This window comes from Oncorhynchus gorbuscha, linkage group LG01 (genome assembly GCF_021184085.1).
Source record: "Oncorhynchus gorbuscha isolate QuinsamMale2020 ecotype Even-year linkage group LG01, OgorEven_v1.0, whole genome shotgun sequence".
In the NCBI taxonomy this organism is placed as follows: Eukaryota; Metazoa; Chordata; class Actinopteri; order Salmoniformes; family Salmonidae; genus Oncorhynchus; species Oncorhynchus gorbuscha.
Genome location: NC_060173.1, coordinates 96,850,901 through 96,922,989, shown reverse-complemented (window position 1 = coordinate 96,922,989; position 72,089 = coordinate 96,850,901). Strand labels below are relative to the sequence as shown.

General features: G+C 41.6%; 1 pseudogene; it reads right to left on the bottom strand.

The window, feature by feature from the left end:
• Positions 1–54,423: 54,423 nt before the first annotated feature.
• On the bottom strand, positions 54,424–56,242 carry LOC124031443 (annotated as a pseudogene).
• Positions 56,243–72,089: the final 15,847 nt, after the last annotated feature.

Here is a 72,089-nt window from a genome sequence, read left to right as displayed (position 1 = left end):
TGACCTTGAGTGGCCCAGCCAGAGCCCGGACTTGAACCTGATCGAATATCTCTGGAGAGACCTGAGAATAGCTGTGCTCCCCACCCAGCCTTACAGCGCTTGATAGGATATGCAGAGAAGAATGTGAGAAACTCCCTAAATACAGGTGTGCCAAGCTTGTAGCGTCACCCAAGAAGACTCAAGGCTGTAATCACTTCATCAAAGTACTGAGTAAAGGGTCTGAATACTTATGTAAATGTTATTTCAGGTTATTTATATTTTACATTTGCAACAACAAAAATGTAAGCTGTTTTTGTCTTTGTCATTATGGGGTATTCTGTGTAGGGGAATAAATTTTTTTAGTCAATTTTAGAACACGGTTGTAATGTAATAACATGTGGAAAAAATTAAAGGGGTCTGAATACTTTCCAAATGCACTGTATATATTGTCATGGAAATTCTACACAGGACACTCAAAGCCAATCTTAAATGAATCAGTCTTTATTATCAGCATGCTAGAGAGGTTTCAACCAAGTTAATGCACCAAGTACACCTGTCGATCAGGAGCTCTACCCGGGGCAGTCCCGTTAGTTCTCTTATATAAAGAAGGCTGTATTTGCTTGATTAAGCCTATTAACAATTAATTCAACATTAACATCAGAGGATGAGGATTCATATAAAATCAGTCACTTGCATAAACACATAAATTGGTTATTAGAAAAGCACAAAAATAACATTTTCCATTCCATTCTCATCACTTGTGTGATAATAATCATGACATTTTAATCCAAGCAATTCGTTTTTAGCTTCTATATCAAAATACATCATAATAAATCAAAATCAAAGTTATACTTCTAATGGGAGTGTATCAAATTTCATTCATATTCATCATAATGAAACTAAAATCTACAATCACAGTACATCTACAAAATTGTATCTCTGAACTGATTTAGACTTACCATAACAAAGGGTTTGAATACTTATTGACTCAAGACATTTCAGCTTTAAATGTTTAATGAATTTGTACAAATTTCGAAAGGCACAATACATCTACTTTTAATTCAGGCTGTAACAATATAAAATGTGGAGACAGTCAAGGGGTGTAAATACTTTCTGTAGGCACTATATATATTATATTGGTGTAAAAAAACTCTGTTTAAAATGCTGGATGTTTAGTCTCATACAGAAGTGGTGTCTGATATTTTTTGTGTAAATACTATTGTCTAGCCTGCTGAGTGGTGCAGCTGTCTAAGGCACTGAGAGAGAGAGAGGAGGGGGCCACTGCCTCTCAAATGTGTCTCTATAGGGAGAGAGAGAGGAGGGGGCCACTGCCTCTCAAATGTGTCTCTATGGGGGGAGAGAGAGGAGGGGGCCACTGCCTCTCAAATTGGTCTCTATGGGGGGAGAGAGAGGAGGGGGCCACTGCCTCTCAAATGTATCTCTATGGGGAGAGAGAGAGGAGGGGGCCACTGCCTCTCAAATGTGTCTCTATGGGGAGAGAGAGAGAGGAGGGGGCCACTGCCTCTCAAATTGGTCTCTCTGGGGTGAGAGAGGAGGGGGCCACTGCCTAACAAATGTGTATTTCTAGGGAGGGAGATGAGGAGCACATTGCTTCTAAAAGGAGGCACTCTGAGGAACTTGACCCTGACAATGAAGCTAGACTGAAATTGCGTGGTTCCCTGTGTATGTACAAGTGTTATTGTGTGAGGGTTTGCAATCCCATGACTTCATCATTAGAATAGATGAGAAACGGAAGGTCTGCCTCTGTTTCCCAATCAAGCACAATCAGGCAGGAGAGCAGATTCACCTGTTCACAGCTGTGTGTCCATGAAAAGTGGCATGTCAATGGATCCTCCATACAACTTTAGACAAGGAGAATGTCTCCTGACCCCTCCTGTCTCAGCCTCCAGTATTTATGCTGCAGTAGTTTATGTGTCGGGGGGCTAGGGTCAGTTTGTTATATCTGGAGTACTTCTCCTGTCCTATTCGGTGTCCTGTGTGAATCTAAGTGTGCGTTCTCTAATTGTCTCCTTCTCTTTTTCTTTCTCTCTCTCTGAGGACCTGAGCCCTAGGACCATGCCCCAGCACTACCTGACATGATGACTCCTTGCTGTCCCCAGTCCACCTGGCCGTGCTGCTGCTCCAGTTTCAACTGACCTGAGCCCTAGGACCATGCCCCAGGACTACCTGACATGATGACTCCTTGCTGTCCCCAGTCCACCTGACCATGCTGCTACTCCAGTTTCAACTGTTCTGCCTTATTATTATACGACCATGCTGGTCATTTATGAACATTTGAACATCTTGGCCATGTTCTGTTATAATCTCCACCCGGCACAGCCATAAGAGGACTGGCCACCCCCACATAGCCTGGTTCCTCTCTAGGTTTCTTCCTAGGTTTTGGCCTTTCTAGGGAGTTTTTCCTAGCCACCGTGCTTCTACACCTGCATTGCTTGCTGTTTGGGGTTTTAGGCTGGGTTTCTGTACAGCACTTTGAGATATCAGCTGATGTACGAAGGGCTATATAAATACATTTCATTTGATTTGAGAGGTTTCCACTGATCAAAGGTTTGTGTGATTTGTACATTTCTGCACAGTAAATTGTGATGTTGACAGAAAATCAGCTACTTCAATGCATTTGATGTGTTTTAGTACCGCTTTCCTTTTGACAGGGTCCAGCAGGAGAGACCAGACACCCATACACTCAACTGTGTCCACGAAGAGTGACTGGTCAATGGGGCATTCAAAAGAGTTCAGAAAGATTGACTGGTCAATGGGGCATTCAAAAGAGTTCAGGAAGAGTGACTGGTCAATGGGGCATTCAAAAGAGTTCAGGAAGAGTGACTGGTCAATGGGGCATTCAAAAGAGTTCAGGAAGAGTGACTGGTCAATGGGGCATTCAAAAGAGTTCAGGAAGAGTGACTGGTCAATGGGGCATTCAAAAGAGTTCAGGAAGAGTGACTGGTCAATGGGCAGTCAAAAGAGTTCAGGAGGAAATACTCTTCCGATGGCAAAAGGTAAGAACTCTTGAGACTGATTTTGTCATGTTTTGTCATATATTGTCATGTCTTGTCCTTGTGCTTTCCCTTCTGTTCGTTTCCCCCTGCTGGTCTTATTAGGTTCTTTCCCTCTTTCTATCCCTCTCTCTCCCCCTCCCTCTCCTCTCTCTCTCTCTCTCTCTCTCTCTCTCTCTCTCTCTCTCTCTCTCTATCGTTCCGTTCCTGCTCCCAGCTGTTCCTCATTCTCCTAACTACCTCATTTACTCTTTTCACACCTGTCCCCTATTTTGCCCTCTGATTAGAGTCCCTATTTCTCCCTCTGTTTTCCGCTTCTGTCCTTGTCGGATCCTTGCTTGATGTTCGCTGTTCTGTGTCCTTGTTCCGCTCTGTCGTGTTTTACCTTCTTCAGATGCTGCGTGTGAGCAGGTGTCAATGTCAGCTACGGCCGGTGCCTTCCCGAAACGACCTGCAGTCTGTGGTCGCGTCTCCAGTCATTCCTCTCTACTGACGAGTGGATTTCAGTTTTCCTGTGTTTGCATTTGCCTTGATAATATCCAGGATTATCGCTTTTGTCTAAAACTGGAATAAAGACTCTGTTTCCGTTAAGTCGCTTTTGGGTCCTCATTCACCTGCATAACAGATTTATGAGGGACACATGTATACAGACATTTGTTTGGAAACATAAGAAGGTTTGATTGAATTTGGCCCTTGGTACAGTAGACTACACATTGAGTGAACCACACCTTACTTAGACAGCCCTAAAAATAGTCAAAGACACAGACTCTTCTCTCTGCTAACGCACGGCAAGGGGTACCGATGCACCAAGTCTGGAACCAACAGAACCCTGAACAGCTTCTACCACTAAGCCATAAGACTACTAAATAATTAACCAAATAGCTACCCGGACTTTCTGCATTGACCCTCTTCGCACTAACTCCTTTGACTCATCACATACACTGCTGCTACTGTTTGTTATCTACCCTGTTGCCTAGTCATTTTACCCCTACCAATATGTACATATCTACCTCAATTCCCTTGTACCCCTGCACATCGACTCGGTACTGGTACAGTATATAGCCAAGTTATTATTACTCATTGTGCAGTTATTCCTCGTGTATTTATGTTTTTTTCTCTCTGCATTGTTGGTAAGCATTTTACTGTTAGTCTACACCTGTTGTTTACAAAGCATGTGACAAATAAAATTTGATTTAAATATTCCTCTGCTATCCCTCTCTTCCTTACACACCTTTACAATTCAAAACTCACATCCTGCAGACCTAGCTAGGAGCATCACTGAAAATTATCTTTATCTCATATTTCATAAGTGTCCAGCTACTATCTCTTGTTTTGTTCAGAGACAAGCAGGAAGGACCACAGTCAGAGATGTTCAGTGGTCAGCCTGCCCAGACTCAACTAATGGACCTGTTCTCCGTATTTACGGTGAGCTGGCTCTTCCACCATAGTGCTAATAGTAAATGCAGGATGTATAATGTATTATCTGTGCATATGACGTGATGTTTCTTATTTTTCTATACTTTACATTATCACTTTTGTGAAGAGTGAATTGAAAAGGATAAAGAGTATTCTAAATCCAAATTCACCAGATTGTTTTGAGAGTCCCAGAGAGGATGAGGGAGGACTAGACACTGAAGATGAGAAGCAGGAGAACAGTGCCAGAGAGGGTGCTCTGGAGATCACACTGCATGTGTTGAGGAACATGGACCAGAAGGAGCTTACTGACACACTAGAGAAAAGTAAGTTATCTGTCTTTAGTCTCTGAAGCCTTATGTACATCCACAGGGTAGTGACACAGAGAGATTATTCAACATACAGTTTGAAGTCAGAAGTTTACATACACTTAGGTTGGAATCATTAAAACTAATTTTACAACTCCTTCACAAATGTCGCGTGCGGGAGCGTAATCATTGATTGCCACTAATTATCATAACGCAACGGACATACATATTCCTAGAAAATATTCCTATTCATGAAAATCACAAGTGAAATACATTGAGACATAGTTTAGCCTTTTGTTAATCACCCTGTCATCTCAGATTTTCAAAATATGCTTTACAGCCAAAGCTAGACAAGCATTTGTGTAAGTTTATCGATAGCCTAGCATAGCATTTTGTCCAGCTAGCAGCAGGTAATTTGGTCACGGAAATCAGAAAAGCAATCAAATTAAATCGTTTACCTTTGATGAGCTTCGAATGTTTTCACTCACGAGACTCCCAGTTAGATAGCCAATGTTCCTTTTTTCCCAAAATATTATTTTTGTAGGCGAAATAGCTCCCGTTTGTTCTTCACGTTTGGCTGAGAAATCGCCAGGAAATTGCAGTCACGAAAACGCAGAAAAATATTCCAAATTAGCTCCATAATATCGACAAACATGGCAAAAGTTGTTTATAATCAATCCTCAAGGTGTTTTTCAAATATCTATTCGATAATATATCCACCGGGACAATTGGTTTTTCAGTAGGACCGATTGGAATAATGGCTACCTCTGTATTTTACGCGAGAATCACTCTGGGAGCCATCAGGTGACCAGTTGCGCAATGTAGCTGCTTACGGGTATTCTTCAACATAAATGCGTAAAACTACGTCACAATGCTGTAGACACCTTGGGGAATACGGAGAAAAAGTAATCTGGTTGATAGCCCATTCACTGCTCAATTGGAACGCAGAGTTTCAAAAGATGAGAGTCCCTTCCAGATTGGATTTCTCTCAGGCTTTTGCCTGCAATATCAGTTCTGTTATACTCACAGGCAATATTTTTACAGTTTTGGAAACTTTAGAGTGTTTTCTATCCTAAGCTGTCAATTATATGCATATTCTAGCATCTTGTCCTGACAAAATATCCCGTTTACTACGGGAATGTTATTTTCCCAAAAATGAAAATACTGCCCCCTAGTCACATTAACAAACTATTAGTTTTGGCAAGTCGTTTAGGACATCTACTTTGTGCATGACATAAGTAATTTTTCCAACAATTGTTTACAGACAGATTATTTCACTTATAATTCACTGTATCACAATTCCAGTGGGTCAGAAGTTTACATACACTAAGTTGACTGTGCATTAAACAGCTTGGAAAATTCCAGAAAATGATGTCATGGCTTTAGAAGCTTCTGATAGGCTATAGGCATCATTTGAGTCCATTGTAGGTGTACCTGTGGATGAAAAAGCGTGTGTGAGCTAGGAGGCCTACAAACCTGACTCAGTTACACCTGCTCCTTTAGGAGGAATTGGCCAAAATTCACCCAACTTATTGTGTGGAAATGTGGAAGGCTACCTGAAATGTTTGACTCAAGTTAAACAATTTAAAGGCAATGCTACCAAATACTAATTGAGTGTATGTAAACTTCTGACCCACTGGGAATGTGATGAAAGAAATAAAAGCTGAAATAAATAGTTATCTCTACCATTATTTTGACATTTCATATTCTTAAAATAAAGTGGTGATCCTGTCATGTTTTGTCATTGATTATCATGTCTTGTCTCTGTGCTTCCCTTCTATTCGTTTCCCTCTGCTGGTCTTATTAGGTTCTTTCCCTCTTTCTATCCCTCTCTCTCCCCCTCCCTCTCTCCCTCTCTCGCTCTCTCTCTCTATCGTTCCGTTCCTGCTCCCAGCTGTTCCTCATTCTCCTAACTACCTCATTTACTCTTTTCACACCTGTCCCCTATTTTGCCCTCTGATTAGAGTCCCTATTTCTCCCTCTGTTTTCCGCTTCTGTCCTTGTCGGATCCTTGTATGATGTTCGCTGTTCTGTGTCCTTGTTCCGCCCTGTCGTGTTTTACCTTCTTCAGATGCTGCGTGTGAGCAGGTGTCATTGTCAGCTACGGCCGATGCCTTCCCGAAGCGACCTGCAGTCTGTGGTCGCGTCTCCAGTCATTCCTCTCTACTGACGAGTGGATTTCAGTTTTCCTGTGTTTGCTTTCACCTAGATGATATCCAGGATTATCGCTTTTGTCTAATACTGGAATAAAGACTCTGTTTTCGTTAAGTCGCTTTTGGGTCCTCATTCACCTGCATAACAGATCCTAACTGACCTAAGGCAGGGAGTTTTTACTTGGATTGAATGTCAGGAATTGTGAACAACTGAGTTTAAATGTATTTGGCTAAGGAGTATGCAAGCTTTACTTTAACTGTATTTACTGGGTGTTTAGACAAACTGAAAAATCTAATTTCACTAAAGCCAATAAAGGTCACACTTAATCGCCAATCACAATTTGTTCCAGCTTGTAATGTTTCCATAATTAAATTACAGTAATGATCACATTGACAATACTGTATTATACTTTGTCAGATCATTTAGGCGGGTTTTTTCTTTGTGCCACCTCAAGAGGTCAACACTGGTCATGAGGTGAGACTGATACAGCTTTACAGAGTGAAAACAGACCTGGACCTGTTTTTCCACTTCCTTCTCGGCCTCTCATTGGAGTCCAATCAGACTCTCCTTCAAGGCCTTCTGACAAAAATAATAAGCTGCTCACAGACTAATGAGGAAACAGTTCATCAAGGAGAAAATCAGCAAGAATACTTCTCCGGAGAGGTGCATCAATCTGTTTCATTGTCTGAATGGGCTGAATGACCATTCTCTAGTTGAGGAGATCCAAAGCTACCTCAGCTCAGGAAATCTCTCAGAAGTCAAACTTTCACCTTCACAGTGGTCAGATCTGGTCTTTGTGTTGCTGACTTCAGAGGAGCTGGATGTCTTTGACCTGAAGAAATACTGCAAATCTAACAAGGATCTTCTGAGGCTTATGCCAGTGGTCAAAGCCTCCAGAGCAGCTCTGAGTATCTGGTATCCAATATCTTTAACAAATGAATTATGCTTTAAAACCTACAGATACATTATTAATTAGTCCTTTGTTAATGTTTTTTTTAGGTTGTTTGGATGTAATCTCACAGAGAAATGCTGTAAGGTACTGGCCTCCACTCTCAGCCCAAGCTCCTCACAGAGAGAGCTGGGACTGAGTGACAATGACCTGCATGATTCAGGAGTGAAGCTGCTCTCTGCTGGACTGGGGAGTCCACACTGTAAACTGAAGACACTAAAGTCAATACCTTAAAACTCAGACACACCGGTACGATTGTCATACATTTGCCTGCCGACAGTACTTGGCACCTCTGAACAGAGTGTTGGCAGTCAATCTCTTTAGTGTTCACACAGCAAAGACCTTGTAGTCATCAGCTACTCAGCCTTGTTAAAATACTCCAAACCAGAAGGTGGCAGTAGTGATGTTTGGCAATACATATCTGTGTGTGTTGCTTACAGTCTAGAATCCAATAGCTAGCTAGCTATCTAGCCAGATGGCCACAGCTAGATAACTACATAGCAAGATGATAAAGAAACAATTGAATTCACTCTCCATAACCCATACTGTCAGTGCCAGCCCATTACCAAATGTTTAGCTAGCTAGCTAATTTTAGCATATTCTCTAGGTAGCAGAACATAGCTAGTAGCTAGCTAGCTAGGTAAGGACACTGTGCTAACTCTGCAGCTAACAGGTTGCTTTTTCATGGAAACTAGCTAATTCATTGTGATTGAATTATAATGTCAATACTAGCTACACTGGTTAGCTAACTTGGAGGAAGTATTTTGTGTTGTGTGCATCTGTGCACATAGCTCGCTACCATCCAATAGCCTAAATTCCACATTAAGTGTGACTGGCTCATCTGTGGATGTATGGAGAAAATGCCCTGGTTTTTCCTTTTTGTTGTCTCTCGTGTTGGCTCCCTCACATGGGGTTTCATTCTCTCTGATTGGCTCAAAGTCAAGTTGTTGGCCACTGACAACCACTGCGAATCTACAAGTAGAAACGGTAGGTTTGTTGCTACCAGTTGGCACTGTTAGGTTCTAAATTAACTTATTAAAACTCACGGATACTTAGTAAAGTTGAAGCCAAGTTTATTCACCCGTTGGGTCAATACAGCTGCATAAGACAAAAAAAAAACATTCACACAAGCACTAATATTTAACCCTTTCTCCTATGCTGAGTCTCCTCCTACAAATCTGAACAGCCAATGTGTCTCTGTTGCTAGACAAAACCTTAGTGATATCTGTTCTTCCTCACTTCATCTGACCTGACCTCTGCCCCAAAGTACTCACTCCTCCATATCTCACAGCTGTCATGTTGACTCGGACCAGACTGTGTCTTTCCCTCCCATAGGATCCCTGATGGCTAACAATAACATATCCCCTCAGTGACATGAATAAGTATATTTCATATTCTCAGAATCCAACTTGAACAATAGCTTCCTACTGTTCAACATACATAAACTTGGAAATTACTTATAAATGAACAAACAATGATAACAAAACATGAACAAAAAATAAAACATGATTAACATTCACTTTGAGGTTTACAAACTCAGACTTATGGCCTCTGTTCTATAGTCACACCACGCACACACTTATTTCCATTTCTCATGGAACACTAATAATAACGTGTCCGCTGGAGCTGTTGACTTCTTCCATTTCAAATTTCTCCTTCTGGTTCCTAAGAGAGTAATAGCCCAAGACTTGAAAAGCAACGAGAAACACAAAACATAAGTATTAACAAGGTGGTAAACTACGCATATTTATATATGCATGAAAACCTAAAGTCTGATAACTTGACAATTCCCACTCTCTCTTCGCCTCTCTATACCTCCAGGATACCACAAAAATTAAGGCCCTAGAGAACCTCCTCGCTTTCATCCAGTCTAACCCTTTCTGGCCATAGGCTCCGAGAGGTGTTCCCAAGCCATGTCATTTTCACTTTGTTCCCCATTTCCTTCTTCCTCCATTTCCACCTGATAGGCAAGTGGGTAGCCCTAATCAACGCTACATCCTCTTGTCGTAACTCAGCACTGTATATGCTTTCACATCAATGCCTTCAGAGTGTTGTCCAGTGTACAATTACCCCAACATGAACCAATAAAGCAACTAACCCAACCCAACTATGGCGTTTAAAGTAGCTCCCAGACCTAACCCATCTGCATGTCTACAGTGGAATCTACTCTCTCTCTCTCTTTCTCTCTTCTCTCTCTCTCTCTCTCTCTCTCTCTCTCTCTCTCTCTCTCTCTCTCTCTCTCTCTCTCTCTCTCTCTCTCTCTCTCTCTCTCTCTCTCTCTCTCTCTCTCTCTCTCTCTCTTTAGCTCCACTTCCTCTGTCATGGCGTCTTCAAGCTCACCCATTATGCAGCTGGACCTCACTTCAAATGAGAAGTGTGAACCCACTGAGGAGTGACATGATGCTCTTTACCGCTGCAGGTGTGGACCAGACCAATGCTGCCCCAACACCCCCGCCTGGTGTATCTTGATGTACACCCAATCTCCAGAATTCAGCCCGTGCGCTTGGTTATCTGCTGCTCCTCATGTGCGGCTTTCACCTGGGAATATACACACTGCAACGCATGGGTCATTTCCTGACAACAGAACAACATAGACTCTCCCATTATGGCCAGATCACTAATTTGTGACATGTGAATAACAGCTCCCGATATTCCCAACGGTCTCCCAGATACCACTTCATGAGGCATGATTCCTCATAAAATGATATCCCAACAATGCTACTAAAATAACCCCTGCTACTACTGGCCATGACTCATACCTCAAACTCCATCATTTGCACCGTAGTCCAATTCCATACTGTTACTATAACCTCCTTCAATTACTGCCCCTATAGTGACTGCTGTGAGAATAACTACTGCGTGGAATCTGTCAAGTGTTGGCTGGTTGTTAGAAACGGGTAAGAGATTAATGACATTGGAAGAATATCCAACCTAACAAAGCTCTGAATCACAGGTTTATTGAAATCGGCGGTCAATGTCACCGACCTTCTAGCCATCATTGATCCATTTTTAATTTTCCATTGATTTTGTCTTGTTTTCTTTCACACCTGGTTCCAATCCCACCAATTACATGTTGTGTATTTAACCCTCTGTTTCCCCCCATGTTTTGTCAGAGATTGTTTTATTTTATGTTTGTGCAAGTCATGTGTCGGTGTGCGACGGGTTTTGTACCCACTTATGTAATTTTAGTATATTTGGTTTTTGGAGTTATATGAGCACTTAAACGACTCTGTTTATACCAAGTTCGTTTTCCTGCCCCTGACTTCCCTGCCACTGAAATGCACCCATTACAAGTGTCTGAAATGTTGCTAGACAGAACCTTAGTGATATCTGTTCTTCCTCACTTCATCTAATCTGACCTCTGCCCCAAAGTTCTCACTCCTCTGCTGACTCATACCAGACTGTGTCTTTTTCCCTCCCATGGGATCCCTGATGGCTAACAATAACATATCCGGACAGAATGAAAAAGTTATACATTCTTCTCTCTCGCTCACTGACATGAATAAGTATATTTCATATTCTCAGAACCCAACAGTACGCAGCAGGTACCACTTCTGTTCTAGCAAGTGAATGAACGGCCTCGTACTGTGATAAGTACCCATCGGCAGTATATCGGCAGTGAGATTCTCAGTGTGTTTCATATGTTTCAGGAAAGGTATAGTGTTTGGCATTGTTTGGTGTTTGGCATTGCTGTGAAAATCTTTGTGAGTGACATTCCCATTTCTGCAGGTTGTCATTCTGTGGAGTGACAGAGGAAGGCTGTGGATTTCTGGCATAAGCTCTGAGGTCAAACCATTTATACATGAGAGAGCTGGATCTGACCTACAATCACCCAGGAGAATCAGGAGTGAAGCTGGACTGGAGGATCAACTCTTTAAACTGAAGAAAATGAGGTAGAAAATATGTGTGGTTGTTTAAAATGTTAACTAATATGATCAAAAGGATATCGATATATCATATTAGATTTTGATGGTTGCCATGGTGCCCTGGTAGCAGCCTAGACAGAGGCTCCTGTACATTTGTACATATTCCGTTATTTGAGTGTTTTTTCGTTGTTTTTGGAACAAGCCGTTTTGTTTTTTGATAACAATGAGTTTTTATTACATACTGTATATCTGGTGGTTTTGAGCCACGGAATTTCAGATTGACTGATAGGTCAACTCTTTTTGGCTTGGCTTGCCAGTTAGCTAGCTAGCTGGCTGTTTTTGTTTGATGCATCTGGACACAGTATCAGCTTTTATATTTCACCTGGCTGCCAGTTCCTGATCTTTTGAGAACATCATGCGAGGAGTCAATTGAAGCATGAGAGGAATGGAAGATGGAGGAATACAGTGCTCACGCAGAGGGCTCGTAGAGAGGACGACTGGCTACTATTCTGAACTTTGTGTGGTTAGCTTTCTGGTGCCCAGAGTTGCCGAGGCATCACCTAAGAGGGTGCTTCACAGTGGCTACATTACTCAGGCTAGTTCCCAGACTTGCCCTCTACAAGATCTTCAGCAGACTCCATCACAAGAGATGAACTGACCCTCTCCACCTGCAGAGGATACAATATTTGAAGACTTGACCTCTATTGGTTGACCTGACCTGTCATGATATATTGTTTGTTTGTTTTTTGCTTATGAAGCACTTTGAGATTTGTCTTATTAAAAGCGCTATAGAGGTTTAATAAATACATTTTCTGGTCGGTACAGATGTAGGATCTTAATCTGATCACTTCTTTTTTGGTGAGAATGTTTCTGCACAGCAGTAAATAGAAACCTTTAGTGCATTCGAGGTTTACAAAAGGTTCTTGTAACGAGTGTGCTGAGAGTCAGGAAGCAAGTTCAGGGAGTGAGTGTTTTAATAAAAAGAAACAATGGAAATGAAACAAGTAATGCACAGACATGAAAACAGAGTCAATAACACTTGAGGAAAGAACCAAGGGAGTGACAGATATAGGGAAGATAATCAAGGAGGTGATGGAGTCCAGGTGAGTGTCATGAGGCGCAGGTGTGCAAGACGATGGTGACAGGTGTGCGGGATAATCAGCGGCCTGATGACCTAGAGGCCGGAGAGGGAGTATACGTGACAGCACCCCCCCCAAATGCACGGCTCCAGCCACAGGACGCCGTCAGAGGGGACGAACCTGAGGGATCAGGAGCGGACCGGCCACCCCTGCTGATGCGTGAGAAGCTGTCACGACAGCTGAGGCACGGGAACCTGTTGAGTCAGCTGGGCAGCCCTCAGTTGAGGAAAGGGAGCCTGGTGAACTGGCTGAGGCATGAGAACCTGACGGGCCGGTGGAAGAGCTTCAAGTTCCTTGGTGTCCATATCACCAACAAATTAACATGGTCCAAGGACACCATGACAGTTGTGAAGCGGGCACGACAAAACCTATTCCCCCTCAGGAGACTGAAAAGATTTGCCATGTGTCCTCAGATCCTTAAAAGGTTCTTCAGCTGCACCGTCGAGAGCAGGTGCGCAAGACGATGGTGACAGGTGTGAGGGATAATCAGCAGCCTGATGACCTAGAGGCTGGAGAGGGAGTATACGTGACAGTTCTTAATCTTAATTTTGTAATTTCCACTTAACAATGTCAGACTTGATTTACCCTAACGAAAAATATTCTAAATCTGTATATTAACTATTTTTGCTGTGTTTCATGTCAGAAACATGACATTGTTCAAATTCAAAATGACTTGACAATGCTAACCGTATGTGACATTGTTTGTTCCTCCGATGTTTCTATAGTGTGGATCATGATGGAGAATGCTGGTTAAAGTCTGTGATGACAAAATGTACGTTTTTAAGGTTGCCCTGTACTCAAACATGTGCTTGATCGTTTTGCCAGAAAACATTGTGCTATTGCGTATTAATCCTGGTCAAACTAAATAAGTATCAAGATGCAATTTGACTATATTTATTTCAAATATATTTAGTATAATAGTGAGTAATGTATTAATGGTCTTTTCCATCAGATGCCTGTGAGCTCAAATTTGACCCCAACACAGCATTTGCGATACCTCATTCTGATGGGGACTGAACAATGCCTCGGGGAAAAGAAGTGCAGCATTAACCTGATCACCCAGAGAGGCTTAAGAACTGGGGACAGGTGCTATGTAGGGAAGGTCTGACCGGGCACTGCTACTGGGAAGCAGAGTGGACTGGGAAATGGGCTAGTATAAAGGAAGCTGTAGGAAAGGAGAAGGAAATGACTGTAAACTTGGATACAATGACATGTCCTGGAGTTTGCGCATCTATGATGATTGTTACAATGCCTGATTCAATAAGAAGGGTGATCCAATACCTGCCCTCTACCCCATGTCTAAAAGAGTGGGAGTGTATCTGGACTGGCCAGCTGGCACCCTGTCCTTCTACAGCATCTCCTCTGACATACTGACACACCTGCACACATTCCACATCACATTTACTGAGCCCCTCTATCCAGGTTTTAGGATTTGGCATGATTATACTTGTGTGTATTTGTGTAAGGTAGAATAGACTCCTGTCTTAGGAAAGAACAAGCAAGTCTTCAAGGAAGTCCATACAGTCCATAAACTGTTAATCCTTATTTAGGGCTGGATTCATTCTGTATCGCGGAAGTATCATGGAAGATCCGAGTTCAAATGTAAAGTTCATTTCCGATTGAGCCGACATATGGAGTGTTTACCGTAAATGCAGTCTGCATGAATTTGGGAAGATTGCCTTTAAATGTCAATTGAGCTGTTGTAAGGGTGGCAGGGAAGTCAGACGCAGGAGAGCAGAACTAGGGAATAGCCGGAGCAGTTTAATTCCAATCATGCCATCAAGAAAAATAACAAATTGGGTACAAAACCTGGCGCGCACCACTCAACATGTGCACAAGCACTTACAAACAAACAATACCACACAAAGACATGGGGGGAACAGAGGGTTAAATACACAACACGTAATGAGGGAATGAAAACCAGGTGTGTGGAAAAACAAGTGTGGGAAAACCAATGATGTCGGTGACGTCGACCACCGAACACGGCCCGAACAAGGAGAGGAACTGACTTCGGCAAAAGTCGTGACAGCTGTAATGTGGATCTTCCGCGATACGTCTGCAATACAGATAGAATCTATCCCGTTTTTCTATTTTCAAAAAACATTCTCTGCAATTGTGTAGATTCTAGAGAAACTTACATTGTGTTATATCTGTCCTTCAATAAACCTAATGAAACATGTATTTTTTTGTGTGTGGGGAATTTAATAATGGGAATTGATGGGAAATGATGTAAATATATCACTAGCCACTTTAAACAATGCTACCTTATATAATGTTACTTACCCTACATTATTCATCTCATATGCATATGTATATACTGTACTCCACATCATCGACTGCATCCTTATGTAATACATGTATCACTAGCCACTCTAACTATGCCACTTTGTTTACTTTGTCTACACACTCATCTCATATGTATATACTGTACTCAATACCATCTACTGTATACTGCTCTGTACCATCACTCATTCATATATCCTTATGTACATATTCCTTATCCCCTTACACTGTGTATAAGACAGTAGTTTTGGAATTGTTAGTTAGATTACTTGTTGGTTATCACTGCATTGTCGGAACTAGAAGCACAAGCATTTCGCTACACTCGCATTAACATCTGCTAACCATGTGTATGTGACAAATAAAATTTGATTTTATTTGATTTGATTTGATTCGCTCTATATCACAAGCTGGGAATATGTTTTATGGCAATAGTGTTGACACATTGCTGTGCCCAGCCCTTCATATGTTTGATGTGTCGGGTTGGGTTGGGTTCGGTACGGTGACAGTGAAAAGAAAAATCTCTGTGCAAATAGATAATACAGATCTATTCTGTCCAGTCTAAACTATAGCTGGCAAAAGCTCTTTCTGGCATGTGATGCCTAAAATGTTGATGGTATGATTTGTCGACAGGTGGGGTCTCTAATTTCATCACGGTGCCTCTGTTTGATTGATGTGTTTCACCTCCTACTGAGTTGCAGGTAACATGTCCTCAGGACCTGTCTGCTCACACTCACATTGCTCAATCTCATTGGCTGGAGCATATTTCAGATCACAGCATGCTGTAAAATGTAGATTTTTGGCTACATGGGGAATCTCTCTGGGTGATGTGAGTCGTGCACCGCAGACCTTCTGCATTCAACCCATAGGTTACACAAGATCAGGCTAACCAGGGACTAGTGTATGATGCAGGTAAGGGGACGTTGAAGCTAAGCAGCACAGGTGATACAGAGAGAAACTGAACGATAGCCTGCCTATAACATGGTCTATCTTGTCATGACACACATTGAGTTCACATTGTAAAGTTGAGACATTTTATACGACATGCTACCCAATGTCAGGGCCAAATAAGTTCAAATAATTGTCATTTTATTAAACATTATCAAATGCGACTCTCCTAACAAAGCATATCCCCTGTCGAATTTATACCCCATCTCATAATGGAACTTTGCCTGTGAGTCTAGATGAAAGAATATTCTCTTAATTTGAGTAGCTCAAACAACAAAGGAAACATCAAAAGTGACTGAGCTGTAACTGTGTTTCAATGTGCAAGTGGATTTAACGAAATGTATATTATTCTAGAATTGTTCATTATTTATTAAATGCTAATAAAGCAATTATTATAGACAAAAATTGTTATTGGTGCTCTAAAACAACCAAAGAACAAACTCAAGCTGCAGTTCAAATCTGAAGTCATTTTCAGACCAAATGAGGCCCATGCCAGGAGGAAAATGTTTGATTTGATAATGTGTAACAGGTTGATACTGTAACCAGCGAGATAAGGGAGTTTGAGATGACTTTTTCATAAACCAGCAAAGTGCCTTTTTGGCAGCGGGTCTGTACCAGCCTGACTGTTTTTTTTGTTTGGGGAACACACTTCACCCCAGAAGCAGGCAAACTGGCTCCCTGAGAGGCAGAGAGAGAGGGGAGGAAATCAATGAGCAGGCAACGTTTAGCATCTGAAGACTTCAGGCTCTCCACGCTGCCTCCTCAAATCATCAAAGTGGAGTACTAGTTCTGAGAAAGAACAAGTGAGAGGGGGAAATCAATGAGCTTATTTTTAAAGACCAGAGGGAGTGTAGAAACGTGGCAGAAGCACTGATAGACAGAGGAGTTGGAGAGGAAACTGGTGTAGGAGCCACAGCCATACATGGTTGGTCAAATAAGAAGACCCACATTTTCTGTAAACAACTGCATGATACGGTTGAAACAACATGAACTCACTGCTGGGTTTAAAGTGGTTAAATGATAACATTTGATATCCACAGATGATTAATAATTGTGGTTTGGGTTGAACTTTGGAAAAGCGACAGCTGCACTGCAGCAAAGAAAGAATGCATAGCCTGCTAGCCTCGCTATGAGCCAGGATGCTTAGCTTTCACAAAGCCTGTCACAGGAATTGGTATTTTCACCTCATCATCTCACACTCTCAGGTTATTTTCATCTCATATTCTCTTTGAACCTGAGGTACCATCTGGGCCTATTAATCCTAAACTTTCTTAGATCATCATTGAATGAATTAACTTGTGCTGATTTGGTCTCTGGGCACCTGACAGAATCTGAAAGACTTGGTTGGTTGGTTGGTTGGAGAATCGCCGATTTATAAACCAAGGTTATGGCTTTGTGCTGTAACAGCCTTTCGGGTCCATCAATCTTTATGACAGGTGAAACTCAGTGGTAACAAAAAAACAATGGTTCTTGAGGTCAATAGTCAGAGAGAGGCCTGTAAATACTGATGACTTGGTGCTAATATGTCAAGAGTCAGTACATGTCCACTGTATGTGCGTGAACATATGGTTCTGAATATGAAATATTTAAAGACCCAACTGCCTTTTTACCAGTTAGTAATGAACTGGCTTCTATTTCATATGTATACTGTAAGCATGTTTAGTCCTAACTGTATCACACTTCATAGTGCTGGGAGATGAGATACCAGCAGTGGAATTGACATTCAATCTATGAAATAAGGGCTGGGTTTTGATTGAGGTTATTTTGGCATTAATACCTGTCACATATCAGTTTGCAAACAATATAAAAAGGTATCATATTTGAATTAATAAAGCTGCATACAAACATGTTTTTTTGTGTGCTTTTTTGAGTAAGGCAGCTCCAAAATGCAGGTGTTTCAGCCAAGTTCAGTGCTTTTTGTGGTGGTGGGGCAGCCAGCGGAAAATACAGAGCGTAGGAGTTGGTAATGTTCTCTAGTTGTGCCGTGATTGGCTCAGAGTTCTGTCACTTATGGGGACACTACGTCACCGCAAAATCTATGGGGAGAGCTAGAAAATTCAAGCCCCTTGGGTGCTGCCATAGAGTTACATTAGAAATGCCCATCCAAAAAAGCTCAAGGTCATTGGCCACAGATAAAATGCACAGTAGCTTTGATTGGACTGACCATGTCAACATCATACTTTAAAAATCTTAGCTAGCAAGCTAACAGTCATCATCATGAATCAAGTCAACAATCTACTGGCAAATCATTTTCAACCTTCGTCATATGAAGAGAAATTATAGATAAAACGTATCAGTGTTCATCGGCTATTGGACATAAACATTATACAACAAGTTGAAAATAGCAAATTCAACAATGAGTGGTTTGGAAGGAATCAGTGGCAAACTGCAAGCACTGCAAAGCAATCACTAGCCAGCTATTCAGTAGAGTGTCACAACTTCCACCGAATGTGGCTCCTCTCCTTGTTCGGGTGGTGCTCGGCGGTCATAGTCGCCGTCCTACTAGCTGCTACCGATCCATTTTTCCTTTTCGTTTGTGTCTGTCTGTATTGTTTACACCTGTGTCCTATTAGTTGATTTCAGTGGGTTTAATTACCTCTGCTGCCTGTTAGTCTTTGTGCGGGATTGTTTTGCTGTGGTTACTGTGTTAGGGGTGCGTGTCTGCACCACAGGGTTTTTCTTTCACACAGCAGTTGTACTGGTTTGGTATGTGTGTAGGAGTAGAGGTTTCTCCCCTGTGTGTATCGTTTATTTTCCCTGTGTGTGGCGACCTCGTTTGGGCGTATCCCCCCCCCCCATGTTGTTGTTGAGTTGAGACTTTCGGAATAACCTATTGTGCCACTGGGACTTCCTTGCTCTCCTGCTCCTGATTCCTGCACCTCCCTCCTTCAAGGAGGCACTTAACATAGAATGGGTTTGTGGTCCAAGTCTGGGTTTAAGGGTCTCTTTTCCAAGCTTAAAAGGATACACATTCAACATTGGCCATGCTGTCAATCCAGCATGACTTCTGCTGTATTTGAAACAACTGGAAACTCGGAACTGGGAAATCTCAGACTTCAGTGAGTTAAAGACAACTATGAACTAGGAAAAAAAACGATCTCCGACTGGGAAAATAGGTTTTGAACGGTCATCCAACTCGGAATTCCAAGTCGGAAAATCGGCCTCTTTCTCAACCTGAAGATCACTGACGTCATGATTCGACTTTGTTTTTTCCGAGTTCCCAGTTGTCTTGAAATCACCATAAATCCAGAGAATGCCAGACTTTAATGACAGAATTTGCCACAAAGGACCGTCGCACCATCTTCCTGTTCAAGTGAGTCCAAAAATGTATTGTATGCTGCTGCATAAATGATATAATATGCCAGGGAGATATGCAGACTGTAGCTAAGAAAGCAATACTAAGTCTATGTTGTGTAGTAAGCTGTTAGTAGCCTATGTGCCTCACACTAATAACTCCCTTTTCTCTAATAATTTAGCCTACTGTTCTGACTTGGTAGTGCACATTTAGCCTAAAGCCTATCTTAGAGAAATGTGGAATATTGTAAGAGCTTTCATTGTCTGCCCCCTTTATTTAACCTATGGTTCTGACTTGGTGTACAGTTAGAACACTGGAAAATGGCCCATGCTCTGAATTCTGTCACTGTACATTTCAAAAGTGCTGTTTAAATAGTTATATTGACTACGTCTGTCCTCGCCCGCTCATTAACGTCTTAATTGAAATGACAAATTGCCTCTTGTCCGCTCGTCGTCCCCTTATGCCATAGTTTGTACATCTCAATTGTCAGTAGAAACCACATTTGTTTGTGTAGTGGCTTTGCTGGCATGCATAAAAACAATTTGGGGGTAGTTTGCCTCACCAAGATTTACATCCTAAAATCTTCCCTTCTCCCATCACACTCATTTGCAGTTCATTATTTCGGACTTACTTGGTTAAATAATTTGCTCTGTTGGTTTAATATGAATATGAAAACTATTACAGTTATTGGAGGTGTCATGTTTTGTCATTAATTATCATGTCTTGTCCCTGTGCTTCCCCTTCTATTCGTTTCCCTCTGCTGGTCTTATTAGGTTCTTTCCCTCTTTCTATCCCTCTCTCTCCCCCTCCCTCTCTCACTCTCTCGCTCTCTCTTCTCTCTATCGTTCCGTTCCTGCTCCCAGCTGTTCCTATTCCCCTAACCAATCATTTAGTCTTCCCACACCTGTTCCCGATCCTTTTCCCTGATTAGAGTCCCTATTTCTCTCCTTGTTTTCCATTCCTGCCCCGTCGGATCCTCATCTATAATTCACCGTGCTGTGTCTATGTTTTGCCCTGTCGTGTCGTGTTTCCCTCAGATGCTGCGTGGTGAGCAGGTGTCTGAGTCTGCTAGGTTCAAGTGCCTTCCCGAGGCAACCTGCAGTTCTCGATCAAGTCTCCAGTCTGTTCTCGTCTTTACGAGTAGTATTATGCTTTTTGTTTTGTAAAGTTTCTTACTGGATTAAAAACTCTGTTTTCGCCAAGTCGCTTTTGGGTCCTCATTCACCTGCATAACAGGAGGTGTTTGTCTTTCCATCACCAAACCATTTAATGTTGTTTCGACCTCCCACTGAGCACAGATAACAATTCAATGTCTATTCCACCATGGTTCAATGTAATTTCGTTGAATTTAAGTGGAAACAACTTTGATTCAACCAGTTTGTGCCCAGTGGGCTCCTCGCGGCTCCTGGACGACGATATGCATGGAAAATGTCCTATCAGGCCGTCGTTATTTTAATCTGTGTTAAAGTCTGGAAGCCAGAGACTGGGTCTGGTAATGTAGTGTGGTCTTCATATTTCAGGCACAGCAATGTGGAAAAACATGCTTAGAGAAAAGGTGTGTGAACAGCCATCCTACTCCTGAAACTGCCAGGTATGCTAATACCACACTATACTAAACTATTCTACTGAGCGTTTCAGTTGAAGGCAGTAATTAATCATGATGAGGAGTAATCGGAGTAATGTAATGTGTGTTTCATCAATATGATATATAGACTGTGAATATTTCCTAATAACCACTGTGCACAGCAGGATACTTTTTAAATGGTGAATTAATCCTTTCACCTTTTTGTAAAACATAAACCCTGGGATTACACCTCTAACATAGACTTCAACACAACCTTATTCTTATTCTGTTTTATTAGAGTTCTCAAGCTACTCTTTACTAATAGTTGTGAGGTTGTGACTGGGCTGCTAGGGTGTTATATTTGAGATCACCAAGACTTACAGTGTTTCGGAGGATACACAAACAGTAGACATACAGAGTAATCATACAGAGGCGGCTCCCAGGAGCATTATGGATTTAAACGTCGCCAATTAGTCTTAGGAGGTGGTGAACAATCATCATGAAATATAGATTAAAGAGAGGATGCTATCATAGCTCTGTTTTATATTAACATGTGCATACTGTCTCTGCTCTCTCCTTCCAAAGATTGTAATTTAAATTCAGTTTCAGTCAAGTTTATAACAAGTTGTCATTCTCGTTTACGATTTTCAGATTCCCAACCTGGTAATATAAAAGTTAAAAACAATTAATAAACTTATGTCCCCTATAGCTGTTTTCATGAGGAGAGGTACAGTATGTGTCATAATGTTTCCATGAGTAATGCAGAGCTTGTTCCAGTGACCTCAACCTTAGTCAGCAGCCAGGGGAGGGGTCACCTCCAGCATGTGTTTGTATGTGTGTGTGTGTGTGTGTGTGTGTGTGTGTGTGTGTGTGTGTGTGTGTGTGTGTGTGTGTGTGTGTGTGTGTGTGTGTGTGTGTGTGTGTGTGTGTGTGTGTGTGTGTGTGTGTGTGTGTGTGTGTGTGCGCGTGTGTGTTAGTCAGCAGCCAGGAGTCACCAGCAACACATGTGGAGGAGCACTCAGCGGAAACAGTACAGAGAGAGAGAGAGCCCAGGAGGGGTGAGTCCACAGACAGACACATGGGAAGACAGGCAGCAGGGTTGACTGGAAGGACGTGAGGGGGAGATGAGGGAACTCTGGAAAAACTGACAGGGAACGACACGAGGTGTTGTTGTGTTGACAACCATGTTGTACAGTAGCTATGTGGTCAGAGGAAGGACTACAGTATGAGAGATAGCTACACAGCACAGGGGGTTGGTGGTACTTTAATTGGGGAGAATGGGCTCGTGTTAATAACTGGAGCAGAGTTAGTGGAATGGTATCAAATACATCAAACACATGGTTTCCATGTGTATGATGCTTTTCCATTTGCACCATTCCAGACATTATTACCAGGGGCCTACTGTGCTACACAGGTGGGTCTGTCTGCACCGCAGAGCTTGTTAAATAGCCGTTTGGGATACATTGGTTCATATGGAAGTTTTTCCTCACTTTACTTATAATGGTTTGGGACACCTGAGATCATCATGCGAAGTCCTGATACGGTCTTCAGTGATGTCCTGGGAGCTTACAGGGAACTAGACAAAGTCCCCCAGAGAATGTTTTCTTATGATCATCACTCGATGTCATGATGACTGAGAAATGTCCTGAGAACTTACTAAAAATGTCCTGACATTGTCCTCAGTGACATCCCCATAGCTTACAGGGAACTAGAGTCTTGTCAAAAGTCTCCTAGAGGAACATAAAGTGCTATCCTGACAACTGTTAAAACAAATGTTCTTTACCGCAGAGCTCTTTAAATAGACATTTTGGAAAAACTGAATCATGTTGATATGAAGTTGTTTGGGTCAGTTTATTTAAAATATTTCAATTCATAAGACCAATTTTATATTCTGTGTGACTGTACTTCAGACATTTTGTTGGAAAGACAGAGAACAACACACATGTTAACACGTCATTCACCTGTCAAAATACAGCTACTGTGTGATGACAGTGGGTTAGCTCACTTGTGTCCAGCCACCTGTGATTCAGTCTGTAGCATGCATCTCCATGATCCCATAATAGGGTCGAGGTGAGTGTTATGGATGTAGACAGACTGTTCACAAGCACCTCTTTGAGTGTACATTTAACTTAAACTCAAATGTCAGTAAACTCTGTTCACATGCAGCTCTACCTGTCATGGGGAAGGTTCCCTACAGCAAGAATGGAGGGTTAGGTGTGTGTGTGTGTGTGTGTTTGTGTCTTCATGCGTACACACGTGTGAGTGTGTGTGTGATTGTCTGTTCTGTGTGTACATATCTATGGTGTGTGTGTCTGAAGGTGTGTCCCACTGGGCACACGCTGGTTGAATCAACATTGTTTCCATGTAATTTCAATTAAATTACATTGAACCAACGTGAAATAGACGTTGAATTGACGTATACACCCAGTGGGGTGTGTTGTTCTCTGTTTAATCTCTGTGTTCTGCAGTTCTGTCAAATGTTGCCAGAGGGGGAAGCACTAGAAACACCTAAATCCTGACATTACTGTCAGATCAGGTAGGGGGGGGGGGGGGTACAGCTTGAGATAGCACACAGAGAGCCAGAAAGACTAACACTCTGTACTAAGACTCCCTGAAAACAGGACAAAGCCACTGCTGGGCCTATACAGTACATATTAATGTATGTATTATTATATGCTTTCTGAAGTACTTCTTCAAAGCAGAACTTTCAAAACACTGTCTGCCATTTCGGCTTGTCTGAAGAAAATGTGAATGTGTTGAATGGTTCATTCATGTTTAATACTTATGTAAATGTGATATTTCAGTTTTTTATTTGCAATACATTTGCAAAAATTGGAGCAGTCATATCAGTGAGCAGCTGCTCTTGCATTATTGTCACAAAGCCACACCCGCCCCACTTGTGTTAGATGTTCAGAAGGAGAAAGCGTAGGCCTATAGAAAAAATGACACAAAAGTTTTTCTACATCATTCAACAAAATGTTTAGGATTTCTATCATCCTAATGGAGGTGTAGATTACATATCATGTTCCAATGTTCCTAATGGCGGTTTGACTTTAACTTTAGCCCTACTAGCCTGCTAACGCTACATTAACCCCACGTGAGTCAGCCAGTTGCTTTCAACACCTAGCTTACAGCTACATTAAAGTAAACCAAAATTTTGGAAATACATCACAACACATAATCAGTTATCAAATAATGCTACTGGTATATGCAGGTATCTTAGGTATCAAGCAAGCCAGCCAGCTAAAGTTAGTCAAAAAATTAGCCTGCTAGCTAATAATAATAAATGCCATTTAGCAGATGCTTTTATCCAAAGCGACTTACAGTCATGTGTGCATACATTCTACGTATGGGTGGTCCCGGGGATCGAACCCACTACCCTGGCGTTACAAGCGCCATGCTCTACCAACTGAGCTACAGAAGGACCACTAGCCTAGCCAGCTAACTAGCCTAGCTAACCAACCACCATGGTCGACATAGCTATGTAGTAAACCAGAGAACAACTAGTCTAGCACAGGCAGAAACCCACAGAACACAAAAAAGTCAGCAGATATAAAATAGAGAGAGTAGAGACTTACCGGGTGATGGTTGAGTTAACTACCAAAGTCAAAGAAGAACCAAGGAGAGACCTTCAGAGGGAGAGTCAGCTCGTTAACCCAATAGTGATATAGTGAGGTAATCCCATGAAACCCTCCCCTAACCCAGTCGAGGCTGGGCCAATTGTGTGCCACCTCATGGGTCTCCTGTCGCGAATGGCTGTGACACAGCCCGGGATCAAACCCAGGTTTGTAGTGACACCTCAAGCACTGCGATGCAGTGCCTTAGACCACTGCGTCACTCAGGAGGCCGGTATGTTGTATAGCTTCAATATATACTGTACCTACAGTATATTCAGATCCTGTACCTGTACTCTCTGTTCAATATCACTTACCCTTCCATTTCTTGACCAGTTGTCTGGGACAGGGATGTTGTTTTGATGTGCCAGTTCTCTGCATTTGAGGCTACTAAAGCCCATGAAACTAGTCTGCGAAATTCTTGATATAGTGCCTATAAAAAGTTAAACTTTTTTCAAATTTTATTGCATTACAAAGTGGGTTTGAAATAGATATAATTGCAATTGTTTTGTCCTTGATTAACACAAAATATGCCATAATGTCCATGTGAAAAGAAAATTCTACACGTTTTCAAATGTTTACAAACGAAATAACTAAAATATAGTTGTTGCATAAGTATTCAACCCCTTTGTTTTGGCAAACCTAAATTAGTTTAGAGGTTAAATTTGGCTTGACAAATCACAAAATAAGCTATATGGACTCACTCTGTGTGAAATAATTGGGGTTGACATGATTTTTGAATGACTACCCCTTCCTCTGTTCCCCATAAATGCAACATATGTAAGGTCCCTCAGTCAGAAAGACTGAGCTTTCATTTCAAGCACAGATTCAACTACAAAGACCAGGGAGTGTTTCGAAAGTCTTATAAAGACTGGTGATTGGTGGATGTGTAACAATAACAAATTGGACATTGAAAATATCTTTAACCTTTTCTGTGGTGGCTAAATCAGGGTCATACAGAGTGTTTCTTGGTAGTCTTAAACATTCACCTCACACATATGGTTGTGGGCTTAAAAAACAACAACACCTGTACCATGTCCGATATAGAGTTGAAATGTATTACATTTTCAGTTTGCATCACAATATTACACTTTATATACATCACATAAGACTGAAATATAACAGAAATGTTTCACATAGAAACACTGGATTTTGGGCTTTTGTTTCATCACTGAATTTTTGGCTTTTGGTTTTTGGAAATCAAATTAAATCAAATGTTATTGGTCACATACACATGGTTAGCTTATGCTTCTAGATCCGACAGTGCAGCAGTATCTAACAAGTAATATCTAACAATTCCACAACAAAACCTAATATCTAACAAATTCCACAACATAACCTAATACACACAATCTAGTAAAGGAATAGGATGAGAATACATAAGTATAAAAGATAGGAGGAGCCGTGACAGAGCGGCTAAGATGCAACAGATCGTAAAGAATTGATAGTGAAGGATACAGTACATTATATATACATTATATACATATGAGATGAGTAAAGCGAGATATGTAAACATTCTTAAAGTGTCATTATAAAAGTGACTAGTATAGCATTTATTAAAGTGGTCAATAATATTCCTGTCGAGCCATGATCCCCAACACCTTGACAAAGCATGAAGAACTTTAAAAAGAATAATGGGAAAATATTGCACAATACAGGTGTGCAAAGCTCTTATGTGACTTACCCAAGAAAACTCACAGCTGTAATCGCTGCCAAAGGTGCTTCTAACATGTATTGAATACTTATCTAATCAAGGTATATTAGTGTTTATTTTTCATTCATCTTTAAAAAAGGTTTAACATTTTCTTCAACTTTGACATTACAGAGTCTTTTGTGTCGATTGTTGACAAAAAAAGACAATTAAATCCATTTTAATCCCACTTTGTAACACAATAAAATGTGAAGAAATTCGAGGAGGGTGTAGGCTTTCTACAGGCACTGCATGTTTCGCAATATCAGACTCCGTGTTGTCAGATAAGACCTAATCATAGCCTCTTTTTGGCACAGGCACATGTTAATTTTCTTTTATGTCAATATTAAGTGTCATTCTGTCTTTTTTTTATCCTTTGCTGCTGCTCGAATGGACTGCTTCCCTTCTCTCACTTCCTTGGCTGCTCTCTCAAGAACATCAAGGGGGGGGGCTAGACGCCTGCTTGGTGATGTCTGTAACTATAAAAATGTACTATCTTGAGTTTATATGCATGACACACTGCAAAAATACTATGCATAATGTAATCATCATGTGTATGGGGTATGGTGGCCATTGGCTCAACTTACCCTATGGCCATAGAGTACCACAGTATGAGTCATACCCATAAGACCTACCGGTCAAACAGGGAAATCGTCGTTTTCGACCATACATTTTTTCCATCATATTTTTTTAGCACTTAAAATAAGGGCTGGGTTCCGTGTAGGCTTACCCTGGCGTGACGTTTTGAAAACCGTTTACATCTCTCTTGGACTCTTGAAGATTACTTTTATCAATATATTCGACTGTATTTTCCCACCAAAATAGAAATGCTATTTATCTGCTAATGTGGCTATTGGAAAGAACTTCAAAACCATGATGATCTGGATGAGACTGCCTAATCAAGGCAAAGGTAAGAATTTATGGATTAATGTTAGCTAAATGTAGTAATTCATAAATTAGCTAAATTTCTTATTAAAATGGACAATTCTGTGAACTGTCTTGTGCAAGTTTTAAATTGACACAATACCTGTTAGCAAAGGTGTCAGCTAGAGATAACATGTCGGAGCTTGCAGGGATTGTCCACTTTGATGTTAATTAGCATTTTTGAATCAGAGAGTAAATAAAGCTTAATATATTGATAAAAGTCACCTTGTCCGAGAGAGATTTACATGGTTATCAAAATGTCACGCCAGGGTAAGGATACATGAAACACATTTTAAGTGTTTCTAAAATCTCTTATGGGAAAAATGAATGGTGGAAAAACAATTGGAACCATTTCCTTGTTTGACTGCTAGATTTTATGAGTATTATGACACCGCCACTGTGGGGCTCTATTTGCTCAACTTACCCCATAGCAAACATTTTGTGTTAATTTTGGCACCCTTTTTTAGATTTAGTCATTGTGACTAAAATATTATTAAGTCTTAGTCACATTTTTGTCATTTAAATAATGATTTAGTGTAGTTATTGTCAAAATTACAGTAACAGCGGGACATTTTCTGTCAACTAAATGCCCTTTAATTTTAGTCACATTTTAGTCACATCACATTTGTATTGCCTCATTAACCTATGGTAAACATAAATCACTGACTTCCATGTGCACACACATACATAGCCTTGTCCTACCAACATATTATTTTGAATAACATCATATTCTCTTCCCAAAAGCCGAAATATTACAAACATATAAGAATATATAACAATTATCTGTCCATGTAAATTCCTAATTCAGCCTACATAGATATTGCACATTACAAAGAGACAGAGAGAGTAGCATAATCACCAGATGGTGCAGTAAAGTATTGGCGAGGTGGTAGTATGGGTTGCACCTCCATCACCTTGACAAAGCATGAAGAACTTTAAAAAGAATAATGGGAAAATATTGCACAATACAGGTGTGCAAAGCTCTTATGTGACTTACCCAAGAAAACTCACAGCTGTAATCGCTGCCAAAGGTGCTTCTAACATGTATTGAATACTTATCTAATCAAGGTATATTAGTGTTTATTTTTCATTCATCTTTAAAAAAGGTTTAACATTTTCTTCAACTTTGACATTACAGAGTCTTTTGTGTCGATTGTTGACAAAAAAAGACAATTAAATCCATTTTAATCCCACTTTGTAACACAATAAAATGTGAAGAAATTCGAGGAGGGTGTAGGCTTTCTACAGGCACTGCATGTTTCGCAATATCAGACTCCGTGTTGTCAGATAAGACCTAATCATAGCCTCTTTTTGGCACAGGCACATGTTAATTTTCTTTTATGTCAATATTAAGTGTCATTCTGTCTTTTTTTTATCCTTTGCTGCTGCTCGAATGGACTGCTTCCCTTCTCTCACTTCCTTGGCTGCTCTCTCAAGAACATCAAGGGGGGGGGGCTAGACCCCTGCTTGGTGATGTCTGTAACTATAAAAATGTACTATCTTGAGTTTATATGCATGACACACTGCAAAAATACTATGCATAATGTAATCATCATGTGTATGGGGTATGGTGGCCATTGGCTCAACTTACCCTATGGCCATAGAGTACCACAGTATGAGTCATACCCATAAGACCTACCGGTCAAACAGGGAAATCGTCGTTTTTCGACCATACATTTTTTCCATCATATTTTTTTAGCACTTAAAATAAGGGCTGGGTTCCGTGTAGGCTTACCCTGGCGTGACGTTTTGAAAACCGTTTACATCTCTCTTGGACTCTTGAAGATTACTTTTATCAATATATTCGACTGTATTTTCCCACCAAAATAGAAATGCTATTTATCTGCTAATGTGGCTATTGGAAAGAACTTCAAAACCATGATGATCTGGATGAGACTGCCTAATCAAGGCAAAGGTAAGAATTTATGGATTAATGTTAGCTAAATGTAGTAATTCATAAATTAGCTAAATTTCTTATTAAAATGGACAATTCTGTGAACTGTCTTGTGCAAGTTTTAAATTGACACAATACCTGTTAGCAAAGGTGTCAGCTAGAGATAACATGTCGGAGCTTGCAGGGATTGTCCACTTTGATGTTAATTAGCATTTTTGAATCAGAGAGTAAATAGAGCTTAATATATTGATACAAGTCACCTTGTCCGAGAGAGATTTACATGGTTATCAAAATGTCACGCCAGGGTAAGGATACATGAAACACATTTTAAGTGTTTCTAAAATCTCTTATGGGAAAAATGAATGGTGGAAAAACAATTGGAACCATTTCCTTGTTTGACTGCTAGATTTTATGAGTATTATGACACCGCCACTGTGGGGCTCTATTTGCTCAACTTACCCCATAGCAAACATTTTGTGTTAATTTTGGCACCCTTTTTTAGATTTAGTCATTGTGACTAAAATATTATTAAGTCTTAGTCACATTTTTGTCATTTAAATAATGATTTAGTGTAGTTATTGTCAAAATTACAGTAACAGCGGGACATTTTCTGTCAACTAAATGCCCTTTAATTTTAGTCACATTTTAGTCACATCACATTTGTATTGCCTCATTAACCTATGGTAAACATAAATCACTGACTTCCATGTGCACACACATACATAGCCTTGTCCTACCAACATATTATTTTGAATAACATCATATTCTCTTCCCAAAAGCCGAAATATTACAAACATATAAGAATATATAACAATTATCTGTCCATGTAAATTCCTAATTCAGCCTACATAGATATTGCACATTACAAAGAGACAGAGAGAGTAGCATAATCACCAGATGGTGCAGTAAAGTATTGGCGAGGTGGTAGTATGGGTTGCACCTCCATCACTCATCCCGTCATTGACATCGTTATCAACGTTCAACCAATGACATTGATGCCTAAAAAGGAGAATGGGGGCTACTCACTTTGAACGGGAGCTAATGACTGTTACGCCCAGTGATATAGGCAAGTCACTAAATCTCAAGTCCGAATCGGGTTCCAAGTCTCCTGTGCTTAAGACTGAATCCAAGTCCGAGTCACCAATGGTCGAGTCAGGAGTCAAGTCACGAGTCCATATGAAGTTCGAGTCCCAGTGCTCGAGTCCTGGTCCAAGTGCTCAAGTCTGAGCCATTGGGTCCACAGTAATTCATAATTAAGTTATTTACCCAGTCAGATATAGTGTAGTGGCAAGAGGTATTTTGTCAATAAATTGTTTGTCATCCATTTTTCTTTCTGTATGTTTCACCAAATGTTTGCATATAGGGTATTGATAATGTTGTCAGGGCCATGTTCAGTTGCAAAACGTTCTCAAACGTTGCAGATATAAATTCCATGAAAAGAACCAACGTTATTCCTTATTCAACATGTCAGAGGCATGTTTGTTCTACATAGCATATTTCTATCTGAACTTTCCAAAACATTGCATCCTGCTGAACGTGCCCGAGGTTGTTCGATATAGCTAGCTAATAAGGTAACTTGACTAAACGGTCCGGTCCACTTGTTTTACCATTAAACTTAATGCTGCTATAGTTTTAAATGTCTTAAAGCAGTTTGGGTTTCTTAACCAGGCAAAGGGTATCTAACTAGAAGGCTGGTGGTGACTGTTTAGCTACGGGGAAGCAAGAGAGTCACCTGCGCCGTGAGTATAATCAAAGGCGGAGCTGGAGCGGAGCCTGTCTGCCCACACTCATCACTTGGTCCCCCGCAGCTCACCAGCTGATGTAGGCTAGGCTGTGTGTGCCAGGTGCTGCGTGTCCTTCCCACTGCTGAACAGATCTGCGCTGCGCATCTGTGATGCTAATATTATTATGCTTATTATTGAAAAACTCTTGATCTCTCCAAAACACTCTTGTCCAGTCCATTTGTTAGTCAGATTTTAGTCACAGAGATAATTTTAGTTAACTGAAATGAAAAATATTTTTTGTTTAGGTATAGATTTTTCTGGGTCCACTTAATTTATAGTCTTGCCGATTGCTACTAAAAAATAAGTGACTGACGAATATTTGAGTCACTATTTTTGTTGACGAACAAAGTGACGCTATGCTAGCCCAAACAGCTTCAACAATGCACTTTCACGCTTGGTTTATTACTTCAGCTTATAGAGACACCAAATTCTGTATAAAACAATCTTATAACTATCCTCTTTAGTTTAGATACAAGCATCATGCAACCTATAACACAATAAATTAACTTGACTTTGTGAAAATGCGTTTATTTTTTCTAACTGGCTTCAAATCAAATGTTATTGGTCACATACACATATTTCCTCATGGGGATAGGGCTGTCTACTGCCCCCGCTGGAGTAATTGCGTGCCCATAGTAAACATAATTTTTTTTGTCAAAAGTTGCTAATATATGCAGATAAAAAATATTATTGAATAGAAAACACTCTAAAGCTTCTAAAACCGTTTAAATTATGTCTGTATGTAAAGCAGAACTCTCAGGGCAGTCATTCTCCCAAACTCTCACAAACTCGCTTGATTATGAAGTTGTGGTCCTTCTGTAGCTCAGTTGGTAGAGCATGGTGCTTGTAACGCCAGGGTAGTGGGTTCGATCCCCGGGACCACCCATACGTAGAATGTATGCACACATGACTGTAAGTCGCTTTGGATAAAAGCGTCTGCTAAATGGCATATATTATTATTATTATTATTATAAGTTAGTTTGACAAGTTTAATCGACATATAATATGTAAGTTCGACGTTTTGGTGCGCATCCACTTGACTTTTGGCTACATTTCAACCGAAATGTGTCTTGTTTGAGAACCGAAAGACACAGACTGCAAAACTAAAAGCTGTTTTGGTAAGTATAATTCCTTCCAGGTCTTCTGATGGAAGAACAGCAAAGGTAAGGGAATATTTATGTGGTAAATTTGGGTTTATGTGGACTCCAAGATAGAGGAGCCATAATGCTACTTTTTAAGCGCTGACTCATAGTATAGCCTAGTGAACGAAACCTGTAACGTTAAAAATAAATGTAACACAGCGATTGCATTCAGAAGAAGTGTATCTAACTATATATATATATAGAACATGCATATTTAGTCAAAGTTTATGATGTGTATTCCTTGTTAGCTGACGTTATCTGCCGGAGCTATCGTCATTTCTCAGGACATTTGAGTAGCATTTCTTGAACGATGCATCATTGTAAACAGAGATTTATGGATATATATAGCATATTATTGAAAAAAACATAAATGTACTGTGTAACATGTTATATTACTGTCATCTGATGAAGATTTCAAAAGGTTAGTGCATTATTTTTCTTTTAATCCTGCGTTTGTTGATTGCATATTTTTTTCAACTTGGCTATGCAAATTAGCCATGTCTTCGGTGGTGGTTTGACATAAATATGTGCTATGTTTTCGCCGTAAAACATTTTAGAAATCTGACTTGCTGGGTAGATAAACAAGGTGTTTATCTTTCATTTGAGCCATTGGACTTGTTAATGTGTGGAGGTTAAATATTTTTAGGAATATTTTTGCGTTCCATGCGCCACCTTCCAGCTGAACGTGGGGGGGGGGGGGGTGTTCCAAAATTGGAACCCTAGTCCCCAACAAGTTATAGAGACAACAAATTCTGTATAAAACAATCTTATAACTATCCACTTTAGTTTAGATACAAGCATCATGCAACCTATAACACAATAAATTAACTTGACTTTGTGAAAATGCGTTTATTTTTTCTAACTGGCTTCAAATCAAATGTTATTGGTCACATACACATATTTAGCAGATGTTATTGCGGGTGTAACGAAATGCTTGTGTTCCTAGCTCCAACAGTGCAGTAGTATCTAACAGTGCAGTAGTATCTAAAAACAATTCACAACAATACACACAAAACTGAAGTAAAAGAATGGAATTAAGAAATAGATAAATATTAGATTGAGCAATGTCGGAGTGGCATTGACTAAAACACAGTAGAATAGAATACAGTATATAAATATGAGATGAGTAAAGCAGTACAGTTGCAGTCGGAAGTTTACATACACCTTAGCCAAATACATTTAAACTCAGTTTTTCACAATTCCTGACATTTAATCCTAGTAAAAATGCCCTGTCTTAGATCAGTTAGGATCACCACTTTATTGTAAGAATGTGAAATGTCAGAATAATAATAGAGAGAATAATTTCTTTCAGCTTTTATTTCTTTCATCACATTCCCAGTGGTCAGAAGTTTACATAGACTCAATTAGTATTTGGTAGCATTGCCTTAAATTGTTTAACTTCGTTCAAACGTTTCGGGTAGCCTTCCACAAGCTTCCCACAATTAGTTGGGTGAATTTTGGCCCATTCCTCCTGACAGAGCTGGTGTAACTGAGTCAGGTTTGTAGACCTCCTTGCTCACACAAGCTCTTTCAGTTCTGCCCACAAAATTTCTATAGGATTGAGGTCAGGACTTTGTGATGGCCACTCCAATACCTTGACTTTGTGGTCCTTAAACTAAGTCATTGTCCATTTGGGAGACCCATTTGCGACCAAGCTTTAACTTCCTGACTGTTGTCTTGAGATGTTGCATGCGCGTCATCTGATGAAGATCATCAAAGGTTAGTGATTAATTTGATCTCTATTTGTGCTTTTTGTGACTCCTCTCTTTGGCTGGAAAAATGGCAGGGTTTTCTGTGAGTTGGTGGTGACCTAACATAATCGTTTGTGGAGCTTTCGCTGTAAAGCATTTTTGAACTCAGACACTGTGGCTGGACTAATGAGAATTTTATCTTTAAAATGGTGCATAATACTTGTATGTTTGAGAAATTTGATTTATGAGATTTCTGCTGATTTGTATTTGGCACCCTGCAATTTCATTGGCTGTTGGCAGAACCCCAGTCCTAGACAGGTTAAAGGCACAGTCAACTTAGTGTATGTAAACTTCTGACCCACTGGAATTGTGATACGGTGAATTATAAGTGAAATAATCTGTTTGTTAACAATTGTTCAAAAAATTACTTGTGTCATGCACAAAGTAGTAGTCCTAACCGACTTGCCAAAACTATAGTTTGTTAACAAGAAATTTGTGGAGTGGTTGAAAAATGAGTTAATGACTCCAACCTAAGTGTATGTAAACTTTCGACCTCAACTGTATATAAACATTATATAAACATTATTAAAGTGACTAGTGTTCCATTATTAAAGTGGCCAGTGATTGTAAGTGACGGCTAGTTAACAGTCTAACAGTCAGATGATAGCGGGGTGAACAGGCCGTGGCTTGGGTGGTTGTTGTCCTTGATGATCTTTTTGGCCTTCTTGTGACATCGGGTGTTGTAGGTGTCCTGGAGAGCAGATAGTTTTCACCCGGTGACGCGTTGGGCAGACCGCACCACCCTCTGGAAAGCCCTGCGGTTGCGGTGATACAGCCCGACTGGACGCTCTCAACTGTGCATCTGTACAGGTTTATGAGGTTTTAAGGGGCCAAGACAAATTTCTTCATCATCCTGAGATTGAAGAGGCGCTGTTGCGCCTTCTTCACCACACTGTCTGTGTGGGTGGACCATTTCAAATAGTCAGTGATGTGTACGCCAAGGAAATTTAAGCTTTCCATCTTCTTCACTGTTGTCCCGTAGATGGTGATAGGGGCATGTTCTACATACTGAAATGAAGAGAGAAGGGAATAAACAGAGAAAACATTACATTACATTTAAGTCATTTAGCAGATGCTCTTATCCAGAGCGACTTACAAATTGGTGCATTCACCTTGTGACATCCAGTGGAACAGCCACTTTACAATAGTGCATCTAAATCTTTTAAGGGGGGGGGGTGAGAAGGATTACTTTATCCTATCCTAGGTATTCCTTAAAGAGGTGGGGTTTCAGGTGTCTCCGGAAGGTGGTGATTGACTCCGCTGTCCTGGCGTCGTGAGGGAGTTTGTTCCACCATTGGGGGGGCCAGAGCAGCGAACAGTTTTGACTGGGCTGAGCGGGAACTGTACTTCTTCAGTGGTAGGGAGGCGAGCAGGCCAGAGGTGGATGAACGCAGTGCCCTTGTTTGGGTGTAGGGCCTGATCAGAGCCTGGAGGTACTGAGGTGCCGTTCCCCTCACAGCTCCGTAGGCAAGCACCATGGTCTTGTAGCGGATGCGAGCTTCAACTGGAAGCCATGGAGAGAGCGGAGGAGCGGGGTGACGTGAGAGAACTTGGGAAGGTTGAACACCAGACGGGCTGCGGCGTTCTGGATGAGTTGTAGGGGTTTAATGGCACAGGCAGGGAGCCCAGCCACCAGCGAGTTGCAGTAATCCAGACGGGAGATGACAAGTGCCTGGATTAGGACCTGCGCCGCTTCCTGTGTGAGGCAGGGTCGTACTAGAGGAGTGGAGTTGAGTGAAGAGAGAAAGAGAGATACTGGAGAGAAGAGGCTTACTTCTTCTTCCATGTGTTTTTTTTCCTTCACAGACTCCATGAAATAATGTCCTCTTCCTAAATATTTGCTCACATGATTAACTATCTGTATGGTTTCCTAGAAGCAAGGGGTGGCTCAGCTAACTCTTTGGCTCAATTTACCCCCTCTCTCCCCTATCCCTTAATCTCTCTCAAATGAACTCTGCTCCTCTCCAGGTTTACCGTTCTTTATCTATATCTAATTTCTTTATCTCTCAGTCCATGCACTGGACTCCTCTCTCCGGTATCTCTCTTTCTCTCTTCACTCAACTCCACTCCACTCCTCTTTTCTCTGTTTATTCCCCTCTCTCTTCATTTCAGTATGTGGAGCTACAGTATGTCCGCCACATTCTCAGTAATGGGAAATCAAGTTTGAACTGCACCAGCTGGATGTTTCTCATGGGGAGGATGTTGGTCTGGTAGGACATGCCCAGTTTTGCGACTGATCATAAACATTTATAGGTGCCCTTGAGGTGCTGGTGGAAAAGTAATATCTTTGCCACAGAGTGTCCAGCAGGCTGTTGTAGGCCTAGCATTGATAGGGGAGTTGAGAGGTGCCTCAGTAATCTCACAGCTTTACGATTTTCCTCATATTATGTGCTGTTTTAGATAAGTATTTCGCATACAGGACTTGGATGGAAAGTTAGAAGATTCCCTTTCAGTAACTTCTGCCCAAGTTGAAATGAATGTATGGTGGAAACAGCGGGAAATCACAGCAGGAAATATGTTTATACCACACTGAAATTAAGTTATTGTAATGTTAATCTACAACCTGGACCCAGGGGTAATACAAGTAAATCCAGAACGCTCCAATTAATATGATATGTTACGTTTCATATGGTATGTATTAATATGTGGATGTTCATCATCCAGTTCGTATGATATGTTACAAATAACAATTCTTATGATATGATACAAATTTCAATTCGTACAGTATGTTCCAAATTTGTAAAATGTATGATATGTGTCCAATGTGTCGTGGCTAACATTAGCTAGGTGGCTAACATTAGCTAGGTGGCTAACATTGTCTAGGTGGCTAACCTTGTCTAGGTGGCTAACCTTGTCTAGGTGGCTAACATTAGCTAGGTGGCTAACATTAACATTGTCTAGGTGGCTAACATTGTCTAGGTGGCTAACATTGTCTAGGTGGCTAACATTGTTTTGGTGGCTAACATTAGCTAGGTGGCTAACATTAGCTAGACTAGGGGTTAGCTGTTAAGGTTAAGGTTAGGAGTTAGGTTAAAGGGTTTAGGTTAGGGTTAGGGGAAGGGGAAGCTAACAAGCTAAGTAGTTGCAAAGCATCTAAAAATCTAAAGTTGTTCATGATGAGATAAGAACCTGCAACATTTAGGTTGCTAAACGTTTGCTTTATACACCTACTCATCCACCCTGACCAACAACCCAACTTTAATTTTTGCCAAAAGTAACCTACTGTCTTATCTAACCATACCAAATGTAACATATCATACTACTTTGGGTGTCCCTGATTTAGGTTTACTATGTTATGTCTAGTCTATGAGACCAGGCTGAAATCTATGATCATTCAAATAACTATTTTGCCTTATTCCTACCACAATCAATTGATGGTAGTCCAGTGGACTGCATCAGTTGGAATGCTTTATCATTTGCTAGTCATGACTTCTGTTGCTTTTCATTTGAATGTTATTAAGAATCTTAAGTTTGTGTGCTATTGCTGTTTTCACCTGTTGGTGCCTAGAGAGGAAAGCCACTAAGCACACTTTTGATCGATCACTGTCCAACAGCAGCCTCCAGGGAGATGCCTAAACAGATGTTCACACAGACCTTTAGAAACAAATCTACAGTATGCCACACCTGGTCTACTGTGAATCATGCCACTACAAATAGAAGTATCTATACTAACACGCATTTCTAAGCTGGATGTTATTTTTGCCCATGTCTCTATATTTCATTATCTTAGAAAGCCCTGGAAATGTACCTACAATGTCATATAATAACACACTTGATGGATTTTCATGTATAGTGTCATCTTCCATAATGTCATTGAATTGCAGTATGTGATTGTTCCTAAATGTACAGTGCCTTCAGAAAGTATTCATACCCATTGACTTATTCCATATTTTATTGTATTACAGCCTGAATTCAAAATGGAGTCAATATTGTTTCCCCTCACCATCGACACACAATACCCAATAACGACAAAGTGAAAACATGTAAAAAAAAATGCAAATTTATTCAAAGTGAAATACAGAAAAATCTAATTTACATAAGTATTCACACCCCTGAGTCAATACTTTTGGCACATTTGGCGGCGATTGCAGCTTTAAGTTGTCTTAGGTACAGTATGTCTATCAACTTTGCACATCTGGATTTGGGGATTGTGGTGGCATTTTTCTGTATTACCAAATGAGGAGAGAGATACAAACTTCACACCAGTCAGAGTTATACTTAAACTACATCTTTAATAATATTTAAGCTTTGCAATAGCATTTAACTTTCAACAATTCACTATCTCTAATGAACTGTTGAGAGTGCCACCAGAAAAGTACAAATATCTTTTATAGCCAAGATACACCCCTCTCAACTTACATGACGAACCACAGATCTTAGGAACAGTTCAAAAAGGTTAAGATTTGTATGAAAGATATCTATAAAGCATAGCAGACAGTTACTGCTGTGTCAACAGTTCTTATTGTGAAGACCAGTGTCTGGCCCCCTCCCACTCCAAACTGGAACTCGTCTCACCCTGGTACGGTATAGCACGAAAACATTACCTTTACAATCTGGAATGCTCTTTAGGCTTTATTACCTAAAGACATCGTAAATCTCCTCTGTCAGTGCTATCTCATAGAGGCCCATCCTCAGTGGAAGAAACACACAATACTCTATTCTGTCGAATGTAACAACTATTATAATGTAATACAAGCATTTAAACAATAGTACAAGCATTAAAACAATCTTGCAATTTTCCACGACAGGATTTTCTCAAGCTCAGGTAAGTTAGATGTTGAGCGGTGGTGAATAGGAATCTTCAAGTCTTTCCAAAGATTTTCAATGGGATTCAAGTCTAGGCTCATGGACTTAAACATGCTTGTTCTGAAGCCATTCCAGCATAGCTTTGGCTGTATGCTTGGGGTCATTGTTCTGTTAGACTGGGGTGAAGATTTACATTCCAAGATTGTTTGCACTCTGAAGCAGGTTCGCTTCAAGGATTTGCCTTTATTTGGCTCCATTCATTGTACCCTCTATCCTTACCAGTCTCCCAGTCCATGTGGCTCAAAAGCATCCCCATAGCCTGATGCTGCCACCATGCTTCATGGTAGGGATGGTGTTAGATGGGTGCCTGGCTTTCTCCAGACATAGTGCTTTACATTTAGGCCAAAGTGTTGAATGTTTGTCTCATGAGACCACATAATATTTTGCCTTATGATCTCAGAGCCTTTCACTTGCCTTTTTGCAAACTAAGCAGGCCGTCATTTGTGTTTTTCTCAGGAGTGGCTTCCGTCCGGCCACTCTCCCATAAAGCCCAGATTGGTGAAGTGTTGTAGAGACTGTTGACATTCTGGCAGGTTCTCACATCTCAGCCAAGGAATTCTGTAGTTCTATCAGAGTGGTCATTGGGTTTTAGGTCACCTCTCTGACCAAGGTTCTTCAGGCCCGGTTGCTCAGTTCGGTCAGACAGCCAGCTCTTGGCAGAGTCTGGGTAGTTCCATATTTTAAAAATGTCACAATGATGAAGACCACTGTGCTCTTGGAAACGTTCAACACTCTAGATAAGGTTTTATACCATTCTCCAGATACTATATACTGTATGACTCATCACAATTCTATATCGGCACTCTACGGACAGTTCCTTGGACTTCATTGTATAGTTTCTTCTCTGACTTATATAGGCAGGTTTGTTTCTTTCTAAATCATGTCCAAACAATTGAATTGGCCACGGGTGGACTCCAATCAAGTTGTTTTGACATCTCAAGGATGATCAAAGGAAATTGGAAGCACCTGAGCTCAATTTGGAGTGTCATAGCAAAGAAGTGTGAATACTTATTTCAATTAGAACTTTCTGTTTAATTTTCAATACATTTGCTAAAAGAAATGTAAGAAAATCTATTTAATCCATTTTTAATCCAGGCAGTAACACAACAAAATATGGAATAAGTCAAGGGGTATGAATGCTTTCTGAAGGCACTGTGAGAGACATTCTGTCACAATTACAGTTGATTGTATTCTGATAGTCATCTGTTAAGGAGGATAATATAAAATGTATTGCAATTTAAAACATTACATTCCATTTGTCATTGTACACATTAGGTCTTCTTGTGAATGTCATTCCTACATTCTCTTGCTCTTTTTTCTTCGCTTTATTTTTTTACAAATATTATTAAGAAGTTCCAATATCTTCCCTGACCTCTCTGCTATCCTCTTCATCCTACTGCTGTCATTTCCCCTCCTCTCTCTTTACCTGTACCCCCCTCCACCCTTTCCAACTCTCTCTTCCTCCTTCGTTCTCCCTCCTGTTCTCACTCTTGCTGTCACTTAAAAACCTGAATGCTTGTGATTTATGGCCCTCCACCCTCCCTCTTGGTCTAGAGCAGCCAATGTCTGTTGAATGTCTCTCTGCTGAAAGAGAAGGAATGGAGTAGAGTGAAGTGGAGTAGAGTATGGCCTCCAGTCATCAATCCATAGAGTTTTCAACATTAATCACAAAGAAAAATAACTGAAATGTCTTCCAGAAAACAAAGTAATTTTATGAGTTTGTGTCACGCCTTGGTCTTAGTATTTTGTGTTTTCTTTAATTATTTGTTCAGGCCAGGGTGTGACATGGGTTTATTGTATTGTCGTATTGGGTTTTTTGTAGGCATTGGGATTGTGGTTGATTAGGGGTGTGTCTAGTATAGGCTTGGCTGCCTGAGGCGGTTCTCAATCAGAGTCAGGTGATTCTCGTTGTCTCTGATTGGGAACCATATTTAGGTAGCCGGGGTTTCACTGTGTATTTCGTGGGTGATTGTTCCTGTCTCTGTGTAGTGTTCACCAGATAGGCTGTAATTAGATTTTCACGGTCCGTTTGTTGTTTTGTATTTGTATTGTATTGTAAGTTATTTCATGTATCGCAATTCATTTATTAAAGACATGAGTAACCACCACGCTGCATTTCGGTCCGACTCTCTTTCGACAAACGAAAAACGCCGTTACAGTTTGAGAAGTTTTTAAATTGAAATGGAAATACTCTGGATACATTCAGTAACATAATAAGAACTTTCATGAAAATGTTGGGGTTGATGCAACATAAAAAAAAACAAGGAGGCTTTGAGTGAGAGGTACGCTGCTGTTTCCAAGTGGCCACACACCTCTCTAAAGTGTGCACAGTTCCTAAGATACTTCAAAACACTTTTATGACTAAAGAGCCTTCAACTGTTAGGTTTTTTTTTGATCTCCTAGCTCTGCCACTGAGAAACTAAAGCAAGCAAACAATTCGTTTTTATTTTATCTTTATTTAACCAGGCAAGTCAGTTTAGAACAAATTTTTATTTTCAATGACGGCCTACAAATCATAATCTGGGTTAGGTGGGCATGTTTTCATAGTTTATTCTATTGCCAACACCACTAGCTAAATTATAAAATACGATCTTCCAGTGTTAGGCTTTCACAGGGCACTTCAGAGAAACAATAATTTTGGTGCATTCAGGTGCATTTTTCAGGGCACATTTTTCCTCAATGCAGTAAACATAGATGCATTATGTTTAATATCATCCTTGTAACTGTACATCAAACATAAACTTTGATACTGTAAATTACATTATTATTATATTGAGAAGTGGAGACCCAGGGCTCTGGCGTAATGTATAGAATGTTGCTGTACAGCCACTGCATTCCAATATAGGCACTTTCTAGTGACCAAATATGTCAATTTCATACTGTATACGGGCTGCAAGTGTAAAGGGCTACGATGAATTTGGCAAAAAGCGCACACAAAAGGCACATACAAACCTGCATACAAATTCACACAAGCTTTGAGTTGTGTCTCTCCTTGCTTTTTCAGAATGAACTGAATGAACTCTTGTCGCACACTTTTATTAGTCCTGAACAGTCATTCTGAAAAGTACTTTTTTTCCACCAGGAAGGTTGAAAAAACAAGCTGAGTAATCAAAGAGCTTATATTCATGAGCTCGCCTTGACTGACAGGTCTTTGAAATGTCAAGGAAATTGGATCCAGTGTGCAATGTGGCAGTATGTTTATCTCAAGCAAATTTGGTGATCAAATCAACTCAAACAACATTGACATTGTGCCAATGATATACATTTGTTCATTAAATCTCCCGTATGGCATGTCTCTTGAGATGCGGTTCACACCAGCACTGATGAATGTGTGGACAACTGCGTCAGAGTTTTTAACGACCCTTCCCTTTTGTCCTATGCTGGCTGAAGACCTAGCTAACTAGTAACTAGCTACTGTTACACCAGACACAGATGAAAAGGGAAGCATATAAGTATATTGGCCATAGATGAATAGGGTAAACTTTTAATTATATTTGCTGACAACCTACAGTCCAGCCATGGTGGAAAATAAGTATTTGGTCAATAACAAAAGTTTATCTCAATACTTTGTTATATACCGTTTGTTGGCAATGATAGAGGTCAAACGTTTTCTGTAAGTCTTCACAAGGTTTTCACACACTGTTGCTGGTATTTTGGCCCATTCCTCCATGTAGATCTCCTCTAGAGCAGTGATGTTTTGGGGCTGTTGCTGGGCAACACGGACTTTCAACTCCCTCCAAAGATTTTCTATGGGGTTGAGATATGGAGACTGGTTAGGCCACTCCAGGACCTTGAAATGCTTCTTACGAAGCCACTCATTCGTTGCCCGGGCGGTGTGTTTGGGATCATTGTCATGCTGAAAGACCCAGCCACGTTTCATCTGATTGAAGGAGGTTTTCACTCAAAATCTCACGATACATGGCCCCATTCATTCTTTCCTTTACATGGATCAGTCGACCTGGTCCCTTTGCAGAAAAACAGCCCAAAAGCATTATGTTTCCACCCCCATGCTTCACAGTGGGTATGGTGTTCTTTGGATGCAACTCAGCATTCTTTGTCCTCCAAACACGACGAGTTGAGTTTTTACCAAAAAGTTCTATTTTGGTTTCATCTGACCATATGACATTCTCCCAATCTTCTTCTGGATCATCCAAATGCTCTCTAGCAAACTTCAGACGGGCCTGGATATGTACTGGCTTATGCAGGGGGACACGTCTGGCACTGCAGGATTTGAGTCCCTGGTGGCGTAGTGTGTTACTGATGGTAGGCTTTGTTACTTTGGTCATAGCTCTCTGCAGGTCATTCACTAGGTCCCCCCGTGTGGTTCTGGGATTTTTGCTCACCGTTCTTGTGATCATTTTGACCCCACGGGGTGAGATCTTGCGTGGAGCCCCAGATCGAGGGAGTTTATCACTCCATAGTTGAAGTGTACCTATGATGAAAATTACAGGCCTCTCTTTTTTTAAAGTGGGAGAACTTGCACAATTGGTGGCTGACTAAATACTTTTTTGCCCCACTGTATGTCATGATGCCTTTGGTCCCATCCACTAAACCTCATGTTTCTCCAGACGACACACTAACGTCATGGACGTTCCCACCATGCAGCCTGTAGATCTGCAGGACCCCATGGATTAGCCTGTGTTAGTGAGTTACAGTAACTAGCCCCTCAACACGTGTCAGGATGCTAAGACTCCATTCCATTCAGCATCTAGCAGAATCCAATAAACCACTAATGACCTCTGTGTAGAGCAGACTACTGTGATAACAATTTTCTAGGATTATTGTCAGGACATGAGGTGTGTGTGTGTGTGTGTGTGTGTGTGTGTGTGTGTGTGTGTGTGTGTGTGTGTGTGTGTGTGTGTGTGTGTGTGTGTGTGTGTGTGTGTGTGTGTGTGTGTGTGTGTGTGTGTGTGTGTGTGTGTGTGTGCGCGCCTGTGTGTGTGTGTGTGCGCCTGTGCCTGTGCGTGTGTCTGCTAGACCTGAGATGGGCTGTCGCCAGCTTATGAAACGTATATGGGTTCCTTTTTGAAGCTGCGTTGCTAGCTAATCAGATCTAACTGAATGTTAACTTGATTGAGGTTCTCTCTGTGTGCTTAGTGAGGGCTGCTAATCAAATAACACATTACCTCTTGCGAGTAGGTCCATAAATGTATAGGCCTGAAGTCAACAGGCTACAGACAAGCAAGTACTGTATATCCCAATGGACTAATATCAGCTGTCAATTGGCTATTTGATGATGAAACTGAATAGCAGATGCAACAAACAGCCGTCCTTGGTGATATGGGCACTTATCAGTGAATTATAAACTGGGTGGTTCGAGCTCTGAATGCTGATTGGCTGACAGCTGTGGTATATCAAACCGTATACCACAGGTATGACAAAACATATATTTTTACTGCTCTAATTACGTAGCAATAAGGCACCTTGGGGGTTTGTGGAATATGGCCGATATACTACGGCTAAAGGCTGTATTAAGCACTCTGTGTTGCATCGTGACTAAGAACAGCCCTTAGCTGTGGTATGTTGGCCATATACCACACCTCCTTGTGCCTTATTGCTTAAATATAGCCCTCAAAAAAAGAGACAGCAGAGTAAACTCTTTCATTCATGTACAGTTGAAGTCAGACGTTTACATACACTTAGGTTGGAGTCATTAAAACTCGTTTTACAACCACTCCACAAATTTCTTGTTCAAAAACTATAGTTTTGGCAAGTCGGTTAGGACATCTACGTTGTGCATGACACAAGTCATTTTTCCAACAATTCTTTACAGACAGATTATTTCACTTATAATTCACTGTACCATTTTACATACACTAAGTTGACTGTGCCTTTAAACAGATTGGAAAATTCCAGAAAACGATGTCATGGCTTTAGAAGCTTCTGATAGGCTAATTGACATCATTTGAGTCCATTGGAGGTGTACCTGTGGATGTATTCAAGGCCTACCTTCAAACCCAGTGCCTCTTTGCTTGACATCATGGGAAAATCAAAAGAAATCAACTGAGTCAGGAAGTTAAAGCTTGGTCGCAAATGGATCTTCCAAATGGAAAATTACTTACAAAGTTGTGTCAAAATTGTTTAAGAACAACAAAGTCAAGGTATTGGAGTGGCCATCACAAAGCCCTGACCTCAATCCTATAGAACATTTGTGGACAGAACTGAAAAAGCGTGTGTGAGCAAGGAGGTCCACAAACCTGACTCAGTTACACCAGCTCTGTCAGGAGAAATGGACCAAAATTCACCCAATTTACGTTGGGAAGCTTGTGGAAGGCTACCCGAAATATTTGACCCAAGTTAAACAATTTAAAGGCAATGCTACCAAATACTAATTGAGTGTATGTAAACTTCTGACCCACTGGGAAAGTGATGAAAGAAATAAAAGCTGAAAGAAATCATTCTCTCTACTATTATTCTGACATTTCATATTCTTAAAATAAAGTGATGATCCTAATTGACTTAAGACAGAGTTTTTACAAGGATTAAATGTCAGGAATTGTGAAAAACTGAGTTTAAATGTATTTGGCTGTAAACTTCCGACTTCAACTGTATATAGTAGCTACAAGTTTGTTAGTTTGTAGTTGAAGTTGGAAGTTTACATACAACTTAGCCAAATACATTTAAACTCCGTTTTTGGAGAAATGGCAGGCAGGGAGATAGTGGAGAACCTAAGGGCTCCCTAAAAACTTCTGTTCATTGGGTGGTGTCAGGGATCTAAACCCTTCCTTTGATCCTGTTTTCTCCTTTTGTATTTATCATCCCAGTATCTCTGATCAGCAGCATAATCCCAGCCGGAGTCAGTCAGTCGCTAGCACCATCACGGACAACAGACTGTATTACAACAACATGGCTGCCTTGCCTGTGGCTGAAGATGGGTGATTAGCGATGTTAGGCCTAATAGATCTGCAGGTTTCCACCTTTTCCATGCAGATTATATCAGATGGGTGCCAGAGAATGGATCATCATTTAAAGACTGACTGTTGTTTTTGGGCAATTATGCCACTTTTCAACCTCATATTCATAATTTCCAGCACCAAACCAGTGTCTATATATGTGAAAACAGCTAGTTTCTATGGCCTGTGGTTAAAAGGATAAGAAGAAAGTTCCGTTCGGTTATCATGTAATTCCATTGTTGAACACTTGGAGGCCACTGTCCTGTGTTGATGTGTGTTGTTAATTTAATATGCTAAATCCTGTAGAAGAAGAATTGTTTACATTCCAAAGTAGTGAAAGTCACACTGTGGAGCTTCAGATGTTTTCAAACTCCATTCTTCTTGCTATCATTTTGAAGAAGCATAGTCTGTAAGTAAAATTAATCATAACATATTTGGCATTTAATTCATGATGATATTTTGTACTGATGATCATTTGAATGAGATAATGAATGTTCTTGATAGCCACATGGATATCTTTTCAGTGCATTTGATCTTGTCATGTTTTGGGGAATTATTTACATCTGATTAATGCATAATGCTGTATATTTCTGTGTTTATGAATATGTATTCAAATACATGCTGTGTTATTATTGAGAATTAAGCCTAGTATTCAGATAGCATACAATAAGTCATAATCATTGTTCTTTTCTTTCTATATTTCAGTTTTACTAATTTCAATCACTATTACTGTACCTATGAAGCGGTGGCAATAAATCGTCCTTCAACACTACAGTAGCTGTTTATCTATCTGCTAAGTGGCATAAGAGGGTAGAATAGCATTACAAGGATAGAATTACAAGTAAAAAACAGTGATTTTAAAAACCTGCAATGAGTTAAATGGACACACCCCAGGCATCACTACAGGCATCGCTATGGCGAGCATCCAAAACAAATTGGGCAGATGGCTGTATGACGTATAGAGGGCAAATATATGGCTTTGTATGTAACAAAAATATATCCTGTTATACTGTATATTCATGATGAAATATTCTATCAATGTGCATGGTGTGCACTTCTGATGAAATTCAAATATAAATACTGCTTGCAGGAGGCAAAAATATACATGTTGATTCTAAATAATGCACCACCAATGAAAGAAAAACAACTTGAAAAGGCATGCGATTTAAAAACTGGACATATATCTTGGATAAACTGGACAAATACAGTGTACATGCATTAGCCTACAATTCCATCTCAGGGCTGAAGGTACCTTGTACCTTATGTACTGACTTGCATGCAGTGGCCACAGGCTGCGGGTGCCGGGCAGGGAGACAGGAATAGGCTACTGGTACTGTAGGAGGCTGCTTGTGAGCTGGATCTGTCATGTGTGTCACTGTTAAGGAACAAAGAATGAGGCAATTTGACAGCTTGTTAGTAAGAGGCACATGTCAGCAGCAGAACACACTCAAATCAAGTAAAAACTTGTTTGTTTCGACAGCATAGCTAGCTAGCTAGCTAGCATATTTACATAATTATCTCTGATCAGCCGATAGCCACTATTTTCCTGATATCAATCATCTCTGGCCTAGGAGTCACTGGCACTAGCTTGCTTTCAATGTGTGATGAGTGAGGTGAGTGTGTTGTTGCAGACAATATAGAGGCCTATTTTTGTTTACAGAGGCGGTTGGCACTGTATGTTATGAATTTTGAGTTATGAATTATTTAAGTCCACCCCCAAAAATCCCTATCAAACAAAGATGTGTTTACTGCAAAATAATTCCTTATAATTGGACAAGCCAATGGGATGTTTGCAGAAGCAACAAGCTAAGAACAAAATATTCTGGGCAAAGATTTACCCTGTTTCACCCAGCCAATTCTCAGAGGAAATGTAAGACCAAGGGTAGGGGTAAAACATACTGTATGTGTTTATTATTTCTTTCTAAAAAATAACAGGTGAAAACTTTACACAGGCACCAAATGTTTGGTAATACACGCCTTTCTCACTCTTGATTCTTTTGTCAATGTCATGCACATGCACACATATACAAACACGGTAACTTTCCAATCACTATCACATAGCCACACACACTCACGCGCACACACACACACACGCATTGGAGTAGTTGAGCCCCTCTCATGGCGTAAGGAGGCGGGAATATGGCCTGTCAGTTTTCAATCCCAATCTCAAGACATTAGCATATAGCTGGTCCGAGGCTCCTAGTCCATCCATAGGCCATGGCTGAGATTAGATTTATGAGGGCCTCCATACCACCAACGCCTGCACCTCATACAGACATATGGTGGTCCGGCTATACCCATCTAGTTTTGCTCCTCATACCAGGGACTTGTACAATAAGGGTCATAGATCTGTACATCTAAGAGAGATGTTACTTTTCATGTACTGTACACTGTTAGCCATTTTTTTTTTAAATTGATCAGTAACTTACTGTATTAATCATCAGCATGATACTGTATAAAATGAATACAGTAGATTACGGTAGGAACACAGTTAAAAAATGTACAGCACACTGTAAGACTTGCAAATTGCTGCCAGTAAGTTACTGTACATTTCACAGGAAATGTTTTACAGTGTATATATGTGTTCAGGACATACACATGAGGCATGGTTTTCCTATAGGCTATACATGTCATGTTTGTCATTTATTATCATGTCTTGTCCCTGTGCTCCCCATTCTATTAGTTTCCCTCTGCTGGTCTTATTAGGTTCTTTCCCTCTTTCTATCCCTCTCTCTCCCCCTCCCTCTCTCACTCTCTCGCTCTCTCTTCTCTCTATCGTTCCGTTCCTGCTCCCAGCTGTTCCTATTCCCCTAATCATCATTTAGTCTTCCCACACCTGTTCCCGATCCTTTCCCCTGATTGGAGTCCCTATTTATTCCTTTGTGTTCCGTTCCTGTCCTGTCGGTTCCTTGTTTAGAATTCACCGTGCTGTGATTGTGTATCGCCCTGTCCTGTCGTGTTTTTTGCCTTCATCAGATGCTGCGTGTGAGCAGGTGTCTCTGTCAACTACGGCCTGCGCCTACCCGAAGCGACCTGCAGTCTGTGGCCGCTTCTCCTGTTATTCCCTCTACAGACTAGAGGATTTCTGTTATTCCCTGTTTGGACATTTCCTGTTAAGGATTCAGGATTTGTCGTTTTCTGTTTGGACTTGAATAAACTCTGTTTCTGTTAAGTCGCTTTTGGGTCCTCTTTCACCTGCATGACAGAAGGAACCGACCAAGGAATGGACCCAGCGACTTCAGACGCTCGTTACACTGCCGTCGAGATCCAAGGAGCCATGCTCGGCAGACACGAGCAGGAATTGTCTGCTGCTCGCCATGCCGTGGAGAACCTGGCCGCTCAGGTTTCCGACCTCTCTGGACAGTTCCAGAGTCTACGTCTCGTGCCACCTGTTACTTCCTGGCCTGCCGAGCCTCCAGAACCTAGGGTTAATAACCCACCTTGCTACTCCGGGCAGCCCACTGAGTGCCGCTCCTTTCTCACGCAGTGTGAGATTGTGTTCTCTCTCCAACCCAACACATACTCTAGAGAGAGAGCTCGGGTTGCTTACGTCATTTCACTCCTTACTGGCCGGGCTCGAGAATGGGGCACAGCTATCTGGGAGGCAAGGGCTGATTGCTCTAACAAGTTCCAGAACTTTAAAGAGGAGATGATTCGGGTTTTTGACCGTTCAGTTTTTGGTGGGGAGGCTTCTAGGGTCCTGGCTTCCTTATGCCAAGGTGAACGGTCCATAACGGATTATTCTATTGAGTTTCGCACTCTTGCTGCCTCTAGTGAGTGGAACGAGCCGGCGCTGCTCGCTCGTTTTCTGGAGGGACTCCACGCAGTGGTTAAGGATGAGATTCTCTCCCGGGAGGTTCCTTCAGATGTGGACTCTTTGATTGCTCTCGCCATCCGCATAGAACGACGGGTAGATCTTCGTCACCGGGCTCGTGGAAGAGAGCTCGCATCAACGGTGTTTCCCTGCTCCGCATCGCAACCATCTCCCTCCTCTGGCTTTGAGACTGAGCCCATGCAGCTGGGAGGGATTCGCATCTCGACTAAGGAGAGGGAACGGAGGATCACCAACCGCCTGTGCCTCTATTGCGGAGTTGCTGGACATTTTGTTAATTCATGTCCAGTAAAAGCCAGAGCTCATCTGTAAGCGGAGGGCTACAGGTGAGCGCAACTACTCAAGTCTCTCCATCAAAATCCTGTACTACTTTGTCGGTCCATCTACGCTGGACCGGTTCGGGTGCTACATGTAGTGCCTTGATAGACTCTGGGGCTGAGGGTTGTTTCATGGACGAAGCATGGGTTCGGAAACATGACATTCCTTTCAGAGAGTTAGAGAAGCCTACGCCCATGTTCGCCTTAGATGGTAGTCATCTTCCCAGTATCAGATTTGAGACACTACCTTTAACCCTCACAGTATCTGGTAACCACAGTGAGACTATTTCTTTTTTGATTTTCCGTTCACCGTTTACACCTGTTGTTTTGGGTCATCCCTGGCTAGTATGTCATAATCCTTCTATTAATTGGTCTAGTAATTCTATCCTATCCTGGAACGTTTCTTGTCATGTGAAGTGTTTAATGTCTGCCATCCCTCCCGTTTCTTCTGTCCCTACTTCTCAGGAGGAACCTGGCGATTTGACAGGAGTGCTGGAGGAATATCATGATCTGCGCACGGTCTTCAGTCGGTCCCGAGCCAACTCCCTTCCTCCTCACCGGTCGTATGATTGTAGTATTGATCTCCTTCCGGGGACCACTCCTCCTCGAGGTAGACTATACTCTCTGTCGGCTCCCGAACGTAAGGCTCTCGAGGATTATTTGTCTGTGTCTCTTGACGCCGGTACCATAGTGCCTTCTTCCTCTCCGGCCGGGGCGGGGTTCTTTTTGTTAAGAAGAAGGACGGTACTCTGCGCCCCTGCGTGGATTATCGAGGGCTGAATGACATAACGGTTAAGAATCGTTATCCGCTTCCCCTTATGTCATCAGCCTTCGAGATTCTGCAGGGAGCCAGGTGCTTTACTAAGTTGGACCTTCGTAACGCTTACCATCTCGTGCGCATCAGAGAGGGGGACGAGTGGAAAACGGCGTTTAACACTCCGTTAGGGCATTTTGAGTACCGGGTTCTGCCGTTCGGTCTCGCCAATGCGCCAGCTGTTTTTCAGGCATTAGTTAATGATGTTCTGAGAGACATGCTGAACATCTTTGTTTTTGTCTATCTTGACGATATCCTGATTTTTCTCCGTCACTCGAGATTCATGTTCAGCACGTTCGACGTGTTCTACAGCGCCTTTTAGAGAATTGTCTCTACGTAAAGGCTGAGAAGTGCTCTTTTCATGTCTCCTCCGTTACTTTTCTCGGTTCCGTTATTTCCGCTGAAGGCATTCAGATGGATTCCGCTAAGGTCCAAGCTGTCAGTGATTGGCCCGTTCCAAGGTCACGTGTCGAGTTGCAGCGCTTTTTAGGTTTCGCTAATTTCTATCGGCGTTTCATTCGTAATTTCGGTCAAGTTGCTGCCCCTCTCACAGCTCTTACTTCTGTCAAGACGTGTTTTAAGTGGTCCGGTTCCGCCCAGGGAGCTTTTGATCTTCTAAAAGAACGTTTTACGTCCGCTCCTATCCTCGTTACTCCTGACGTCACTAGACAATTCATTGTCGAGGTTGACGCTTCAGAGGTAGGCGTGGGAGCCATTCTATCCCAGCGCTTCCAGTCTGACGATAAGGTTCATCCTTGCGCTTATTTTTCTCATCGCCTGTCGCCATCTGAGCGCAACTATGATGTGGGTAACCGTGAACTGCTCGCCATCCGCTTAGCCCTAGGCGAATGGCGACAGTGGTTGGAGGGGGCGACCGTTCCTTTTGTCGTTTGGACAGACCATAAGAACCTTGAGTACATCCGTTCTGCCAAACGACTTAATGCCCGTCAAGCTCGTTGGGCGTTGTTTTTCGCTCGTTTCGAGTTTGTGATTTCTTACCGTCCGGGTAGCAAGAACACCAAGCCTGATGCCTTATCCCGTCTGTTTAGTTCTTCTGTGGCTTCTACTGATCCCGAGGGGATTCTTCCTTATGGGCGTGTTGTCGGGTTAACAGTCTGGGGAATTGAAAGACAGGTTAAGCAAGCACTCACGCACACTGCGTCGCCGCGCGCTTGTCCTAGTAACCTCCTTTTCGTTCCTGTTTCCACTCGTCTGGCTGTTCTTCAGTGGGCTCACTCTGCCAAGTTAGCTGGTCATCCCGGTGTTCGAGGCACTCTTGCGTCTATTCGCCAGCGCTTTTGGTGGCCGACTCAGGAGCGTGACACGCGCCGTTTCGTGGCTGCTTGTTCGGACTGCGCGCAGACTAAGTCGGGTAACTCTCCTCCTGCCGGTCGTCTCAGACCGCTCCCCATTCCTTCTCGACCATGGTCTCACATCGCCTTAGACTTCATTACCGGTCTGCCTTTGTCTGCGGGGAAGACTGTGATTCTTACGGTTGTCGATAGGTTCTCTAAGGCGGCACATTTCATTCCCCTCGCTAAACTTCCTTCCGCTAAAGAGACGGCACAAATCATTATTGAGAATGTATTCAGAATTCATGGCCTCCCGTTAGACGCCGTTTCAGACAGAGGCCCGCAATTCACGTCACAGTTTTGGAGGGAGTTCTGTCGTTTGATTGGTGCGTCCGTCAGTCTCTCTTCCGGGTTTCATCCCCAGTCTAACGGTCAAGCAGAGAGGGCCAATCAGACGATTGGTCGCATACTACGCAGCCTTTCTTTCAGAAACCCTGCGTCTTGGGCAGAACAGCTCCCTGGGCAGAATACGCTCACAATTCGCTTCCTTCGTCTGCTACCGGGTTATCTCCGTTTCAGAGTAGTCTGGGTTACCAGCCTCCTCTGTTCTCATCCCAGCTTGCCGAGTCCAGCGTTCCCTCCGCTCAAGCGTTTGTCCAACGTTGTGAGCGCACCTGGAGGAGGGTGAGGTCTGCACTTTGCCGTTACAGGGCACAGACGGTGAGAGCCGCCAATAAACGCAGGATTAAGAGTCCAAGGTATTGTTGCGGCCAGAGAGTGTGGCTTTCCACTCGCAACCTTCCTCTTACGACAGCTTCTCGTAAGTTGACTCCGCGGTTCATTGGTCCGTTCCGTGTCTCCCAGGTCGTCAATCCTGTCGCTGTGCGACTGCTTCTTCCGCGACATCTTCGTCGCGTCCATCCTGTCTTCCATGTCTCCTGTGTTAAGCCCTTTCTTCGCACCCCGTTCGTCTTCCCTCCCCCCCTCCCGTCCTTGTCGAGAGCGCACCTATTTACAAGGTACATAAGATCATGGACATGCGTTCTCGGGACGGGGTCACCAATACTTAGTGGATTGGGAGGGTTACGGTCCTGAGGAGAGGAGTTGGGTTCCGTCTCGGGACGTGCTGGACCGTTCACTCATCGATGATTTCCTCCGTTGCCGCCAGGATTCCTCCTCGAGTGCGCCAGGAGGCGCTCGGTGAGTGGGGGGGTACTGTCATGTTTGTCATTTATTATCATGTCTTGTCCCTGTGCTCCCCATTCTATTCGTTTCCCTCTGCTGGTCTTATTAGGTTCTTTCCCTCTTTCTATCCCTCTCTCTCCCCTCCCTCTCTCACTCTCTCGCTCTCTCTTCTCTCTATCGTTCCGTTCCTGCTCCCAGCTGTTCCTATTCCCCTAATCATCATTTAGTCTTCCCACACCTGTTCCCGATCCTTTCCCTGATTGGAGTCCCTATTTATTCCTTTGTGTTCCGTTCCTGTCCTGTCGGTTCCTTGTTTAGAATTCACCGTGCTGTGATTGTGTATCGCCCTGTCCTGTCGTGTTTTTTGCCTTCATCAGATGCTGCGTGTGAGCAGGTGTCTCTGTCAACTACGGCCTGCGCCTACCCGAAGCGACCTGCAGTCTGTGGCCGCTTCTCCTGTTATTCCCCTCTACAGACTAGAGGATTTCTGTTATTCCCTGTTTGGACATTTCCTGTTAAGGATTCAGGATTTGTCGTTTTCTGTTTGGACTTGAATAAACTCTGTTTCTGTTAAGTCGCTTTTGGGTCCTCTTTCACCTGCATGACAATACATGCATGTGTAATTTGAAATATATATGGTTTAAGATGAGATCATGTTTGGTGATACACTGGTACATTTTTTTATGGCTAGAAACATTTTAATGAGGAATTGTTCTTTCCATGGTGATGCTGTACAGTCTGCAGTACAGATGTAGGATCTTAATTTGATCACCATGTTACAGGAGAACATTTATGCAATGCAGGTTTAAAACGGCTCCTGAAGTTTGTAATTTCCACTGAAATTTCAGACTTGATTTTCCCTTAAGAAAAATGTATTAACCCTTACAAAAATGTAAATGAATTATAATCCACATAATAATTCACATTTAATGTTGCTGCAGGATTATTTTCCTGCTGTAGCAAACAAGCTGAAATTAGGATCCTACATCTGTACATGCTGTACTGCAGGGGTGTCAAAGTCAAATGGACGGAGGGCCAAATAAAAAATTTAGCTACAAGCCGAGGGCCGGACTGTTCGAATGTTCATTGAAAATTTTTTAAATGACGCATATAGTCTAGTGAACCTAATTGAACCTACTGAAAACCTAACAAATATATTCCAATATGATCAGATAAATAAAGCAATATTTTCTTATGGCTCTGTCAGTAATCTTTAATTTTCAACAGACACAAAAGACAAATTTCCTTTATATAAAAATCCCCATAACATGAACATTAAATGAAAGAAACCGGTATTCAAGGCACCATCAGTAGCCTATATTTTCTATTTTAGCAAAAGTGGGCTAAATTTACTTCAAAGAAAAAACAATAATAGCAATTTTCTATCATCCACTCAACTGAAATATTTTTAAAATATAATTGGATTGAAATACAATAAAATAAAGTGCAAAAATCTATTAATCAAAAACAACACTTTGTTTAAGGAGAAGTAACATGCAGTGAAAACAAATATTAAACTTTAACTTTTAAACTTGAACTGAGTAAAAACTCTAAATATGTGATTGCACAGTAATGTTCACTTGTTTGAGGTTGAGGGTGATACTTGGTGGTGTCCCATCTTTTCCACAAGTTCATCAATGTTCGGGTAAGGCTCTGAGCTGAGGAAATCCTCAGAATTGAGTGGAGGTGTTCAGCAGTAAGTCGACTTCTGTGTGATGTTTTGTTCAAGTTCATCAAAGAAAACAGTTGTTCACACAGGTATGTGCTGCCAAACATAGACAACGTTTGAGCAGCCTGGATGCGCAGCTGGGGCATTGTGTCGGGGAGGAAACGGGCGAACTCCGCAGCACCCACTGCCGCATATTTTGCCCTCAGTGCATCATTGCATTGGAGGTCAATCAACTCCATTTGGAGGTTTGGTGGTGAGCTTTCCACGTCAACAGCAAATGGGTTACCGAGCAGTTCCAACCTGCTTTTTTGTGCTTCAAAGTCAGCAAATCGGCGTCGAAAGTCAGCGGCAAGCATACCTATTTTATCAGCCAACTGTGCGCTCGGGAACGCACTGGTAGAGAGCTTCTCTTTCATGGTCTGGCAGCTGGGAAAGTGGCTCAAATTTTTTTTCCGCATCCGCATCTCCCACAGAGTCAGTTTGGTTTTAAATGCCTTCACTGTACTGTACATATCAGAGATGACACGATCCCGACCCTGCAGCTGCAAGTTCATTGCATTCAGATGACTCGTAATGTCACACAGAAAAGCCATTTCACACAGAAACATTTCGTCTCGGAGTTGTGTTGTGTCTTTCCCTTTGCTGTCCAAGAACAGACAAATCTCCTCACGAAGCTCGAAACATCTTTGAAGCACCTTTCCCTGGCTTAGCCATCGCACCTCTGTGTGATAAGGCAAATCACCATGCTCCGTTTCTAACTCCGTCAGAAATGCCTTGAACTGGCGGTGATTCAAACCTTTGGCTCTGATAAAGTTAACTGTGCGCGTGATGATGCTCATTACATGCTCCATTTTCAAGGCTTTACCGCACAACGCTTCCTGGTGTATGATACAATGATAAGCTGTCAGCTCACCTGTCGCGTTTTCCTCTTGCATCTTTTCCCGTATCTTATCCACCAGTCCGCTCCTGTGTCCACACATCGCAGGTGCTCCGTCGGTTGTCAAACCCACGAGTTTTTCCCAAGGCAGCTCCATCTCATTTACACATCTTGACACCTCTTCATACAAATCATGCCCCGTAGTTGTGCCATGCATAGGACGTAAAGCCAAAAACTCCTCTGTCACGCTTAGGCTGGAGTCCACTCCGCGGATGAAAATTGACAACTGGGCAATGTCAGAAATGTCGGTGCTCTCATCCACAGCCAAGGAATATGCAATGAAATATTTTCCCTTTTTCACAAGCTGCTCTTTTAGATTGATGGACAACTGGTCTACTCTCTCGGCAATGGTGTTTCTGCTCAGACTCACATTTAAAAAGAGTTGCCTTTTTTCTGGGCAAACTTCGTCACAAACTTTAATCATGCAGTTTTTGATGAAATCCCCCTCCGTAAATGGCCGGGCTGATTTAGCGATCTCTTCTGCCAAAATAAAACTGGCCTTGACAGCAGCCTGGCCTTGTGATTTGGCTTTTTTGAACAGAGCCTGTCGAGATTTGAGGCCTCGTTTTAATTCCTCTGCCTTTTGTAGCCTTTGTTCCATGTCCATATTCTTGTTTTTGTCCGCGTGTTTCGTTTCATAATGTCGTCTCAGATTATACTCTTTCAGTACCGCCACACTTTCTCCACACAGAAGACACACAGGTTTTCCAGCTACCTCCGTGAACAAATACTCCGACTCCCACCTTGTTTGAAACCCCGGTTCTCAGTGTCCACCTTCCGTTTTGCCATTTTTGATGGGTATCTGAAAGTTAATTTTACTGTGATGCTGACAACTGCTGTGCCAATAAATATTGAAATGAAGCAGCCTACTGCTCGGTGCGTCACCGTTGCATTGTGGGAAATGTAGTATTGGTGCGTGTAAAAGATCTGCGGGCTGCCGGCTTGCTGCGGTCTGCGGGCCGGTTCTAATAACAAATCAAGATCATCCCAGGGGCCGTAAAAAACCTTCTCGCGGGCCGGATGTGGCCCGCGGGCCTTGACTCTGACATATGTGCTGTACTGCCTCTGGAGCAGATTTACATACTGCAATGGTGACTCATTTATGTTACATCAGTCCATGTGAGAGCCATATATAACAGATGTTTAACTGTGTGCCAGGTTCATTTTTCAACTTCTTTGATTAATACACAAGGTTCCCAACAGTCTTCTGTGGATTAAGAATAAAAGTATAGTATATTGAGATAAAAGGCCATGGTATTCCACTGGTGAATGGAAAGTGAAAAGGAAGCACATTTGTTTTGGAACATCAACTCTTCAGTGAGATTCCTCACTGTCAAGTTTTGATATATTAGTTCTACATATGGTAGAGCAAAGAGGGGCTGTGACCATTTTCTGGGAATCACACACGTAGAGTCTATGAATTAAACATTTAATCTGGCTCCTCTCTAGAGAGCTTATTGTGTCCGTGACCCCATATTACGCAAACATGCATGCACGCACATACGCACACACGCACCCACAAACAAACACACAGACATGAAACACCCACTGGGCCCGCGATTTAATAGTAGCATAACACCCCTGTCCCCAAAACACAGCTCTAGCACCTGTTCTTGTAAATCATTAGTTGACTTACAAGAACACTAATGGGTGATCAGATAAATTGGGAAGAAGAGTTTTTCAAGGACACCAAGATTTTCACTGATTCCAACATGCCCAGAGCGGACTGCCTCGTCTATAAACCTGCACATCCAGACTCAAATTCGGTAGGTAGAGGACATGGCTGTTTGAATTATGGTTCATGGGGACTGCAGAGGAACCATCTTGGTTCATGGGGACTGCAGAGGAACCATCTTGGTTCATGGGGACTGCAGAGGAACCATCTTGGTTCATGGGGACTGCAGAGGAACCATCTTAGTTCATGGGGACTGCAGAGGAACCATCTTAGTTCATGGGGACTGCAGAGGAACCATCCTGGTTCATGGGGACTGCAGAGGAACCATCTTGGTTCATGGGGACTGCAGAGGAACCATCCTGGTTCATGGGGACTGCAGAGGAACCATCCTGGTTCATGGGGACTGCAGAGGAACCATCTTAGTTCATGGGGACTGCAGAGGAACCATCCTGGTTCATGGGGACTGCAGAGGAACCATCCTGGTTCATGGGGACTGCAGAGGAACCATCTTGGTTCATGGGGACTGCAGAGGAACCATCCTGGTTCATGGGGACTGCAGAGGAACCATCCTGGTTCATGGGGACTGCAGAGGAACCATCTTGGTTCATGGGGACTGCAGAGGAACCATCTTGGTTCATGGGGGGACTGGCAGAGGAACCATCTTGGTTCATGGGGACTGCAGAGGAACCATCTTGGTTCATGGGGACTGCAGAGGAACCATCTTGGTTCATGGGGACTGCAGAGGACCATCTTGGTTCATGGGGACTCCTGGTTCATGGGGACTGCAACCATCCTGGAACCATCTTGGTTCATGGGGACTGCAGAGGAACCATCCTGGTTCATGGGGACTGCAGAGGAACCATCTTGGTTCATGGGGACTGCAGAGGAACCATCTGGTTCATGGGGACTGCAGAGGACTGCAGAGACTGCAGAGGAACCATCTTGGAACCATCATCTGGTTCATGGGGACTGCAGAGGAACCATCTTGGTTCATGGGGACTGCAGAGGAACCATCTTGGTTCATGGGGACTGCAGAGGACTGCAGAGGAACCATCTTGGTTCATGGGGACTGCAGAGGAACCATCATCCTGGTTCATGGGGACTGCAGAGGAACCATCTTGGTTCATGGGGACTGCAGGGGAATAAAAAAACGCAACCACAACACAATAGCAATATTTCCCCATGTAAGACTGGCTTCCATTTAAGACACCTGGAAGTCTTTCCGTTTTTTCAAGTTTGGAGGGCTCTACCAATGGAGTATGTAAGATACAGTATTTATGTCCTATACTGGTCTATGTAGTCTACAGTAAGAATGAGACACCCACGCTATTGTAGTCATAATTTTACCCCTTGTAAGACTTATTGTCAATTAGAAGAATAGATTGGATGTAACGTTTAGCTGCCATGGTAACAGCAGTGGTCTGTTGTGTTCTGATAGACAATGATGGATGATGAGGAACTGCTTATCAGCCAGTCAGCCAGCCAGCACTGTCTGCCAGCACAGTCGGTCAGCACAGCCGGCCAGCACAGTCGGTCAGCACAGTCGGTCAGCACAGTTGGCCAGTCAGTGGCTCAGCACAGTCGGTCAGCACAGTTGGCCGGTCAGTCGGCCAGCCATCACAGCCAGTCAGCCAGCACAGTTAGCCAGCCGGCCAGCTGTCATCCAGCCAGTTGCCCAGCCAGTCATCCAGTCAGCCAATTCCAATTCAATTCCTGAATTTAGTCTGTCTGAATTGGATTTGAATTTGAAAGCATGAAACATGTTTTTAAAACATGGGTTGTATTATAATTGTGCAAATTCCAGTTACTGGAGTTAATGCATTTAGCAATTAAATTCAAAGCAAACGTTGTTTTAAATCAAATCATTATAATTATATACATACTTATTTCACCCAAATTAGATATTGGTTTCCTTACCGTTAAGCAGTCACTGAACATTGTGATTTTTTAATTTGGGTGAACTATCCCTTTAAATGGAGGCTAAATTCAAATTCCACTTATTATTGTTTACTCAATTATTCTGTATTGGTTTATACAACTACAACATATGCCATTTAGCAGACACTTTTATCCAAAGCAATTCAAAATGTAACAGATCTGCAGTTTGGCTAGATTTCAACAGGAATTAAACACCACCCTAGAGGTCGTCATAATTTGATAATATTTTTGAGGTGGTGTGCAAGCCAAAGGTAACATTTTACTGTAGCAGGAAGAAAAAAGGCAAATCTCTATATTTGAACACACTTACAATTACATTTTATGTAGCCCTTGATGAAAGGCTGAATGTCGAAGTGAACGCAATGACTAATTCACTGTCAATAATAAACACAGTCATGGGTGGTAATTCCAAACCTCAATCTAACAGCACACTGGGATATATACAAACGTAGGCAATTATCTGCATAGATCCCAGAGTGTCTGTTAGCGAACGTTGGAATTATGACCCATGCCTGTGTTTGCTAGTTACAGAAACATGGTTGTTACATTCAAATATTATCAATCTTGTAGCATTCACCAAGTGTGTGTCTAAGTTAATATAGAGCATCTCCTCACATCCTGGTTTGAATCCAGGCTGTATCAGAACAGGCCGTGATTTGGAATCGCAGAGGGTGGTGCACAATTGGCCCAAGGTTGTCCAGGTTTGGCCAGTGTAAACCTTCATTGCAAATAAGAATTTGATTTTAACTGACATGTCTAAAGTTAGATAAAAAATACAGTACCAAACAAACGTTTGGACACACCTACTCTTTCAAGGGTTTTTCTTTATTTTTACTATTTTCTACATTGTAGAATAATAGTGAAAACATCAAAATTATAAAATAACATATGGAATCATGTAGTAACCAAACAAGTGTTAAACAAATCAAAATATATTTTAGATTTGAGATTCTTAGTAGCCACCGTTTGCCTTGATGACAGCTTTGCACACGCATGGCATTCTCTCAACCAACTTCATGAGGTAGTCACCTGGAATGTATTTCATTTAACAGGTGTGCCTTGATAAAAGTTCATTTGGGGAATTTCTTTCCTTCTTAATGCATTTGAGCCAATCACTTGTGTTGTGACAAGGTAGGGGTGGCCTAGCCCTATTTGGTAAGATATATTAGATATAATATTATGTCCATATTATGGCAAGAACAGCTCTGATAAGCAAAGAGAAACGACAGTCCATCATTACTTTAAGACATGAAGGTCAGTCAATCTGGAAAATTTCAAGAACTTTGAAAGTTTCTTCAAATGCAGTCGCAAAACCCATCAACCGCTATGATGAAATGAGGACCGCCACAGGAAAGGAAGACCCAGAGTTACTGCTGCTGCAGAGTTAACTGCACCTCAGATTGCAGACCAAATAGATAATTCAAAGAGTTCAAGTAACAGACATGTTGCAACTGTTCAGAGGAGGCTGAGTGAATCAGGCCTTCATGGTTGAATTGCTGCAAAGAAACCACTACTAAAGAACACCAATAAACATAAGAGACTTGCTTGGGCCAAGAAACAAGAGCAATGGACATTAGACCAAGGGGAAATCTGTCCTTTGGTCTGATCTGTCCAAATTTGAGATTTTTGGTTCCAACCGCCATGTCTTGTGGTTACTACATGATTCCGTGTGTTATTTCATAGTTTTGATGTCTTCACTATTATACTACAATGTAGAAAATAGTAAAAATAAAGAAAAACCCTTATATGAGTAGGTGTGTCTAAACGTTTGACTGCAACTGTATTATCTTTCAAATGTTACCCTTTATGAAAACAGATATCGTAAGAAAATTAAAAGTTCAGAACAAGGAATTGTAGGCTATATAGAAATAATGAAACAAAATAGAGGTGTAATTGAGGTGTAGATGACATGTCACATTACAGTGTTCCAACTTGTTAACAAGGCTGCATGAGGATTTATGTTAATGCAACTCCTTGCAGCCAATGGCAATGTCCGCTTTAGGTATAATGCAGGGAGTCACTTATGGATTTGACAGCTCTAACACTGTTCCACCTCCGACACTGTCAAAACAACCTTCATGCAGATGTCGGGTAACCCTACATATCTGAAGCAAATGTGTCTTAGGTGTTTCCCTATCTCGTTAAAAAAAAAGTTTGGCTAATCTTGTAATTGTTTTTAGAGCATGAAGCTTTGTTCCCCAAACAATGTTCCAAACCAATTGGGAGAAAAACTGAATAATGTAATAATGCATAATACAGTAATGGAATAGAGTATTTAGCATTTTCTGCAATATTTCATGTTGTTCATATTAAACAGTTTTAATGTATCGATGATATTCACTAATTGGATGGGTTATATTTAGGACAATGATTTACATCTTCATGATTGTATGTTTTAATTTGAAAAGCATCATATTGTATTATTTTTTATATTTTACATTTTTAGCTAATTCCCTAAATTCCTGTACGTTTTCAGAATTCAGGGGACATTTCGAGGTTTACCAGGAATATTCCTTCTTAGTTTGTTAATAGGTTAAGTTTGTCTTTGGAATCTGTCATGAATTGACATAGTCGGGTTGAGTTTGGTTTGAGTTGAAAGAAGTGAAGGAATTTAAATTCAGGGAATTGGTGTAGAGAGGGAATATAATTATGTGAATTGTTGTGGCAGAATAATGAATTAGGAATTTATTTTTTAATTGACTTCGAAATGTAATTTTTGATTAATTGAATTGAGGGAATTGTTGTGGCAGAATAGAATTGGAATTTGAGATGAGTTGAATTGACTCTGGATTGAAGAACTGCTATTGAATTTGGAATTTAATTGATGGAATTTACAGGGAGAGGGAATTGAATTTGTGGAATTGACTCCAACCCTGATAGAGACAAGTTAATTAAGAAGTAGTCGGGGTTCAGTCCAGTCAGGCTCTTGTAGGGAACTTGGCTCAGTTTTGAATTTACCACGTTATTCTTTTCAAACCCAACCGGTAACGAAGCAGCTTGGAATTTCATATACACATTGATGCCCTGGAATGAATCAAAACAGAGCTGCTGTCACACACGCACAAACACACATGCCCACCCACAAACACACGCGCCCACAATCCACTGTCTCATCAGCCCAGCCAGGCAATTTATAAACTTGATCTCCATTATAAAAAACATCAAGACATTATCTTACATTTATTTTAAATCGCGTCTCATTAGCTCATTGATATAAAATAAATGCCACTAGAAAACACCTTAAACAAATGCAAAAGCAGCTACTTAACTGTTATTCTGACTGCACTTTTGACGTGCCTGTAAGTTAGCCGCAGTTGGCTATATAGCAAGCAAGGGATAAGAAGAACGTTGCCAGTTGGTATGGCAATGTTACATTTAGAAAGAACGACTGGGTCGCGTCCACTTCGTCTCGGGCCTACAACACCCGTGCCAATATATCCTCCAAACACGGGCTTCTCTGGCATTATCACTTAATTAAATACCACTATACAGTAATATGCTGCCTTCATTTCCTCTCTTCCCAAGGCTTATCCTCTTTAGACAAAATATTGATTTCAGTACATCACACACATGGAATAGTTTCCACAGTATGAGTTTAAATTATAAGAAAGAGGAAGGAGGCCATTCAAGGGCATTATTCCCCTCGATGTGTGATGAAGGTTGGAGGTGTGTGTGGCAGTGGGGGAGAGAAAGTGTGGCGAACACTGACACACATCACCATATTACACGTGTTTGTCTTCAAGTGTGTGTGTGTGTCTGTGTGTGTGTGTGTGCGTGCGTGCTTGCGTATGTGTGTGTAGTTCTGTCTATGTGAGTGTTTATCAGCTGACAAAAGAATAAGGGTGTCTTTCAAAGGCAAGACAACAGCTTGAGCTGATGAGTGTTCCAACCTATCCTGGGACTATGTCTAACCTACCCTGGGACTATGTGCAATTTACCCTGGGACTATGTCTAACCTACCCTGAGACTATGTCTAATCTACCCTCATGTAACAGTATAACTTTAGACCGTCCCCTCGCCCATACCCAGGCGCGAACCAGGGACCCTCTGCACACATCAACAACAGTCACCCACGAAGCATCATTACCCATCGCTCCACAAAAGCCACGGCCCTTGCAGAGCAAGGGGAACCTCTTCTTCAAGGTCTCAGAGCAAGTGACGTCACCAATTGAAACACTATTTAGCGCGCACCACCGCTAACTAAGCTAGCGTTTCACATCCGTTACACTCACCCCCCTTTTGACCTCCTAGGTTAGACGTAGTCCCTGAGACTATTTCCAATTTAGCCTGGGACTATGTCTAACCTACCCTGTGACTATGTCCCACCTACCCTCCAGCCAGCCATAAGGAGTCGCTAGAACGCTCTTGAGCTAAGTACAGCCCCCCCGGCCAAACCCTCCCCTAACCCGGACGTCGCTGGATCAATTGTGCGCAGCCCTATGGGACTCCCAGTCACGGTCGGATATGACACAGCCTGGGATAGAGCAAGGGTCTGTAGTGACGCCTCAAGCACTCTGACACTCTGAAGTATTCTCAATTTTTCTGATGTGTGCCAAGGGAGATATCTATCTACATTAAAAGATGTGTTAGGATAGGCTGAATTTATACACCATTTTAAAGAAATTACCCCCTCAGCCTGTGCTTTAAGATGAACTTCCTGAATATTCTACAATGGTTACCTGTACACCACAGAATCAATGACAGCAGAAGGTAATTTTGTTCTCCCCTCTGCAATTCACAAGCCCTGTCAAGTACACATTGAAATATCCAATCCAGGATAATTAGTGTCTGTAAATTACATTTAGATTTTTGATTGAATTAGAGTTAGACTGATTGCTGCTGTCCTCTTTGGCCAACTGAGACACATGATGACATCATATGTGTGTCAGAGAATGCACTGAAAATGCAATGCAAATATGGATGATTATGCACCACTTTAAAGGTGATGCACAAAGTTGTCTTGTTGTCTATGTAAAATCGCCTTCTACATGGAAATCATGATGACTGTTATTGTCTGGCTGTGGACATTCATCAAGCCTAGTGGTTAGAGCGTTGGACTAGTAACCGAAAGGTTGCAAGATCGAATCCCCGAGCTGACAAGGTAAAAATCTGTCGTTCTGCCCCTGAACAAGGCAGTTAAACCACTGTTCCTAGGCCGTCATTGAAAATAAGAATTTGTTCTTAACTGACTTGCCTAGTTAAATAAAGGTAAAATAAAATGAATGAATTAATTAATTAATTATCTAGTCTTGGCTGACAGCATTGTGCTGTGATTGGCTCAGTGTTCTGTCACTTATGGGGACACTACAATGCTGCCAAGTCTAAGGGTAGACCTCTTGTCATGTTCTGACCTTAGTTCTTTTGTTATGTCTTTGTTTTAGTATGGTGAGCATGAGTTGGGTGGGTTGTCTATGTTCCGTTTTCTATGTTGTGTTTTTGTGTTTGGCCTGGTATGGTTCTCAATCAGAGGCAGGTGTCGTTAGTTGTCTCTGATTGAGAATCATACTTAGGGAGCTTTTTCCCACTTGTGTTTCGTGGGTGTTTACTTTCTGTCTCTGTGTATGTCACCAGACAAGACTGTTTCGTTTCGCATCATTCTCGTTGTTATTTTTGTTTTAGTGTTCTGAGTTAAATAAATATCGCCATGAACACGTACCACCCTGCGCTTTGGTCCAATCCTTGCTACTCCTCGTCAGAAGAAGAGGACGAGCGCTACACCTCTAGAATTCTAACCCTTTGGGTGCTGCCATAGATTACATTAGAAGTGCCCATCCAAGAAGCATCAAGGTCATTGGCCACAGATAAAATGACGTCAAATCACGTTAAATGTACAGTAGCTTTGATTGGACTGATCATGTCAACACCATACTTTCAAAATCTTAGTTAGTCATCATCATCTGTTCGCTGCCCTGGCCCCCCAATGGTGGAACAAACTCCCTCACGACGCCAGGACAGCGGAGTCAATCACCACCTTCCGGAGACACCTGAAACCCCACCTCTTTAAGGAATACCTAGGATAGGTTAAGTAATCCCTCTCACCCCACCCCCCCTAAGTTTTAGATGCACTATTGTTAAGTGACTGTCCCACTGGATGTCATAAGGTGAATGCACCAATTTGTAAGTCGCTCTGAATAAGAGCGTCTGCTAAATGACTTAAATGTGACTTAAATGTAATCATCAATCAAGCCGACAATCTACTGGCAAATCCTTTTTAATCCTTGTCATATGAAGAGAAATAATGAAGATAAATTATAGATAAAACATATCGGTGCTCATCGGCCATTGGACATAAACATTACGCAAAGTTGGAAATCCCACATTCAACAATGAGTGGTTTGGAAGGAATCAGTGACAGTGGCTGTTTAATTTATTTTATTTTATTTATTTAACCAGGCAAGTAAGTTAAGAACAAATTCTTATTTTCAATGACAGGAACAGTGGGTTAACTGCCTGTTCAGGGGCAGAACGACAGATTTGTACCTTGTCAGCTTGAACTCGCAACTTTCCGGTTACTAGTCCAACGCTCTAACCACTAGGCTACCCTGCCACCCCGGCTGTGTGGTCCCAAATCTGGGATAAAGGGGATAAATCATTCAACATTGGCCTTGCTGTCAATGAAGCATGATTTGTGTCGTGCTCAAAACAACTGTTAACTCGGAACTGCGAAAACTTAACTTCAGTGAGTTCAAGACGACTGGGAAGTCGGGAATAAATGAGCTGAAATGAAAAAAGTTAAGACAGGGAAGGAGGTTGAGGTTAGGAGGTGAATGAAATAGTCTAAGCAATACATGCAGCTCAATGTGATGTACAGTGGCAAAAAAAGTATGTGAACCCTTTGGAATTACCTGTATTTTTGCATAAATTGGTTATAACATTTGATCTGATCTTCATCTAAGTCACCACAATATACAAACACAGTGTGCTTAAACTAATAACACACAAAGTATTGTATTTTCCTTGTCTATATTGAATACATAATTTAAACATTCACAGTGTAGGTTGGAAAAAGTATGTGAACCCCTAGGCTAATGACTTCTCCAAAAGGTAATTGGAGTCAGGAGTCAGCTAACCTGGAATCCAATCGATGAGATGAGATTGGAGATGTTGGTTAGAGCTGCCCTGCCCTATAAAAAACACTCACAACATTTGAGTTTTCTATTCACAAGAAGCATTGCCTGAAGTGAACCATGCCTTGAACAAATGAGATCTAGGAAGATTTGTTGACTTGCATAAAGCTGGAAAGGGTTACAAAAGTATCTCTGATGGTCTTGATGTTCATCAGTCCACGGTAAGACAAAGTGTCTATAAATGGAGAAAGTTCAGCACGGTTGCTACTCTCTCTAGGAGTGGCCGTCCTGCAAAGATGACTGCAGAGTGTCCTGGAGTGTCAGCTAAAGACTTACAGAAATCTCTGGAAGATGCTAACATCTCTTGTGATGAGTCTACGATACGTAAAACACTATACAAGAATGGTGTTCATGGGAGGACACCACGGAAGAAGCCACTGCTGTCCAAAAAAAACATTGCTGCACATCTGAAGTATTCAAAAAGAACACCTGGATGTTCTGGCAAAATATTCTGTGGACAGATGAAACTACAGTTGAGTTGTTTGGAAAGAACACACAACACTATATGTGCTCCCTCCACCATAGTTTACAGTTGGGATGAGGTTTAACACATGGAATCATGTAGTAACCAAAAAAGTGTTAAACAAATCTAAATATATTTTAGATTTTAGATTCTTCAAAGTTGCCACCCTTTGCTTTGATGACAGCTTTGCATACACTTGGGCATTCTCTCAACAAGCTTCACCTGAAATGCTTTTCCAACAGTCTGTAAGGAGTTTCCCAACTTTTTAATTATACTGTATATATTTCCTGGGTTTTCCTATATATCTCCTAGACACTATAAAACCTTGTTTCTTGTGATTATTTTGTTTTATACATAGTATAATTTTTACAGTTCTTTAGAAATGTTTTTGTCATTTTTTACATTTGACCGTGTAAAACCTAGATAAGACAACCACATATCACAGTCAAGTATACAGTATACGAACATTCCATTCAATTCCAGGTAGATATAACAATATATGTATATATATATATATATATATATGAATAAATCAATACAGTAATAGGAGATCTGTATGTAAACCATTGACATTTAACATTTCAGTCATTTAGCACAGGGGTTCCCAAACGTTTTCACTCAGGCCCCCCTTACAGCATTGGGGAACAAACAAAAAACATTAGCTGACATGGGATAGTTGATCTGGGCATTTCTGACAAGTTATAAATAGTTCTCTAAGATATGCAATGACTGACATGACAAAGGGGAAATGATAAGGCACTACCCAATTTAGAAATTGCACCTTGTGTATTCCTCTATTACAACTTTTAAGAGTAAGCTGAAATCCTTAAACAAAGAAAAATGAAAATGGTACCCATAAGCAATCATTTCTGGGGGAAAAAGAAAGAATATAAACCATAGATAGCGTTTTGGAAGTATACTCTTAATATATTTCAGGATGTTGTGTATCCCTGGAAATATTCTGAATTGATGTAAACATAACAGTTGTGAAAATATAGCTTGTCCAAAAATCTGGTCTCTTGGTACAACTTTCCCCAGGTATGGAGTAAATTGAGCATAGGGACAGGGTAAGTTGAGCCGCCTTGGGGTAAGATGTTCCACACCTACACATTTCTTTACTGAATGAAATATTACCACAACCTTTGAAAAATGCTAATCTTGAGTTCATATGCCCCTGGCCCAATGGCACAATTTACCCCAAAGCCACAATTTTGACTATATTAGCACATGCAGCTACAAGGATGTACTTTCATGCTATGTTAAGGACCTCATATTGTAGCTTTTAGAGACCCCAACATATGTATAAAACCATTTTAAAGCAACCTACTTTCATTTAGATTCAAGCATCATTCAATTTATTTGACATTGTGAAAATCTTTTAATTTTTTTTTAACTTAACTTGCTTGTGGTTTCTTCCTTCACAGACTCCATGAAATTATGACCTCTTCCTAAATATTTGTTCACATGATTAATTTTATGTATGGTTTCCTAGAAACAAGGGGTGGCTCAACTAACCCTGCCTCAACTAATCACTGTGCCATTGCATGTTTAATATCAGAGTCATATTAGCTAAACACATATATTGCTCATCCTCAGAGTAATCTGGCTCGCTGTATTAACATTTGTCATATAATGACAAAATTATACAACGTGTGAAGAGATATTGCCATAAAAGGTGAAATGCCAAATCTCAGCATATGTGAAACATTGTGTCCTACTTTCTTTGTCTCTAGTGGCTAACTGACTCCGTCTGAGTTCATTTCCAACAAAAGACCAGACTGATTTTTTTGTCATGTTATTTCTTTCTCCCTTCCTCACAGTGGAATTAAAATCACAGCATGCTTGGTTCAGTATTGAACCCGACCTCTCTATCTCCACAGGTCTGTGGTGGTCTGAAAATGCAACCTCAAAATGCTTCCTGACTATTAATGACTTGGTTGCTTCATGTTTTCTCTTTGTTCTTAATTGCTCTTCCAATGTACAGTAAGTCTCAAAAGAGCAGCAGGATGGTTTCTCCTCTGCACGCACTCAATGGACGCTTTTTCAACTTGTCCTAGATCAGGGAGTTTTTTTTAAATTACTCAGTCAGGGTCTCAATTTAGTGTTGCAAGTTAGAAAAGTTGAATTACAAAAGGTGCAATTTTGAAATGTTGTTGTGCATCAGCAGTTTTTCTCTTGTTATGTCAGTCACTAATAGTCATTCAATTAGACATTTTTATATACATAAATATCTTATTTACATAAGTATTCAGACCCTTTGCTATGACACTTGAAATTGAGCTCAGGTGCATCCTGTTTCCATTGATCATCCTTGAGATGTTCCAGCCACCATAGTCATAGACTGTTCTCTCTGCTACCGCACAGCAAGCGGTACTGGAGCACCAAGTCTAGGTCCAAGAGGCTTCTAAACAGCTTCTACCCCCAAGACATACGACTCCTGAACAGCTAATCAAATGGCAACCCAGACTATTTGCTGCTACTCTCTGTTATTATCTATTATTACTTTTTTGTAGGTATTTTCTTAAAACAAAATGGTTGGTTAAGGGCTTGTGAGTCAGCATTTCACGGTAAGGTTGTATTTGGTGCATTAAGAGAAATACAATTGGATTTGATTTGAAGTCCACCTGTGGTAAATTAAACGGACTTCACATGATTCGGAAAGGCACACACCTGTAAGGTCCCACAGTTGACAGTGCATGTCAGAGCAAAAACGAAGCCATGAGATCGAAGGAATTTTCTGTAGAGCTCCGAGATAGGATTGTGTCGAGGCACAGATCTGGGGAAGGGTACCAAAACATTTCTGCAGCATTGAAGGTCCCCAAGAACACAGTGGCCCACATCATTCTTAAATGGAAGAAGTTTGAAACCGCTAAGACTCTTTCTAGAGCTTGCCACCTGGCCAAACTGAGCAATCAGAAGAGCCTTGATCAGGGAGGTGAGCAAGAACCCGATGGTACCCCTAACAGAGCTACAGAGTTCCACTGTGGAGATGGGAGAACATTCCAGAATATCTCTGCAGCACTCCACCAATCTGGCCTTTATGGTAGAGTGGCCAGAGGAAGCCACTCCTCAGTAAAAGGCACATGACAGCCTGCTCGGAGTTTGCCAAAAGGCAACTAAAGGACTCTCAGACCATGAAAAACAAGATTCTCTGGTCTGATGAAACCAAGATTGAACTCTTTGGCATGAATGCCAAGCATCACGTTTGGAGGAAACCATCCATTGGGTGAAGCATGGTGGTGGCAGCATCATGCTGTGGGGATGTTTTTCAGCAGCAGGGATTGGGAGACTACTCAGGATCGAAGGAAAGATGAATGGAGCAAAGCACAGAGAGATCCTTGATGAAAACCTGCTCAAGAGCGCTCAGAACCTCAGACTGGGGCGAAGGTTCACCTTCCAACAGGACAACGACCCTAAGCATATAGAAAATACAATGCAGGAGTGTCTCTGAATTTCCTTGAGTCTCTGAATGTTCTTGAGTGGCCCAGCCAGAGCCCAGTCAGAGCCCGGACTTGAACCCGATCGAACATCTTTCAAGAGACCTAAAAATAGCCGTGTAGCGATACTCGCCATCCAACCTGACAGACTTTGAGATAAGAATTGGAGAAACTCCCCAAATACAGGTGTGACAAGCTTGTAGGGTTAACCCAAGAACACTCAAAGCTGTAATTTTAGAATGAGGCTGTAACGTAAGAAAGTGTGAATAAAGTCAAGGGGTCTGAATACTTTCCAAAGGCACTGTACATAGCTAACTTAATTATCTCGTACTCCTGCACATCGACTCGGTACTGGTATTTCCTGTATATAGCTATATTTTTAACTCGCTATTGTTATTTGTTATTCACTATGTATTTATTTATACTGTAGAATTGCAGGAAATTTGCTGTAAACACCTAATTTTCCTCTCCACCCCATGGAAAAATGAGTAGAATTTAATGAAATTATTTATAAAATTGCTAAATCTTCTCTCCACCCCATGGCAAAAATCGAATCAAATCAAATTTTATTTGTCACTTCCGCCGAATACAACAGGTGTTGACATTACCGTGAAATGCTTACTTACAAGCCCTTAACTAACAATGCAGTACAATAAATAAATATTTACAAAATAAACACAAAACAATTTATGAAATCAAAAAGTAACACAAGAAAATAATGAGGCTGTACAGGTTGGTCGAGGTAATTTGTAAAGTGACTATGCATAGATAATTAACAGTGAGTAGTAGCAGAGTAAAAACAAAGAGGGGGGTCAAAGTAAATAGTCTGGGTGGACATTATATTCATTGTTCAGCAGTCTTATGGCTTGGGGGTAGAAGATGTTAAGGAGCCTTTTGGTCCTAAACTTGGTGCTCCGGTACCACTTTCTATGTGGTAACAGAGAGAACAGTCTATGACTGGGTCCTGGATGTCAGGAAGCTTGGCCCCAGTGATGTACTGGGCAGTACGCTCTACCCTCTGTAGCGCCTTACGGTCAGATGCTGAGCAGTTGCCATACCAGGCGGAGATGCAACTGGGCAGGATGCTCTTGATGGTGCAGCTGTAGAACTTTTTGAGGATCCATGCCAAATCTTTTCAATCTCCTGAGGGGGAAAGGTGTTGTCGTGACCTCTTCACAACTGTCTTGGTGTGTTTGGACCATGATAGTTCGTTGGTGATGTTGCAAACAAAGAATTTAAACTCTCGACCCGCTCTTTTTCAGCCCAGACGATGAGAATGGGGGCCTGTTCGGCCCTTCTTTTCCTATAGCCCACAATCACATCCTTTGTCCTGCTCACATTGAGGGAGAGGTTGTTGTCATGGCACGACACTGCCAGGTCTCTGACCTCCTCCCTATAAGCTGTCTCATCATTGTTGTGATAAGGCTTACCACTGTTGTGTTGTCAGCAAACTTAATGATGGTGTTGGAGCTGTGCTTGGCCATGCAGTCGTGGGTGAACAGGGAGTACAGGGGGGGGACAAAGCACACACCACTGAGGGTCCCCCGTGTTGAGGATAAGACTGGTGACCCTTACCACCTGGGGGCTGCCCATCAGGAAGTCCGGGAGCCAGTTGCAGAGGGAGGTGTTTAGTCCCAGAGTCCTTAGCTTAGTGATGAGCTTCGTAGGAACTATGGTGTTGAATGCTGAGCTGTAGTCAATGAACAGCATTCTCACATAAGCGTTCCTTTTGTCCAGGTGGGAAAGGGCAGTTTGGAGTGTGATTGAGATTGTGTTATCTGTGGATCTGTTGGGGTGATATGCAAATTGGAGTCAGTCTTGGGTTTCCGTCATGATGTGAGTGTGAGCCATAACCAGCCTTTCAAAGCACTTGGCTAACGAGTTCATTCGGGGCGGTAATTATTTAGGCAGGTTACCTTTGCTTTCTTGAGCACAGGGACTATGGTGGTCTGTTTGAAACATGCTGTTATCACAGACTCTGTCAGGGAGAGGTTGA